At 39.8% G+C, this 61,851-nt stretch overlaps 2 protein-coding genes and 2 long non-coding RNA genes across 14 annotated transcripts in view; 2 read left to right on the top strand and 2 right to left on the bottom strand.

Moving 5' to 3' along the window:
* The first annotated feature begins 1,310 nt into the window (after positions 1-1,310).
* On the top strand, positions 1,311-38,116 carry ATXN3 (ataxin 3). 6 transcript variants are annotated; one of them, XM_082733970.1, is made up of 11 exons: positions 1,311-1,814; positions 9,458-9,622; positions 9,869-9,913; positions 11,657-11,742; positions 12,138-12,204; positions 17,624-17,711; positions 18,960-19,092; positions 19,962-20,128; positions 21,651-21,747; positions 28,333-28,429; positions 33,859-38,116. In XM_082733970.1, the coding sequence occupies exons 1-11, from the start codon at positions 1,653-1,655 to the stop codon at positions 33,868-33,870; spliced, it is 1,119 nt and encodes a 372-aa protein (XP_082590096.1). In that variant the 5' UTR covers positions 1,311-1,652; the 3' UTR covers positions 33,871-38,116. The 6 variants fall into 6 exon arrangements, with proteins under 6 accessions (XP_082590096.1, XP_082590094.1, XP_082590095.1 ...); XM_082733968.1 differs by having other exon boundaries at positions 1,707-1,814; positions 28,323-28,429; XM_082733969.1 differs by having other exon boundaries at positions 1,707-1,814; positions 21,651-21,748; positions 28,330-28,429.
* LOC309866324 lies at positions 27,378-33,915 on the bottom strand. Its single transcript, XR_014312579.1, has 2 exons — positions 33,794-33,915; positions 27,378-27,917 (listed from the first exon to the last, which is right to left on the bottom strand). It is a non-coding gene; the product is annotated as an uncharacterized lncRNA (long non-coding RNA).
* Positions 38,117-39,529: 1,413 nt separating the features above from the next.
* On the bottom strand, positions 39,530-46,550 carry LOC309866320. 3 transcript variants are annotated; one of them, XR_014312573.1, is made up of 4 exons: positions 46,473-46,550; positions 45,465-45,602; positions 44,326-44,412; positions 39,530-39,859 (listed from the first exon to the last, which is right to left on the bottom strand). It is a non-coding gene; the product is annotated as an uncharacterized lncRNA (long non-coding RNA). The 3 variants fall into 3 exon arrangements; XR_014312574.1 differs by lacking the exon at positions 44,326-44,412; XR_014312575.1 differs by lacking the exon at positions 44,326-44,412 and having other exon boundaries at positions 45,742-46,485.
* A 22-nt stretch (positions 46,551-46,572) lies between these two features.
* The window catches only part of TRIP11 (thyroid hormone receptor interactor 11), a 64,269-nt gene continuing 48,990 nt past the window's right edge, over positions 46,573-61,851 (top strand). Inside the window, exons 1-5 of one of the 4 annotated variants that reach the window (XM_082733942.1) lie at positions 46,573-47,148; positions 51,057-51,115; positions 55,858-55,968; positions 59,073-59,351; positions 61,124-61,192. In XM_082733942.1, coding sequence (XP_082590068.1) covers positions 47,013-47,148; positions 51,057-51,115; positions 55,858-55,968; positions 59,073-59,351; positions 61,124-61,192 — 654 coding nt within the window. In that variant the 5' untranslated portion in view covers positions 46,573-47,012. Of the gene's footprint in view, positions 47,149-51,053; positions 51,116-55,857; positions 55,969-59,072; positions 59,352-61,123; positions 61,193-61,851 lie in introns of all 4 variants that reach the window. The other 3 variants (XM_082733941.1, XM_082733943.1, XM_082733944.1) reach the window with 3 other exon arrangements.

Below are 61,851 nucleotides of genomic sequence, written 5' to 3'. Positions count from 1 at the left end.
CTCACTGATGTCCCCAGTGGTCTCCATAGCAACAATTTAGTGGACTCTTGTAAGTCCTTATGTTGCTGGACCCCTTAGCAGCAACTGACACTGATTCTTGTAACATTCCTTTCTCAGGGCTTTGGTAATGTCACACTGTCCTGCTTTTCCTCCCTTCTCCTTGGCTATTCCTTCTCTACCCTCAGGGTTCTACTCTAAATCCTCTTTTCAATCTCTTCCTTTTCCCCTAGATGATTTTATTCACTCCTGTGAATAATGCCCCATTCTACAGCAAAACCAAGCCCCTGAATCCAGACCATTTATATAGAAAGATAGATAGATAGATAGATAGATAGATAACCTCCACTCGTTATTTGTCTTACATATCATGGGTATACCCCCAAACCTTGCCCCTTCCTCCAGTATTCCCTATCTCACTGAATACTATTCCTGCCACAGTAGCTGCCTAGGGCAGAAACCCAGATATCATCCCTAACATTTCTGTGTCCTTCACTGTCCACTCTCACCAAGTTCTGTTGAGTCTCCCCACTTCCTAATCATCTCTCAAAATGGTTTCCTCTCCACTCCAAGTCATTACTCTAGCCCAAACACCACCATCTCTCCCAAGATTCCTTCCACAGCATCAGCTCTTTTGCAGCTAGAGTGATCTTTATAAAATGCAAATCTGAGCATCTCTTCGTTAAAAATTTTATATAACTCCCCAACTGTCTTTAAAAACAACTTCCTTAATCTAATTTCAAGGTGCAAAATCTACTACTTTCCTACTCCTTCAGCTTCAAACCCCTTTCTCCACTTCACTGAACTTTCAGTTCCCCCAACTCATGCTGCCTTTTCAGGGTCAGAACACAGACACTTAGTAACAAGGTGTCTGGATTTGGACTCCAGCAAGGGCGACTCACTAGCTGACCTTGGAGTCCCTTCTTTTCTTAACCTTCCTGTGCATCAGTGCCCTCGTGTAAAAAGGGATCATAACAACACCTATGTCAAGGTGGTTGTATTAATATTTTATTTTTTTTAAAGATTTTTTATTTATTAATTTGACAGAGAGAAATCACAAGTAGATGGAGAGGCAGCCAGAGAGAGAGAGAGAGGGAAGCAGGCTCCCTGCTGAGCAGAGGGCCCGATGCGGGACTCGATCCCAGGACCCTGAGATCATGACCTGAGCCGAAGGCAGTGGCTTAACCCACTGAGCCACCCAGGCGCCCAAGGTGGTTGTATTAAATTCGTTAATATATGCAAAGTAGTTCAAAAAGAATGCCTACCTTACAATAAGCTCTCTATAAATATTGTATTTTTACACAAGCGCTAGTGTTGGGGAATGCAATAGGTCTTTTGCTTAATCAGGCTTTCAGTGGGGGAGGAGGAGAAAGATATTAAATAATTTAACGCAGATACAAGCAGAAAGTACAAAGTGGAAAACATAAAAGAACATAGAACCCAAGTGTTCCTCAGCCAGACCCCTTAATAGCCTAAAAATCCATAGCAATGGGTGGGAAGCAGAGAAATTCCTCCAGACCATAGGTGGCGCTGCAACACCCCCAGCCGGCCCGATAGAGGGATATGGGAGGACGCGCTACAAAGGTCACGTGCCCTTGCATTTACCGCCCCGGCGTTCACTTGCTCTTCTTTCCACGTGATTCATATTCTCGGGGATGATTGGTCTGTGCGAGGCACGTGGGTGGGGGCGGCTCGAGGCGGGGCGGGGCGGGGTGGGAGGAGGGGTGGGGCTGAGGGGCGGGGCTGGAGGGGGGTGGTTCGGCGCGGGGGCCGTTGGCTCCAGACAAATAAACATGGAGTCCATCTTCCACGAGAAAGTGAGTGTCCGCGTTCGGTGGGGAGCTGTCTGCGGTGCGGTGGCTGCGGTGGGGCGCGGTACCTCCTCCTCTCGGAGCGCCGGCGGGGGCCCCCGTCGCCCCCGTCCCAGTCTCGCCGGGCAGAGGAGCTTCATAGGGCGGGGAGCTTCACCGACGCCCCCACCGCACCCTGTGCCCCAGAGGCGGCTGCAGGTGGAGTCCCGGGCCGGGAGCGCCGGGGAGCTGGAAGGGAATGAAGCAGGGCCGGGGGCGCCATGGGGCACGGGAGGGGGCTGGCACCGAATGGGTTAGCTTCTGCTCTTCCCCTCCACTTTCCGTGGGATTCGTTCTCCAGTCCCTTCTCCTTCACTCTCCTAGGTTTCTAGCTGTTCACCTCTTCGACAAGTCCCTCGACCCTTGCCAGCTCCACCCCACTCCTCCAGTCCTGCTCCTGGCGGAATTAACTTTTCCTTCTCTGGGCTCCTCAATTCTATGTTGGAACCTCCCATACACTTAGATCTCTGGGGTTGTGTTCTTGTTCGCCTGCACTGGGTCCAGGAGCCTCCCGAGGGCGGGGTCCTTGGCTTGTCCCCTGTAGGGGCTGACACTTAGGGAAGTGAGGTAGGAAATCCTCCGCGCCCCTAAATAGGGAAGTCGTCACAAGAGTTTTTGTTACGGGATGTTTAGGTTTCGTTTCTTTTGGTAGTTGCATCTTTCCGGATGGAAAGAGAGCAGGAGGCCAGCTCTCTTATTAGGTATTAGGAGTGGACGGGAATAATTGTGTTTTGGTCCGCCTAGTGTTCGTGTTTTACTCTTGGATGACCACGCACTTGAAGATGCTGTTTGTGGCATGTGGAGGAACTCGTCTTTTCTCACACACAGTAAACAAGCTGTTTGGGTGTGAGTGAAACCTTCCTCAGGACAACTTTGGCACATGATATGTTGTTTCATAATAGTTTCATGTTTGGAAAGGGTTGCTAGTGAGGTTATTATGTAGTAAGAGCAAAGGAGTTTTGTTTTGTTAAATACTTGTACACTTTCATTTATCCATTTAAAAAGTCACACAATTCAGAGCCATCAAAGATGAAAGGGGCACAGAATAAATCTAAACGAGTGGTTAAGTAGAATGCTTTTCTTTGTAGAAAACATTTTTAGCACATTTTAACACTGGAGTAGACCAGTTTTTATGTGTGGGTAAGGGCTCAATGGTATAGTTATCACTAATCTTTTGACTCAATTGACATGATTTATGAGTCTTGCACAAGAGAAATTTAGTTGCATAAGGAGATTGGGTGATGAGAACCCTACATATACATATTTTTATTATTAATTTTCAGAAGTTTAGTGTAGGACCAGATGTTTCAAATGGAAGACTTTAAACATTTCCACACCACCTCTTGAGATTCATATAATATGTTTTTACAAATATTGATTGGTGGGTATGAGGCGCTATTCGGATAGATTTCAGTGAAGGTAACAACTGAACCACCAGATCAGAAGCAGCTGGGTGCCAGCCTCATAAAGATGTCCTTTCCTGAAAGAACTCACTATCCAGGGATGCCTGGGTGGCTCAGTCTTGAGCCTCTGCCTTTGGCTAGAGTCATGATCCTCGGGTCCTGGGATCCAGTCCTGCATCAGGCTCCTTATTCAGTCGGCATCCTGCTTCTCATTCTGCCTGCCACTCCTCCTGCTTGTGCAATCCCTCTTTGACAAATAAATAAATTAAATTTAAAAAAAAAAGTCACAATAAGCATCTGTGTAGGCTTAAAGATACTTAAAATGATACCTTGGTCATCAACTTAAATGTACTTAATAGGTGAGGCTGGTAAGGTTTGGGGGGCATATTTCAAGAATGGGAAGCCCTTGTAACCATAGGGCCCATTGTTAATCTTGTACTCAGCCCATTCTGGGAATGTTTTAGCTTAATATGCCATTTTCTAGCACACTCCCTTCCCCTATGCCACACACACTTAACCTTTGCTAGACTCAGAGAACCAGCTTTGACTCTAATGAAGCTATGTATGTAGAGACACCTGCCTACAACAGGCCTTGCAGCTGCCTTCTGTGGGATATTGGTTTCCCCATTTTCAGAGTTACCATTTTGAGTGTCCTTTTTAAAGATAGAATCTAAGCTTAACAGTTGCTTGGTGATCTGTCACCGGTGCCTAAGACCATGCCTGGCACATAGTAATTGCTCAATAAATATTTGACCGAATTGAGAATTTCTTGAGCTTCTAAGATGTGTGTGGTGCTATTTATCTAAAGCAAATAATTTTTTTTTTAGATATGTCAGGCTTTCTAGGCCATCTATGGTATCTCACATATCCTTGTTTGATGTGTGTATGGGTATCTTACCCAACTATCTAAGATCATAAAACCCGGGGCACCTGGGTAGCTCGGTCAGTTGTGTAGCTGGCTCTTGGTCTTAGTTCAGGTTATGATCTCAGGGGTTATGTGGTCCAGGCCTGCGTGGGGCTCCGTATTGAGCACAGAGTCGGCTTCAGATTCTTTCTCCCTCTCCCCCTATCCTCCTCCCTCCTTAGATGTACTCTCCCTCTCTCTAAAATAAATAAAAACATCTTTAAAATTTTTTTAAAAATAAAGTCGTAAAAACCATTCTTAGCTACTGGAGCAGGTTGTATTTATCTATAGGCTAGGGTTTGCCAACCCCTAGCTTAGATCCTAATACTAAATGGCCACTAACTGCTGGGTGTTTTGGTTCTGGTGTCTGCTGTCATTTTTATTACTACTTCTGTTGCTGCCTGCTCTTGGTACAGTCACTGTGCCATCTCAATTGGTACTTTTAATGTAATGAAAACTGAGAATGATAATCAAACTTTTGGGGATTGTATTTGAAAATACTTAAAAGATGCTGAGCTTTGACTATAATATTCATTTTGCCCTTCGGTGATTGTTGGTTCATAATTGTATTTAGGATAGTTTAGGTTTGGGAATAACCAAATTCCAAATGAGTGATTTGAGAAAGTAATAATATCATAGACATGAAACTTCTGCCTGAGTTTGAATCCCAACTCTGCCATTTACTACCCATACGATCTTGGGCAAGTTATTTGTTATATCTCTCTGCTCCAGTTTCCTCCTCTGTGGTGCGAGGATAGTAAAGTGTCCACCTCGGCTATAAGCACTTGGAAGGCTTCCTAACCAGCAGTAGAGACATACTGGCTGTTGTTGTTACTCAGATGCATGTGTTTGCTGAACCTCATAATAGGGAGTGAAACCTTATCATCCCTGAGATGGGATGAAGATCTGTTAGGTTGATGGCGTGACTCTTTAGGTTAGGCCATTTCTGAGCACACACTCTTAGGTTTATGCCTGGTTTCTATTGTAATCTGTTATAAACAGTAGTATCTCTGGGAATTTGAACTAGTGGCAGGTTGGTCCTTAAGACTTTGGGGACAGTAAGGGAGTGATGTGGTTCCAGTTACTATTTATGGTTTTGGATTTTTTTTTTTTTTGAAGATTGTATTTATTTATTTGACAGACAGAAATCACAAGTAGGCAGAGAGGCAAACAGAGAGAGAGGGGGAAGCAGGTTTCCTGCTGAGCAGAAAGCCCGATGTGGGGGCTCGATCCTAGGACCCTGGGATCATGACCTGAGCCAAAGGCAGAGGCTTTAACCCACTGAGCCACCCAGGCATCTCACTATTTATGGTTTTATAAAACACCTTGATAGGGACATCTAGGGGGCTCAGTGGGTTAAGAATCTGCCTTCAACTCAGGTCATGATCTCGGGATCCTGGGATTGAGCCCTGCATTGTTCTCCCTGTTCAGTGGGGAGTCTTCTTTTCACTCTTGCTCTCCCTGAGCTTTCTCTCTCTCTCAAATAAATAAATAAAATCTTTTTTTTTTTTTTGAGATTTTATTTATTTACTTGGCAGACAGAGATCACAAGTAGGTAGAGAGACAGGCAGAAATTGAGGGAGGAAGCAGGCTCCCTGCTGAGCAGAGAGCCCGATGCGGGGCTCGATCCCAGGACCCTGAGATCATGACCTGAGCTGAAGGCAGAGGCTTAACCCACTGAGCCACCCAGGCGCCCCATCAAATAAATAAATAAAATCTTAAAAATAAAATAAAATATCTTAGTTTGTTCATTCTCTAATCCCAGCACAATAAGTCTGGGCCTGAAATCATGGAATTTCAGTACTACTGAATTTTGACTATGGCACAGATAAACTTCTATCTAACTTTGGTTGAAGTTCCATGAGCAAGAGGTGGGTGGGAATAAGTTGGGCGCAGGGATGGGTAATCTTAGGTGGGGCCATTGTGCAATTTTTTTTTTTTTGGTTCATACAGAATTTGATTCATCTTGTGACTTTAAAAAATGATTTTAAATTTGGACAGAACAGTTCTTTTCTTCCATTAAATCATATTAGAAGTACAGAACTTGATGTTTCCTACAGCAGTAGTTTTACTGAGACAAGGTTTGATATTAAATGCTTACTTTTTTTTATTTCAAGGCTTTTTTATAGAGACTTTCTTTAGTTTTTTTTTTTTTTTAAGATTTTATTTATTTATTTGACAGAGAGAGATCACAAGTAGGCAGAGAGGCAGGCAGAGAGAGAGACGGAGAAGCAGGCTCTCTGCAGAGCAGAGAGCCCAACGTGGGGCTCGATCCCAGGACCCTGGGATCATGACCTGAGCTGAAGGCAGAGGCTTTAACCCACTGAGCCACCCAGGCGCCCCTCTTTAGTTTTTTTATAGAGAGAATTTTTAAACTAATAGTTGGATTCACAATTTCAATGTATGTATTCAATGTGATGACTGTAGTTTGAGAGTACCAAGCTGAGGCATGTAGCCTGTCAGATGGACAGAAAATTTGCATTAGAACTGTTCCCAGCAAATCCAGTGTCTGGTAACTGTAGTAGGGAGCTCTTGATATGTGAAAATAGCTGTATCTTAGCAGAGGTCTTTTTGTTGTTACTTGAATTTTTTTAAGTGTAACAAAACCAGGTTAGGGACACATGACCTGAGCTGAAGTTAAAAGTCGGATGCTGGGGCGCCTGGGTGGCTCAGTGGGTTAAGCCTCTGCCTTCAGCTCAGGTTATGGTCTCAGGGTCCTGGGATTGAGCCCCACATTGGGCTCTCTGCTCCACGGAGAGCCTGTTTCCTCCTCTCTCTCTCTGCCTGCCTCTCTGCCTACTTGTGATCTCTATCTGTCAAATAAATAAATAAAGTCTTAAAAAAAAAAAAGTCAGATGCTTAACCGACTGAGCTACCCAGGTGCCCCTTGAATCTGTCTTCTTTAACATTAATTGATCCATACTGTTGCAGGTGGCTGTAGCTAATTCATTGTCATTGTCATATAGTATTCCCTTTTGAATATAACACAATTAACCTCTTCTACTCTGGCATCTGGGTGGTTTGGATTGAGAACGTTACGAATAGTGGCTCTTTTATAGATGTCTTTTGATAAATGTATGTTTACATTTCTAATGTTGGCATTATGCACGTAGTTGTGGAATTGCTAGATCATAGGGTTGGTAGATGTTAAGCTTTAGTAGATACTCCAAATAGTTTTCCCGAGTGGGTGTGCAATTTAATGTTCATCAGCGGTATACAGTAGCTTTAATGTCTCTAATCTCCAACATTTTAGGCTTTTTGGAGAGTCTATAGTAGTAACGCTGTGGTTTTACTATGTCATTCCCTGATGGTTAATGAAGTGGAACATCTTTTTGTGTTTTTTAGCCATTTGGCTATCTTCTTGTGAATACTTCTTTGTCTTGCCCATCTTTCAGTACAGTAGAATATTATTAGTAGGAGGTCTGTGTATCTCTTCAATTCACATTTTATTTTTCAGAAGGAGTTGCTTTTTGGCAATAGGAATACAGTAGGAGGGAAACAAGGTCAAGATAAGTTCTCTCTCACTATGTAGCTGTGACTTGAGGGAAAGATTTTGTCTTCACCTTCAGGTGAAGTACCTATTCTGTACTAGAATTTGAAGATGAGTTTATCTCAGTCCCCTATCTCACACTCAGATGGTCTCAATGCTTCCATCCTGTTCCGTTGTATACATATACCCTGTATCATTTTCAGAAACTGAATCTTGTTCCTAGAAAATTCATTAGGAAAAATCTGTATCTTGCAAGATGTTGCTCTCTGGGGTGACCATCTCTTGAGTAACGTAGCTCAGAACAAATTGCACAAGGTAAGACAGGCTGGGGAAGACTTTACTGGGGAAAAAGAACAAATTGCACAAGGTAAGACAGGCTGGGGAAGACTTTACTGGGGAAAAAGAACAAATTGCACAAGGTAAGACAGGCTGGGGAAGACTTTACTCGGGAAAAAGAAAGCAAGGTTAGCAGGAAAAGAAAAATGTCATCTTCTTCCATCATCCCGCAGAGGGATCTGTGTTCACAGGAAGGGATCTCACCCACCAGGCTGTCTCCCTTCTTACAAGGCAAGCATGGGAGAGTGGCCTTGTTGTGGGGAGCAGGGTGATAGGCAGACTGCTCAGTGCCAGGCAGCTTGGATTTAGTTTTGGGGAGCCAATGGTTTGAGAGCCAGCCACCCAGCACCTGAAGACCCTGGGCCCGCGGGAAGTTGTACTCACTCCACTCCGCACCGTAGGAAGGTGGTGATCTTGAAGATCCTGTGTTTTCATGGATGCAGCTCTCCTTGCTGGCTTGTCTGGAAATGAGCTCCAGGGGTGGTTTTTGGAAGTTTTGCCCATTGTACTGTACTATATACACATTTTGTGCAGAGTTCCCCAAAGAGAACCTTGGCTCTCTTAGCTTCAGTCTTCATTAACAGCAAATGGGATCTTTCTTACCTATATCAGTTCTTGAAATTCTTTTGTTCACTGATTTCAAATTCCTTGAATATGTATTTTTTTTAAAGATTTTATTTATTTATTTGACAGAGACACAGCGAGAGAGGGAATACAAGCAGGGGGAGTTCTCGGGAGAGTGGGAGCTTCCAGCTAAACAGGGAGTTAGATGCTGAATCATGACCTGAGCCAAAGGCAGACGCTTAATGACTGAACCACCCAGGTACCCCTCCTTGAATAAGCATTTAGATTGGGTAGAATGTCTTGATAAAAGAATACAAATGTTCTAGCGATTAAAATTCCCTTTCAGCATTTTTAATTTGCGCTGGAGCCTCCGAAGATGTATATATTTTAGGTACTGAAAATGAGAGGTGCTAATGTTTTTTATAGAGTAGTTTCTAGTAAAGTATGAAATTTGACATATCTGATAGAGAGTGATATTTGTTTAATATAAATCATTCTTAAGGGGCACCTGGGTGGCTCAGTGGGTTAAGCCTCTGCGTTCTGCTCAGGTCATGATCTCCTGGGATTGATCCCCCCCCACATAGGGCTCTCTGCTCAGCAGGGAGCCTGCTCTCCCCTCTCTCTCTGTCTGCCTGCCTCTCTGTCTGCTTATGATCTGTATCAGATAAATTTTAAAAAATCATTCTCAAGTTTTTGTTCATATAGCTAAATAATTATAGTTTTATTAGTGGTAAAATAATGAAGGAAGTGTTAGCAAGTGAAAACTCCTGCATTTATGTTAATCATACTTATCTAAAGCCAAACGGTTCTGTTTGGCTGCATTAAGTTAATGATTAAATTCCTCTTTAGAGGAAGCTACTGTACAAATCTGTTAAACCAGTCACATTTGAATTTTTTCTTTTGGAAATATTAGCAAGAAGGCTCACTTTGTGCTCAGCATTGCTTGAATAATCTATTGCAAGGAGAATATTTTAGCCCTGTGGAATTATCGTCAATTGCACACCAGCTGGATGAGGAAGAGAGGATGAGAATGGCAGAAGGAGGTGTTACTAGTGAAGACTATCGCACATTTTTACAGGTACTGATTTTAAACCCACTAAATCACGTTTTTGTTTTTTAGTTTTTGTTTTTTAATGTGGGTACTGTTTAGAAAAGGATGCGCCATTCTTCCTATGGGGCTCTGACTTGTTAATTATAATTGTGCTCTTGACTGTGTACATGGGAATGCACAAGATGTTATTTTAAATATGCACACTAATGACAGTTTTTATCCTTCTCTCCCCACCCTCAACCTCCGCCTCAACTACCTATCCAAATTAAACAGCAGCCTTCTGGAAATATGGATGACAGCGGTTTTTTCTCTATTCAAGTAAGTAGTCAAAGCGTGCTCTAAGGGTTGTTTATGTCCCAGGCACTGTTCAAGCTAAGAATAGGGTTGATGTGAATATCTTTTCACAGCCTTTCATGGTCAGTGTAATGATATGACCTTCAGAAATTCCTCCAGTAGACGGTGTCTAAGAGTGTATGATTATTAAAAAAAATAAAAATGAGGGGCACCTGGGTGGCTCAGTGGGTTAAGCCTCTGCCTTCATTCAGCTCAGGTCATGATCTCAGGGTCCTGGGATCAAGCCCGGGTTGGGCTCTCTGCTCAGCATTCTGCACCACCCCCATTCTTGTGATCTCTATCTGTCAAATAAATAAATAAAATATTTTTAAAAAATAAATAAATAAAAAGTAAAAATGAGCTATAGAGCACAAGAAAAAAACTGGAAAAAAGTGTAAGATTATACTCTAGATTTTTATAGAGATAAACATGAAAATTAGGATTGTAGACACTTTATTTTATTTTATTTTATTATTTTTTATTTTTTTAAGTAGGCTCCATCCCCAACCTGGATTTAAGTGTGAGGCTTGAACTCACAACCCTGAGATCAAGACCTGAATTGAAATCAACAGTCAGACGCTTAACTGACTAAGCTAGCCAAACACCCCAGAACATTCGTTTTTAGAGTAGGGCTTTTTGAAAGGAGACTATTTAATTTACATCTGGATGCTGATAACCATAATTCCAATAAGTTGCAGTATTTCATGCTTCCTACTTGTGTAAATTTGAGAAAACGCAACACCTCACTGCCTTCCATTTAAATCCACCTACCAGGATTGGATTCCTTTATTATGGTCTATGGCTTCTGCTGGTTTTCTTTTTTGCAACTAAGGTCTCCCCTTGAATTCTGTGGGTGATTGTACATGTACTGGTGAGATCTTTTATCTTCTCTTTGGGTCTTTCATTCTGTTTCTGACCCCTGAGAGGTTGAGAGGTGTGTCCAGAGTTCTTCCAGAAGCTCTCATGAAGAGTCTGGGCTCCATGGTGGCCTGCAGCCCTCCGCAGCTGCTGCAGAACTGGAGGAGGCCGGGGCAGGCCCAGCACCTGCCGTTGCCTGTGTGTGCAGTGCTGTTCTTGGTGCCTGCTCACATGTGCCCACTGCACTGCATTCACTGTGTGTCGGGCAGGTATCTGCTTCACTTCCGGCTCCGTTGGCTGCCTTGGAGGGCAGAGGGTGAATTCTCAGAAAGCTTTTTGTTTTCTCAGTTTGAAGTAATCAGGTATGTTTTTGTGGGTTTTTTCCCCCTACAAATTACAAACCGATGATAACAGAAGCTTAAATTCTGAAAGCTTCCGTTGAAATTCCTAGAAAAAACTCTTTTTAATAGACAGAATTTTTATCACTACTGAAACCTCTAGATAGTGAGTTGATATAACTTTTCTAAAGCAGGACCCATAGCAGCCAAATTATGGCATGTGTATATTGGACTAGTTTTAAGAATAGTACCCACTGGATAGAATGTACATCTGGATTTTTGAGGCACTTCTATATAGGAATTGTGTGCTTCTCTGGATGTTCCAGAAACCTAGTGTAAATAGCACTCCTTTAATGCTGTGTTTGTTCTTCTATGGATTTAGTGATGCAGCTATACACACACACCTTTAAAAGACCATAACCTTCTGGGGAAAATTATATATAAAATACAGTTGTTTATACCCTAACATGCTATACTACTTAAATAATTGATGGTTTAGCTTATGGAAAGTTGCTATTTTTTTTTTTAACAGGTTATAAGCAATGCGTTGAAAGTTTGGGGTTTAGAACTAATTCTCTTCAACAGTCCGGAGTATCAGAGGCTCAGGATCGATCCCATGTAAGACTTTATTTTGCTTTTCCTAAATTTGATTTTTAAAGTTAAAATTTCTTAAAGAAGAAATGTTTATTCTGAATACTTTTGTTTTGATGATCCCTGTTTCATTCCCTTGGTTTCCCATTACATTTTTGGGGGATGTCGTGAACATCTGCCCACTGAGCCTTCCCCACACCTCAGTGTCGGAGCTGATCTTTAAATGCTGTGCGAGGCCAATGTGTGTGCCTGGCACCACTAATCTGCAGAGAGATTTATACTGTTTTGTAATTTCTTAAAAACCAGTGATCCCTAACTGTGAGCATAATCCTAATGTTTTTTATAATACTTGCCAGTAGATAAAGTAAATGAATATGAACTCTACTATTTCAACTTGTGTATGTATCTTTTTCTTTTTCTAGAAATGAAAGATCATTTATATGCAATTACAAAGAACACTGGTTTACAGTTAGAAAATTAGGGAAACAGGTAATGTTTCTCCCCTTCCCTCTCTTTTTTCTCATTTTCTCATTTTGCACTCCATTTGTAACTATAATGTAAAGGATTGGTACCTTAAAGGTGAAGAAAGTTACCATATATGTGTATATGGTACGGTTTCAATCTTGATAGATTTGCTATTTCTTTTTTTTTTAATTGAGATTTTATTTATTTGACAGAAAGAGACAGTGAGAAAGGGAATATAAGCAGGGGGAGTGGAAGAGGGAGAAGCAGGCTTCCTGCTGAACAGAGAACCTGATGCGGGGCTCAATCCCAGGACCCTGGGATCATGACTTGAGCTGAAGGCAGACGCTTAAGAACTGAGCCACTCAGGCGCCCCGAGATTTCCTATTTTAAAAGACAGTATCAATTTCCTTGGGGCACTTGGGTGGCTCAGTCATTAAGCATCTGCCTTCAGCTCAGGTCATGATCCCAGGGTTCTGGGATCGAGCCCCGCAGCAGGCTCCCTGTTCTGTGAGAAGCCTGCTTCTCCCTCTCCCACTCATCCTGATTGTGTTCCCTTTTGCGCTGTGTCTCTCTCTCTGTTAAATAAATAAATACAATCTTAAAAAAAAAAAAAAAGACAGTATCAGTTTCCCTTATGGATTTATTTATAACAACCATGCAGAGTTGGCTCTTGAACAGCATGAGTTTGAACTACATGGGTCCACTTACACATGGATTTTTTTTTTACAGTACAATACTGTAAATGTATTCTCTGTATGGTTTTCATAGTAACATTTTCTTTTCTCTAGCTTTATTGTAGAAATAAGTATATAAGGGGCACTTGGTTGATTGTAGAGCATGCAACTCTTAGTTTCAGAGTTGCGAGTTCAAGGCACATGTTGTGCATGGAGTCTACTTAAAAAAAAAAAAAAGGTACATACATAATACATTATACAAAATATGTGTTAATTGTTCATGTTAGCACTAAGGCATCTAGTCACCAGTAGGCTATTAATAGTTGAGTTTTTTGAGGAGTCAAAAGTTACATGTGGATTTTCAACTGTGGAAGTTGACCCCTAGCCAGGGTCAACTGCACAATTTAACTATATCATAAGAAAAAGTTTCTATTTAATACAGATGTGGTTATTTTTAGTGGGTTTTTATGTGATAAAGATGTTAATCCAGTTAATGGTGACTTTTATAGATTTGTGTTTAGTGTATAATAGTGTCATGAAGCCTAAAACAATGTCCAGCGTGAGTAAAATTTTTTCAGTTATGTTAGCTTTAGCATACATATCAGGATTATTCACATGCCAAAATGCCATGTAATACATATATCTACATGAAGTCATTTCTGGTTTTGGGTGGGGGGCAGTTTCAAAAAAGAATATCAAGAAATGTACTTAAAATCAAGAAATGTACTTAAGATTTCATTTTTGTAAACAATAATCAAAGATCTTTATATACATGATACCACTTTCGAAACAATTATTTAAAGTCCTATTTTTTAGAATTTAGAATTTTCAAAAGAGGGTTATTGTAAATGATCAAATATAAAAAGAAATGAGCTATTGGTATGTTCAATAACAGGGATGGATCTAAAAATAATTAAGCTAAATGAAAGAAGCCAGACACAAAATACTACGTAGTGGATGGTTCTATTACATAAAGGTCTAGAAGATTCAAGGCAACCTATAGAGACAGAAAACAGATTGACCAGTGGTTGCCTGGGGATGAGGAAGGCAAGGAGCAGTGAGAGATTAGGATTATATGGGGCACCAGAAACTCAGTTGTGGTGATGGTTTCTTAGGTGTATAGATATGTTCGACTTCAAATTGGACATTTTAAATGTGTGTGATTTCTTGCATGTCAGTTACATCCCCATAAAACTTAAAAAAAAAAAAAAAAAAAAAGTGATACAGGGAAGGGGCACCTGGGTGGCTCAGTGGGTTAAACCTCTGCCTTCGGCTCAGGTCATGGTCTTAGGGTCCTGGAATCAAACCCCACATCGGGCTCTCTGCTCGGTGGGGAGCCTGCTTCCTTCTCTCTCTCTGCCTGCTGCTCTGCCTACTTGTGATCTCTCTCTCTCTTTGTCTGTCAAATAAATAAATAAAATCTTTAAAAAAAAATAACAGAACAAAAAGGAAAATGAAATCAAGAACGAGTGCATTGAATTAAATCAATGAGATCATTCAAAAGCAGGAACTGTACTGTTACCTTGTAAGTCAGCTACCTAGAGGCAGCTTCATGTGACATGGTTATCCCTAAAGATCCCTCTTAAGTTACAAAGAGCAGGGAAGGCAGTGTGGCGCATTAGGGGTGAACTGAATATGGGAATCAACTCTAGGGAAAGACAATGGAGGACACTGCCAAGATTATTTAACCTTTGGCTTTTATTTATATTTTTTTAAAAATGCAATTAAGTATGCCTTACTTTTTCTGTATAAGGTAATCACTAGATGTCTTTAAGATCTGAAAACTTAGGTCCCAGAAGTTCCTTTATATTGATTTGCATATAAACTTAACATCATTATTTTGATAGGCTGTAAAAATTTTAGTTCTTAATTTTTTAAGATTTTATTTATCTATTTGTCAGAGAAAGAGTGCAAGAGAGCACATAAGCAGGGGGAGAAGCAGGCTCCCCACTGAGCAAGGAACCCAATGTGGGGCTCAGTCCCAAGACCCTGGGATCATGACCTGAGCTGAAGGCAGACGCTTAACTGACTGAGCCACGCAGCCATCCCCCAAATTTTAGTTCTTTGAATGTTTAGGGTGCCTGGGTGGCTCAGTCAGTTAACTGTCCAAGTCTTGATTTTGGTTCAGATCTGATCTCATGATTCGTGAAATCCAGCCCGCTGAGCAAGGAGCATGCTTGAGCATTCTCTCACCCTCTGCCCCTCCCCACACACTCTCACTTAATCTCTCTCTTTCTTTCTCAAATAAATAAAACTTTCAAAAAAATTAGTAAATAAAACTGAGTTTTCACATTTTAAATTACTTTATCTTTGACAAATACAAGAAATACTATCATTTTGATTTATCTTTGGCTCTAATTTCTATTTTTGTTTATAGTTATAGTTCTCATTACATAGTCTTTTGTATGAGGTTCTTGTATTACGAGAAAGATGACTGGAAAAGTTTCTTTTATTTTCCTGTGTGTGTTTTTTATTCAGGTGTAGTTAACATGCAGCGTTGCATTAGTCTCAGTGTGCAGTATAGTGAATCAGCGACTCTATGTTACCCCGTGCTGCTCACGGTCAGTGTATTCATCACCTTCACCCGTTTCACCCATTCCTTCAGTTTGTTCTTTGTAGTTAAGAGTCTGTTTTTGGGGTGCCTGGGTGGCTTGGTGGGTTAAAGCCTCTGCCTTCAGCCCAGGTCATGGTCTCAGGGTCCCGGGATCAAGCCCCACATTGGGCTCTCGGCTCAGCTGGAAGTCTGCTTCCTTCCCTCTCTTTCTGCCTGCTGCTCTGCCTTCTTGTGATCTCACTCTGTCAATTAAATAAATAAAATCTTTTAAAAAAAAGTCTGTTTTTGATTTGTCTCTTTTCTTTGTTCCTTTATTCTATTTCTTAAAATTCCACATATGAGTGAAATCATATATTATTTGTCTTTCACTGACTGATTTCACTTTTTTTTTTTTTTTTTTTGACAGAGATCACAAGTAGACAGAGAGGCAGGCAGAGAGAGGGGAGGAAACAGGCTCCGCGCTGAGCAGAGAGCCTGTGCGGGGCTCGATCCCAGGACCCTGAGATCATGACCTGAGCTGAAGGCAGCGGCTTAACCCACTGAGCCACCCAGGCACCCCCCCCCTTTTTTTTTTCTGATTTCACTTATTATTATACTCTCTAGATCCATCCATGTTGTGGCAAGTGGCAAGAGTTTTGTTTTGTTTTTGTTTTTTTCAGATTTATTTATTTAGAGAGAGAGAGAGAGAGAGCATAAGTTGTGGGGGAGAGCCAAAGGGAGAGGGAGAGAGAGTCTTAAGCAGATTCTGATCTAAGCACAGAGCTAGACTTAGGGCTTGATCTCTTGACCCCAGATCATGACCTGAGCCAAAATCAACAGTCAGAGGCTTACCCATCTGAGCTCCCCAGGTGCCCCAAGATTTCTTTCTTATGGCTGAGTAAGCCATTCTTTTTTATGGCTGAGTAATATCCCAAGTGTGTGTGTGTGTGTGTGTGTGTGTGTGTGTGTGTGTATCTTCTGTCTTCAGCTATTCATGTGTCGGTGGACACTTGGGCTGCTTCCATAATTTGGCTCTTGTAAATAATGCTGCAGTAAACATAGAGGTGCATATATCTTTTCAAAGTGTTTGGTATTCTTTGGGTAAATATCTAGTAGTGGAATTACTGGATTGTAGGGTAGTTCTATTTTTAATTTTTTGAGGAACCTTGATACTGTTTTCCACAGTGGCTGCACCAGCTTGCATTCCCACCAGCAGAGCACAAGGGTTCCTCTTTCACCTCATCCTTGCCAACATTTGTTGTTTCTTGTGTGTTTGATTTTAGCCGTTCTGACAGCTGATTATCTCATGGTAGTTTTGATACACATTTCTGTGATGATGAGTGATGTTGAGCATCTTTTCATGTGTCTGTTGGCCATTGGCATGTTGTCTTTGGCGAAATAAATGACTGGAAAAGCATTGTATCTGTCAAAATCAAGAAAACGTAATAGGTCATGATGCTGAGTCATTTTTGAAAGTTCTGGATCTTGTGGGTTAAATTAGGAGTCCTGTGAAGTTGTGACTAAATGATCTTAATTACATGTGTTAGGGTCTTAGTGATGTTTGTAAGATAATTGGCGATTATGAATTCTCTTCCTGGAATGTCTAGTTTTCTCACAACTGAAATCTTTTTAAATTTTATTTATTTGAGAACGAGGGAGAGCATGTGCAGAAGCAGGAAGAGGGATGGGGGGAGAGAGAATCCTTGAGTAGAGTCTGCATTGAACCTGGAGCTGAACATGGGGCTCCATCTCATAGCCCTGAAATCATTACCTGAGCTGAGACGAGAGTCAGACACTCAACTGACTGAGCCAGGCACCCCTGAAATCTTTTGACCAAAATTATCAGCAGTGGGAAAATTTTGCGTAGTTTATATTTCTTCAGTATAACGTGATAAGGATTTTGTTGGGCCAATACTTTGAAAAAAGATTCAGTTATACCTATCAATAAAGATACTTTAAAGTACTGACTTAGTTTGGGAGTGGGAGATTTAGAATTTATGACTTAAAGCAAAATTCTATTTTTAAACATTTTAAAGGCATTTTAATATTGATAAATCTGCAGTGCTTATCTCAGTTCTTAAAAATCACATTACTACTTTTAAAAAATCTTGATTTAACAGTGTTTTCAGTATTTAGATAGTCTTACTATGTTTAGACGTGTTATATCCTTAACACATGGAACTTCCTTATTACTTATGATGTACATTAACTTAAATATTTACTTTTTTTTTTCCAGTGGTTCAACTTGAATTCTCTCTTGACGGGTCCAGAATTAATATCAGACACATACCTTGCACTTTTCTTGGCTCAATTACAACAGGAAGGTAAATAAAGACCTAAGTTTTTATAGTGCTATTTTTCGAAGTAGCTAAATAAAACTAGCTCTATTAGGTTTTAAGTATAAAATGCCTTTAAGTGAAATCATCTTGGTGAACCTTAATCTGTGATTTGGATGACACCATCCAGGCGGAATTCTCACGGATACTTTGCCCTCACCTGAGGATGCTGCTTCCTTAGCAGCCCCACTAAGTGTGGCTTTTTTTCCTTCCAGACCCCACAGACCCCCATGGTTAAGGGTCGGGGTAGGTAATCTTCCTGCTTCTTCTTGCCCCTCTTGGGCCACTGTCCTTTGCTGAAAACTCTAGCTCCATTAAAATACCTGACCCTAAAACATTAATTAACTAATTAATTAATTAAAAAGCTAAAATAAAACACCTGACACCGAGTAAACTCTCCCTCCTGTTCTTTTGCATTTATGTGATCCCCCTTTTCCACAGAAGACTTTTAGAGTCTGACTCGCTGTTTTCTCTCAACTTGAACTCCCTTTTGTCATTCTTAAGTGAATTTCTACATCAAAATAGGAACCACATCAGCAACACCTTGACTGGGTTTTGAGCCTTGGTTTCCCAGCTCCTGTTTTCAGCAAGGAGGGGGTTGTATGTGTGTGCGCCTGTGAGTGTCTGCGTGCATACGTGTGCGTAAGGTTGGAGGGGATCAGCTGTTTCTACAGATGATTCATTTTACCCGTATTTCACATTATTACACACATTATCTGGCTGTATCCTTACAACAGCCCTCTGAGGAAGGTACCAGTATCATCAGTTTAACAGTGGCAAAAACTGAGATGTAGCGGATTACACTGATTCACCAAAGACCATGCTCAGTCTTGGAATTGGAAGAGCTAGGACCAAAACCCTGGCCATCTGATTCCAAATTCCTTGCTCTTACCCACTCCTTTACCTGCCTATTTGTTAGCATTTAGTGAGTAGTCTCCTTGGTCACACGTTCTCTTGGTAGGGCCCTTTGCATACATTATTTCATTTATTCCTCAGTCGCTCTATGAGATGGCTATCCCATCTTACAGATGAAGAAAGTGGGGCTTAGAAACTTTCAGTAGTTTGTCCTAGATCACCCTGCCAGTAAGTGTAAGAACCATTATTTGAACCCAGGTCTTTACCACCGTCAGCTTGTATTCTTTCCACTCTACTGTACTGCCTTTCCATCTGCTGTCATTTTAAACCTATTTTTAATCTCTTACTAGCTGTTTTAGTGTATTTTTGCCTTTTTTTTAGGTTATTCTATATTTGTTGTTAAGGGTGATCTGCCAGATTGTGAAGCTGACCAACTTCTACAGATGATCAGGGTCCAACAGATGCAGAGACCAAAACTCATCGGAGAAGAATTAGCACAACTGAAAGAACAGAGGTAAAAGCAGGCCTGCGGTATGGAGTATACGATAGTATTTCATCACAAGAATTACACTTTCTTTCTTTTTCTTTAAAGATTTTGTTTTTTAAGTAATCTCTATATCCAGTATGAGGCTTGTACTCACAGGCCGAGATCAAAAGCTGAATGCTCTAATGACTAAGTCAGCCAGGGGCCCCAAGAATTACATTTTCATGCTTACTTTGGGTGTGTGGTCCTTTTATTGTTGGTGATTTTTTTTCTTTTTAGACTTATATTTTTAGTGAAGTTTTTTGGTTCAAACTTGAATCGATTCTTTGAATTACTTAGTTAGCTTAGATCCAAATCACAGCATGATCTTTTTATTTAAAAAAAAAAAAATTATTTATTTATTTGACAGAGAGAGAGAGAGAGATCACAAGCAGGCAGAAAGGCAGGCAGAGAGAGAGAGAAAGGGAAGCAGGCCCCCTGCCAAGCAGAGAGCCCGATTCAGGGCTCTATCCCAGGACCCTGAGACCATGACCCAAGCCGAAGGCAGAGGCCTAACACACTGAGCTACCCAGGTGCCCCAGCATGATCTTTATATTATGAGATGCTCTGCCAGAAAACGTGTAATTCTTGACTTACATAGACTCTTTGGGGGCAACTGGCTGGCTCAGTCAGTGGATCATGTAACTCTCCATCTCGGCGTTGTGAGTTCAAACCCCACATTGGATGTAGAGATTACTTAAAAAAACCAAAGGTAAGTGCAAGCCCCATGTTGTATGTAGAGATTATTTAAAATAAAATCTTAAAAAATTATTTAAAAAAATTTTTCATTTATAAGTGTCTCTATTGTTCATCCAAAACAGAAGACTGATCTGCAGTTACTCTCTGTTTTTGTTCTTCAGAGTCCAGAAAACAGATCTGGAACGAGTCTTAGAAGCAAATGACGGGTCGGCCACGTTAGACGAAGATGAGGAAGATTTGCAGAGGGCTTTGGCACTAAGTCGCCAAGAAATTGACATGGAAGATGAAGAAGCAGATCTCCGCAGGGCTATTCAGCTCAGTATGCAAGGTCGCGATGTTTGGATGTGTACTTCATTTGTTGTTAAAGGGCTGATTCAGATCATTCTTTGTTCCCCTGGTAGTAAACGTACTGTTGGTAAAAGTTCTTTGAAAATTACTGCAAGAGCAGTAACTATGTGCATACAGTCAGCTAGCTTTCTTTTAGCTTTCTTATAATATAAATAACTTACAACCTAGTTATGTTTTTATGCTGGTTTTTCCATTTGGTTATAACAAATGGAAGCACAACAATAGCACAACAATAAATGGAGCTTAATCTCTTTGGGCAAAAAGCAGGGAGGCCCTTCCTAGACCAGCTATTCTGAAAATGTATGCTGTTGGATACAAAGGAAGGCCTGGGCAGAAATATTTAAAAAGTCTAATTTAGGGGCTGTGCAACTTAACAACTTAAGCCCACTTGGATGGGTCCACCTTGACAGTGACATAAGGAGAATGAAGATGTATCCCCCAGGGAGTCCAGGCCGAGGGAATTGTCTGGGATATAGTTCAGAGAAGCTTCCTGAAAGGTGTGCGTGGTTTTTTTTTGGCTGTTTTGTTTTCATCCAATTAATGTGAATTTGCCTTCTGCTTAATGAGATTACTCAATGGAATTTCTTAAATATCTAAACAAAATTGAAATTATGTTACTATGAAGATTATCCTTTCTATCCTGAATTCTCCTGCCTCCTGGCACATCTTGGAGTGCTTCATATGTGTGCAATCCCATTTTTGATTAGTAGAGCCCTACTTGATTAGCCCAACAGTGAACAGACAGCAGCTTTTATAATTTTAGATATTTTGGGGACCTCCACTTTTCTTCCTGCTTTATTTCACCATCTTAGCAGGATCTCTGCTTGGTGCAGTTATTAAGTGAGAACAGGGACACACACTTCCTTGACTTGGTATACATAGCGTGTGAGTATTTTAGGTCAGAGGAATACATAGAATGGGTTTCCAGTCAACCACTTCAAGTTGTTTCTAGTTGCAAGGGCCCATTCATTTCTGGTAAGTTAAAGAGGGCGCACACATGTGATGTTAATGACTCTTCCTTCCAGGTTGGCTATTGGACTTACATCCTCACATCCGCTATGTCACAGACAGGTGTGGACATGGATTATATTTGAACTGCCTTATTCAGATTTGTCCTTGAAAGTTTCAGAGCCTTTCTTATATTTATAGAATAGTAGCACAATATTTTTAAGAGGAAAACTTTTCAAAAACTTGCTCAAATAAGTATAAACATAGGGTTGCTTAAATTGGTAAATAAAGGGTTGCCTGGGTGGCTCATTTGTTTAACTGACTGCTTTCGGCTCAGGTCATGATCCTGGAGTCCTGGGATCAAGTGCCACATCAACTCCCTGCTCAGCAGGGAGTCTGCTTTTCCCTCTCACCCTCCCCTTTCTCATGCTCTCTTTCTCTCTCATTCTCTCTCTCTCTTTCTCAAATAAATAAATAGAATCTTTTTAAAAAATTCTTAGTTTTTAATCTTTTTAAAAAAATTGGTTTTTTATTCTGTTTTCTTTTGTTTTCAGGTAGTTCCAGAAGCATATCTCAAGATACTCCACGCACCTCAGATACACATCTGACTTCAGAAGAGCTCCGGAAGAGAAGAGAAGCCTACTTTGAAAAGTAAAGTAGTTGGTACAATATTAAAATTGCATATTTAATGTGTGCTTTGTCTGTTGTGTCTACAGTTTATACGTGTAGAGCTTTGGTTTAAACTATTTTATTTGGATTCTCGCCTTTCAAAAGATTGGTTATACCCTGAACCCTGTGAACATCTGAGTGTATTTTTTTTTTAATTTATGATGAATGAACTGAAATGATAACTAGTTTTAGGGAAAACCTTTGCCTTGATACCAATTAAGTTTATATGAAATAAGGTGAAGGAAACCCATTTGAATTTCAGTCATCAAAAGAAAATGGACCAAAGCAAGAACAATGCCTGGTGATCCTCTGGATATGCTTCTTGGTTATCTGACCAACCCTGCGAAGTTCTTCTGTCACTTAGCAGGAAAAAGAGCATTGTAGTCAGGAAACACACTCCCATCTCAGATAGAGGTGGTGGTTCATTGTTCTGATGGTCACTTGAGGGGTTATTGCAGGCCTATTGGCAGAGGGACATGGGGGCAAACTGTAAATTTGAATCATCAGCTCCCAAAATCCAACTGCTTAAGTGCTCTCAAATTAGAATATAAAAATGTCATCCTTCCCAGTAATTACCATGCACAAGTTGTCTTCCCTTTTTCTTCTTTTAAGGATAAAACTTTATTTTTAAAGGTTACATAGTAAAGTAAAGGCTACACAGATAGGTAGATACTCAGATCCTCTGATCCCAGACCAGAAACCAGAAGTCCAGTGGCTGAATCTGGCCTGTTCACTGTGTTTCATCAATTCTGAGATGTATGTATTTTCACATTTCAACATAAGCATCTCACAGTCATAATTGGCAGTATTGGAGGAATCTAAAATATTGGCACATTTTACATATGATGGTGTAATGAAGATAATATTTACCTTGTTTTCTGTTTTGTTTTGTTTTTTTAAGTCACAGCTCAGAAGTATATGAAGGAAAGTTCTGATGAGCTGACAGCCTCTTAATGTGAGATATTTCTATTCAGTGATAGATTAATGGATTTAATTATATAAAATTTCAAAATAGTGTTTATTAGTGTTTCACTTCCCTTCAAATTTTTAATTTTCTTACTTTTTAATTTTGATAAACTTCAGATATCTATAAAAGTAGGGAAACCAGCATAATGAACCCCTGTTTACTTAACGTTGCCCAGCTTTAACCAATGTCAGGCACATGGCCAGTGTAGTTTTCTGTGCCCCCATCGCCTCTGCTTTCCCCTCTCCTACCACCAAGCTAGGATTATTTTGTGACATCTAAATTATTTTATCCTTTCATCCATTTTTTTGGAATATAGTGAAATGTTATTGTCACACTATAATATTAATAATTACCACATGATAATTGTTAGTAATTCTACAGTATCATCAAACGTCTAGTTAGTGTTAAAAATAAGGGGTGCCTGTCTGGCTTAGTCAGTGAAGCAGGTAACTCTTGACCTTGGAGTTAAGTTTGAGCCCCACATTGGGTATGCATATTATTTATAAAATCTTTTTTTTTTTTAAAGATTTTATTTATTTATTTGACAGACACCGAGATCACAAGTAGGCAGAGAGGCAGGCAGAAAGGGAGAGGAAAGCAGGCTCCCTGCTGAGCAGAGAGCCCCATGCGGGGCTCGATCCCAGGACCCCGAGATCATGACCTGAGCCGAAAGCAGAGGCTTTAACCCACAGAGCCACCCATGCGCCCTTATTTATAAAATCTTAAAAAAAAACCCCAAAAACAGAAACTCCAAACTGTTTAATTAGATAAAAACCAATATTCTACAAAATTTAAGACATATCAAAATTAAAGAAAAACAATCCTAGCCTTTAAAAATTAATGTTAGTATTTTGACACATTCTCTTCTAGTCACACACATGTATATTGTATGTTAGTTACATCCATTTTCCCATCATAGTAAATAGTCTTTATAATAGGCTGTGTGGTATTTCATAAAATGAATGTTTATATCATAGTTTATATGTAAACCTTTGACTTTTACTATTACAATTAATAGTGCAATGAATAATGTTTGTACTTAACCCTGTGGCTCGAACCTCTCATCATTTCTTCCAGTTATTCTGAGATTTTTGGGTCAAAGGACAGAAACATTTTCTTAAGATCTTGGTACAGATTTCTAAACTGCTTTTCAGAACATTCCGAAATGATACTTCTATCATGCTTATTTCACATTCCATTCTTTGCCAGATTAAATTGGTCCAAACAGATATACTTTATTTTTTTTTAAGATTTTATTTATTTATTTGGCAGAGATCACAAGTAGGCAGAGAGGCGGGCAGAAAGAGGGGGAAGCAGGCTCCCTGCTGAGCAGAGAGCCCAATGCAGGGCTTGATCCCAGGACCCTGAGACGATGACCTGAGCTGAAGGTAGAGGCTTAACCCACTGAGCCACCCAGGTGCCCCAAACAGATATACTTTATAGCAAAACTACGAAATTCACAAGTAGACCTAAGAAAAAGAAGATTTTTTATACTTTAAAAAACAAATCCCTTTTTTATTTTTTTTAAAAAATTTTCTTTTAGTTTTTTTGTTTTGTTTTTTTGTGGCAGTTGGGCGGGTTGAAAATGTGGAACTTTAAGATATTTCATCTTTATCATGGAGAGGATTTAAAATGTTTGAGAGTCATTGCAGCTCCTTCCAGGTTGGAGGTTAGTTGACTGGGTAGGAAGATGTGCAGTGATGGTTTCCAGCTTCAGTTTCATCATCTGCCTCCTGGTCTGACCTTGAAAATACTGCTGGGAACTTAAGGAGAACTAGAGAATGTTTTACAGTCACATTTTGCTGAAAAGAGTTAAGAGCTGACTTCTTGATGTTTCTTTTCAGCATTGTCTAAGGATTCAGAATCTTGTAAGACTCATTAGTAAAGGAGCTGAGAAAAAATATTAGTCTCTAATATTAGGCCTTTCACTAGAATTCCTGATTACTTAGACTACAAGCTTCAGTCTTTGGGAACTGAGCTCTAAGGTTATTGAGCTAATAACTCTTTGTTCCTGCTGACCCTCTCTAAATGGGCCCTGGTGCTAACTTGTTATTCAAACAAATTTTGAATTCAAAATAAGGGTTTTTTTTTTTTTCCATTCAAAGGGTTTATTATTCATTCAAATCGTTTTTTTCCCCTATACAGTATTTGAAGCTTCATGCCTAATGTAGTAACCACAGTATTCATGCATCAAGCATAAAAATACTGTTTAAAAACCTACTTGTTAAAAAGTCATAGTCAGTGGGGGCACTTGGATGGCTCAGTTGGCTAAGTGTCCAACTCTTTTGATTTCTGCTGAGGTCATGATCTCAGGGTTGTGAGATCCAGTGCTGCATTGGGCTCCCCACTCAGCAGGGAGTCTGCTTCTCTCTCTCTCCCTTTGCCCCCATATGCACATATGTGCATTCTCTCTCCCTCTCACTGAAATAAATCTTAAAAACAAACCAATAAAGTCATTGTTAATGAATACTAAGTAATATGTCCATAGCCAAGATATATTTTCCAGTAGTAATCTCTAAACCCATTACCTATTACTAAACCCCAAGTAAAACTTTTACATATATCAGCAATGTTACTATAATACCTACCTTAAAAACTCACAAATTGAGTGTCAAATTAGATAAAGTGTGTAAAACTATTGTGTAAAGTATTCCAAAAATATCTTAGTTCCCAAGAATTTTTAATTCTTCTCCACGTATAGCTCTGAAATGATACAGATTCTTTCCTCTGTTACTAAAAAAGCATTTCCCAACAAAGAGGGAATTACTGGCATTGTCTTCGTGGTCATGGATTGCTATGATTTTTTTCATTGTTTAACACTTGAGCTCAGTACCCAGTGGCATGGCATAACAGGATTCAGTTTAAGAAACAAGCTAGTAGAGGTATTTTAAGCAGGAAAATACTTAGTACAGAAACTCAGTGCTTACCCAGTCTTAGGAAGAGCTAGAGGTATAGTCTTTAGGCCAGGCTTCCAGAATTCCAAAGACCAGCTTGTTTGAAGAGCTGTGTCCACTGCCCCAGTTGTCATCATGGGGAATTGGGATATATGGAGTTGAAGAACACACTGCTGTGGCTGTCATCCTAGGATCAGGAAGCTGCCACCACAGTTGCCTAGACATGGGAACACAAAATCTGGCCCCCACTGCAGCTGGCATGAAGCAGAATCCTGGCACGGCAGCTCCCTGACTTGACTTGCCAGCAGAGAACAGCCAAAACAGCAGGAGGATGGTTGTGTCTCATTTCTGCGAGTGCTTAATTGATAACCAGAATCCTAGCTGTACAGAGACCTAAGATGATGTTTTTAGCTTTCTAGCCTCTGATTCCTAGGGCACATTCAAAGCCACAGTGAAAATGGTGCCGCTTTGCTGTTCAGACATGTTGCATATTACTATGTCATCAAATATGAAAGGTGTCAAAATTGTTTCAAGGTTGGCAACTCATTTACTTCTCACTTTTCATAAATTTAAAGTAGAATAAAGGTTATCCCTCTTAAGGTCACTGCCTCACCTACCGCGCTCCTGAATTCTGACATACTGTCTTGATTGAAGGGGGAAAGGGCATGAAGAGAGAGCTGATGGGCCAGGATTTTCCTCCCGCCTCACAAGCCTGTCTCGTGCACATCCCAGACTCAGGGTGTGCTGGTGGGAGCATCCTGCCGTCTTGGGCATCGTTAGTCCCGCATGCCTGAGAATAAACTGAGACAAATGTCGGTATACTTGGGTTTTCTTTGTTACTCATATTTAAAACAGAAGATTGAGACTCTAAGGGGAAAAAAGTATGCTATTCTATTAATAGTGTTACTGGTAAATTTAAAATACTGGTTCCTTTAAAAATCCTTCTAAACATTTATTTTTAAAGCTATGGCTTCTCAGAGTATCAGCTTTTTGTAAGGTTCATCTAATTTTCAACATATATGTCTGCATATGATGTGAAATAATTTGAAATTTATGTAAAAGCAGAAATAGTTAACAGAATTCCTTTATACCTTTTGCCCAAATTCCCCAATTGTTGACATTTCTGAGGGGTTTAAACGTAACTTGCAGACATGATCTCCCATTACATCTCAGTACTTCAGTATGTATTTTTTTATATACAAGGACACTGTCCTACATATTTATTTATTTTTTAAAGATTTTATTTATTTATTTGACTGACAGAGATCACAAGTAGGCAGAGAGGCAGGCAGAGAGAGAGGAGGAAGCAGCCCCCTGCACCACCACCACCCCCCCCCCCCGCCAAGCAGAGAGCCCGATGTGGGGCTCGATCCCAGGACTCTGAGACCATGACCAGAGCCGAAGGCAGAGGCTTTAACCCACTGAGCTACCCAGGCACCCCTGTTCTACATACTTAGATCATAACCACCGTGTTAAAAGTTGTAAAATGTGGATTTTTCGGGCGCCTGGGTGGCTCAGTGGGTTAAACTGCTGCTTTCGGCTCAGGTCATAATCTCAGGGTCCTGGGATCAAGTCCCGCATCAGGCTGTCTGCTCAGCAGGGAGCCTGCTTCCTCCTCTATCTCTCTGCCTACTTGTAATCTCTCTCTGTCAAATAAATAAATAAAATCTTTTATAAATAAATAAATAAATAGATAGATAAAATGTGGATTTTTCTGACATTGTTTTTCCGTCTGAAGAAATACAGGGAAAATTTATTTATTTATTTATTTTTAAAGATTTTATTTATTTATTTGACAGACAGAGATCACAAGCAGGCAGAGAGGCAGGCAGAGAGAGAGAGGAGGAAGCAGGCTCCCCACCGAGCAGAGAGCCCGATGTGGGACTCGATCCCAGGACACTGAGATCATGACCTGAGCCGAAGGCAGCGGCTTAACCCACTGAGCCACCCAGGCGCCCCAGGGAAAATTTATTTTAATGCAATAAATGGTACTGAAACTTGATCATGCATCTTAAAGTTACATTCTTTCATTGATCAAGTATTTGGTGAATGCCTGCTAATGTGACAGGCACTATTTTAGGCACTTGGGAAACGAGATAAAGTTTGTGTTCTTGTTAGCTGATGCTCGAAAGAGGGAGACACAGAGTATCAGATGGTGATAAGTTGATGCCAGAAATGGAAAGGGAGCAGCGATGAGCTAATGAGAGTACTTGGAGACTGCTGCCAGTGGCTGGTCAGGAAAGGTCTCTCGGAGGACATGCTGAATCTCAGAGCTGGAGGACAAGGAGGAGCTGGCCATGGAAAGATCATGTTAATTTGCGTGGTAGTTGGGATGCTTTATATTCTCAAAGGTGCTTATTTTTAGTGACTTCAACAATATTAAGGATCTGTAAACCAACATGTTTGCATAAGAATAGCTACCAGCAAATGCTTATGTTGATGTGTTATTTTGTGGTGAAAATCTTTACCTGTTAATCTGATAATTCAGATTTTGTATCTAGGGCTCCTAGGATCCGCACTGTGATACTTTCAAGTAACATAAATTGGACTTATTGCTTTGGCATTCTTTTGTGGAGTTCGTGACAATGACTCTTGTTTTGTGGAACTTTATATTTTCCATGTGAATACTTTTTCTCATGGCATATTTATTCTTAAGGTTTGTTTTTTTAATGTACATTCACTTTTGACTGTTTCAGGCAGCAGCAGCAGCAGCAGCAGCAGCAGCAGCAGGGTCCTCCGGGACAGCTTTCACAGCCGTGTGAGAGACCAACCACAAGTTCAGGAGCACTGGGCAATGATCCAGGTATGCATCTCTGCGCATGCTCTGACACAGGCTCCCTGGGATCTTGGCTTTACAGGCTTTTTTTTCTCCCCTCCTTAATATACTGAAACTCTTGCATAACTTCATAATCTACTAAATCCTTAGATTAAGAAGCAGGCAGACTAGAGTACTCAGTGAATATGTTTCTTTAGAATTACAAACAACAGGGCACCTGGGTGGCTCAGTCATTAGGTGTCTGCCTTTAGGTTGGATGATCCCAGGGTCCTGTTGGGCTCCCTGCTCAGTGGGAAGCCTGCTTCTCCCTCTCCCCCTGCTCATGTTCCCTCTCTCACTGTCTTTCTGTCAAATAAATAAATAAAATCTTAAAAAAAAATTATAAACAATACAATGCAATTATAAGTTGCAATTATAAAAACAATGCAACTATAAATTGCAATACTTGCAATTTAGAGTAATTAATAATTCTCCAAAAATTTCTCAGATATAATGGATACTAGTAGTTGGAAGATGAATACATTTTACCCCCTGAAAAACTAAAATGCCCAAGTATAGTCTAGAATTATTTATCAGGCCTTGGTTTAATAGGTCTTAAACTTTGGTCAGTTATTGGTAGTACAAGTTGAGCAAGAAAACAACTGTATGTGACAAAGGCCAAGAAAATTCAGATGGGCAAAGATTTGAACAGATCCTTCACCAAACATATGGTTGACAAAGAAGCCCATGAAAATATGGTCACTATTAATAATCATTAAGGAAATGTAAGTTAAAATACAAAGAGATACCATTGCACACCTTATTATAAGAATGGTTTAATAAAAAAATAAAATCGAGAGTACCAAATGCTGGCTAGGATCAGAGCAGCTAGACACCCATACATTGTTGGTAGGAATATAAAATGGTACAGAAACTTTGGAAAATGGTTTAGTATTTTCTTATAAACTTAAATGTACACTTAACCATATGATTCAGTAGGCCCCACTCTTAGGTATGTAACCAAGAAAAAAAAAACATAAGTACCCAGAAAAACTTGCAGGTGAATGTTCACAGCAGCTTCATTTTTAAAGATTTTATTTATTTATTTGACAGAGAGAGAGAGATCACAAGTAGGCAGAGAGTCAGGCAGAGAGAGATAGAGAAGCAGGCTCCCCACTGAGCAAAGAGCCTGATGTGGGGCTTGATCCCAGGACACTGAGATCATGACCCAAGCCGAAGGCAGCGGCTTAATCCACTGAGCCACCCAGGCACCCCACAGCAGCTTCATTTTTAATTATCAGAATCTATAAGTTACCTAACTGTGGTCCTTCAGTGGTGAGTGTATGCACAAACTGTGGTACTTGCAAACAGTGGACTACTATTTCACAATAAAAAGAAATGAACTGGTGCTTTTCCCTATTCTCCTGCTATTTACAGCTAATAACCGTGGACATTTATAACAAATGTTAGAAAATTCTGAAAGGCAGAGAGAAGACAGGCTGTATAGGAGGCTCAAGGACCAGAGGAATGACACAGTAATGTGTAACCTGGATTTTCTTTTTGTCTCACATATTCTGGACTTGGTGCTGAAGTAGCCACAGTAAGGATGAAGTAATAAAGCCTGTTCTGTATGGTCAAAAGGGACTACTTAGCAAGTAAAAACTTTGAGATAATAAATACTCTATTCCAGCCAAACAGGATTAGGTAAATAAACTGGCCTTACTGTCACCCCACGCCATTGACACAGACCAAGTAGGAGGATAGACTGGTATCCCAGTTGCCAGGAACGAGGTGTACCTCCTGCTTCCCCTGGCCAGGGTGGTGTCAGAGAAAGCCATGTGGGAAGCTGGGACTTTAGGTCCCTCCAGGAGACAACGAGGGGCTCTTTTCCATGGTGTCCATGGTTGTAGGGAGCCCAGACTTCCCCCCACCAATACAATGTGGAGGCATCCCTCTGGCTTCTTGCCTGGCTGGTTTCAAAAGAGGCCCAGTGGAGAATTGGAGTTAGTGATTTGAGGCACTAAGGAGGCCATACCCAGAATGTCGGTGAGAGGCGGTAAGGAGGCATTCCTGCCCCTTCCGGTCAAGGAGCTAGCAGTGGAGAACAGTGAGGAGCCAGAACCCCCACATGGGCACAGAAGTAATGATCACACACACGCTCCCTGTCTTGGGCTGCAGCAGGGCAGTGCCCCTCTCCCCCACTTGGTGCTATGTCAGAAGAAGCCTCCTAAAAGAGAAGATTTAAGTAAGACCTATAGTCTTACAAAATGCAACCCCACAGATGTTTAGGATGTGATCAGAAGTGTTACCATACCAAGAGCCAGGGAAAATTCAACTTGATTGAGAAAAGACAGTTCATAGATACCATTACCAAAATGACACTGGTATCAGAATAAATTCTCACAAGGATTTTTAAAGCAGCCATCATAAAAATGCTACACTAAGCAATTATGAACATGCTTAAAATAAATGAAGAAACAGAAAGCTTCAAGAAAAGAAATAGAAGATGAACTAAATGGAAATTTTAGAGCTGAAAAATAATAATACCTGAAATTTGAAAGTGCAGTGGTTGGATTCAACAGGTAAATGGAAGGACAGAGGAGAGAATCCATGAACTTGAGGACTGTTGCCCATTCTGAGCAACAGCGAGAATTAGACTGGAAAAAATTAACAAAACCTGTGGGACTATAGTAGAAGATCTAATGTGCCATGGGAATCCTAGGAGATGAGGAGGGTGGGGCTGCAAAAATACTTGAAGACATAATGGCTGAAAATCCCCAGCTTTGGCAAAAGATATAAAACTACAGAATCAGGGTACCTGGGTGGCTCACTAGGTTAAATGTCTGACTCTTGATTTTGGCTCAGGTCATGGTCTCAGGATGTAAGATCAAGCCCCATGTTGGACTCCACACTGTGCATGAAGCCTGCTTAAGATTCTCCCTCCCTCCCTCCTTCTCTCTCTCTGCCCCTCCCTGCCTAATAAATAAATTAATTAATTAAATAGAACTGCAGAATTAAGAAGCCAAGTGTAGCTCTGACAGTTAAGCACAAAGAAATTTATGCCAGAACATCATAGTCTAACTTCTGAAAACTGAACAAAAGAGGAAAATCTTGAAACCAACTAGAAAAATCTTGAAACCAACTAGAAACATCTTGCCTATAGAAATTTGTATGATAGCACATTTCTCACCTGAAATCACGGATATCAGTAGGAAGTGGCACAAGTTTTTTTTTTTTTTAAGATTTATTTATTTTACAATCTTCAAGCATGCATGAGCAGGCAGGGGCAGAGAGAGAATCTTCAAGAGATTCTCCATTGAGCACAGAGCCTGATCTCATGACCCTGAGATCCTGACCTGAACCAAAATCAAGAGTCAGATGCTTAAACAACTGAGCAACCCAGGCGCCCTTCATTTTTCAAGTGTTGGAAAGGAAAAACAACCCAGGGGCACCGGTTAAGCATATGCCTCTGGCTCAGGTCATGATCCCGGACTTCTGGGATTGAGTCCTGAGTCAGGCTCCCTACTTGGTGAGGAGTCTGCTTCTCTCTCTCCCTCTGCCCTCTCCCCCTTACTGGTAGTTTCTCTCCCTCCCTTTCTCAAATAAACAAGATATTAAAAAAAAGAAAAGAAAAAAAAAGGAACCCTAGAATTCCCAGTGAAAATTTCCCTCAGGAATGAAGAGAAAAATTAAGAGAATTTTCATATGTAGACCCATCCTAAAATAATGGCTAAAGGAAGTTTTGTAAATAGAAATAATGGGGGCGCCTGGGTGGCTCAGTCATTAGGAGTCTGCCTTCCGCTCAGGTCATGATCCCAGGGTCCTGGGATCGAGCCCCATGTTGGGCTCCTTGCTCAGCACCTGCTTCTCCCTCTCCCACTCTCCCTGCTTGTGTTTCCTCTCTCGCTGTATCTCTCTCTGTCAAATAAATAAATGGAATCTTTAAAAAAAGAAAAAACCAGAAATAATAAGAATTAATCTGGGAACATTAGAAAGAAAAAAAGAAGAGTAGTAAGAGTAAAAATATGGGTAAGCAATAGATACTGCTCTCCTTTTGAGTTTTCTAAATTATGTTGGATTGAAGCAAGAATTAGAATATTGATTTTGCTTTTAGTGTATATGTAGAAAATATTTAAGGCAATTACATTATAAATGGTAGAATAAAGGGAGGTGAAATTTCTATGTTTTTCAGTCATTCTGGAAAATAGTTTGTCAATTTCTTTAAAAACTGAACTTGTACCTACCATACAACCCAGCAGTTACACTCCTGGACATTTATCTCAGAGAAATGAACACTTAACCTTTTCATGCAAAAACCTGTACACAAATGTTCATAGCAGTTTTATTTCTCATAATCAAAATCTGGAGACAACCAAAATGTTCTACAGAAAGGCAGAGAAGTTTAAACAAGTGGTAGTATATCTATGAAATACTACTCAGGACTAAAAAGAAACCAGCTCTTGATACATGAGCAGTTTGGTTGTGCCTCAAGGGCACTATGCTAAGTGCAGGAAAGATTTGTTACAGTGTGGTTATATTTGTGTAACATTATAAAAATGACAAATTTGGGGGCACCTGGGTGGTTCAGTCGGTTAAGCATCCGCCTTTGGCTCAGGTCATGATCCCAGGGTCCCGGGATTGAGTCATGCATAGGGTTCCCTGCTCAGCCAGGGAGTCTCCTTATCCCTCTGCCTCTCCCCCCTACTTGTGTTCTCTCTCTCTCTGTCAAATAAATTAATAAAATCTTCAAAATAAAAAATAAAAATGAAAAATTTGTAGAGATGGAGAACAAATTAGTGGCTGCCTGCAGTTAGGGAAGTTGTGGGCAGAGAAGTGGGTGTGAATCAAGGGACAGCAGGAAAGAAATCTTTGTGGTAGTTGAACAGTTCTCCGTCCTGGTTGTGGTGCTGGTGGTTACACAAATCTACACATGTGACGAAATAGCATAGAACTACACACAACTTTGTACCAATGTCAATATCCAAGTTTGGGGGGGCTGTAGTTCCTTAGGATTTAACTATTGGGTGAAATTGAGCCAAAATGTACACAGGAGCCCTTTGAACTATCTTTGCAACTTCCTGTAAATAAATTGTTTAAAAACAAGATAACAAAGGTAACAAATTATGTATATGTATGTACACACACACACACACGAAGTTTAATTTTTCATTTAGGATAATGTACTTGTTTTGAAATATAGAATAAATGTATTACGGGGATTGACCACAAAGGGGCAGCATGTGCAAATTTGGGAGAGCAGTGGGCAGGTCCGGATCTGGTGGTGATGGTAGTTATATGGCTCCATCCATTTGTCAAAACTTATAAAACTGTAAGAGTGCATGTTACTTTATTTAAGTATTAAAATTTTTAAAAGGAAGCTATAGTAGTCAAATGTATTTTCTAAGAGCTTACCTTTTGATGACTTTGAGAATCTTCCAGAAACATCTGAGAGAGATGCTTGTTTTCTTTCCCAACAGGAGATGCTATGAGTGAAGAAGACATGCTTCAGGCAGCCGTGACCATGTCTTTAGAAACTGTTAGAAATAATTTCAAAACAGAAGGGAAAAAATAATACCTTTTACAAATCATTTAGATACTCATATTTTCCAACATTATTATTCTGTGTGGTTACAGCATAGAGGGTCCATTTTAGTAATGTGTCAAACAACGTTCAACAGAGGAGATAAGACTGTTAGGTGGTTTGCAACAAAAAGATGAGAAAGTGGAAAAATGCACCAGTTGTGGGACTAAATAGTGATCCTCCAAACACTAGCCAAAGAGGCATTTAGCAATTAAAGAAATTTAAAATAGTTTTCTAAATGTTCCTTTTTCTTTCTTGAGTGTGCAATATCTCACATGTCTAAAATTAGGGCATTTTTCTTGGATCTTTTTGCAGACCAACTAATTAGCTCTTGCCACAGAACTTTTTCCATACATGTTCTCATCTTTTCTGTTCAGGTTGTTTGACTCACTTTCCATTATCTCATAGTTGCTTTTCTTTCTCATTAACCAAGTTAACCTTTTAGGACAGTGTCTCTTTTCTGTGTTGATAGTAGTAACAGTTCCAGAAAGATCCGCTGCTTTCCCTCAAATTATGTAGCGTGCCCTTGAATGTTTCTCATGTTATTTCTCTAATCACAGTTTCTTTGCTACTTGGTTTTCCTTACTTTTCTACAGCTCTTTTGAAAGATGGTAATCTTTCTGGAGGTTTTGCTTTTTAAGCCCTCTAAGATGGGATCATTAGTTCATGATTCTGGTGCATTCCAAAATGCTGAAATCAACAAGTATTTGAGAATAAATGAGAATTTTTTTTTAATGTGTGAGCACATCCTTTTCTAGATGTTTTATAAATGTCTTCTCAATTATGTTAGACTGTCACAGCTCTGCTGTGACTTTTTCTCCTGCACCTTGATATTTCCTTTTCTCCAATTGAGAAAAATAGGAGAAGCACAGTATGTAAGCAAGTTTCCTTCTGTGTCAGACTTCACAAATAATACCCACCATGAATGTATGGGAGACAAAGTTTGGCTTTCAATTTAGTGGCAGCTTCATTTTATTCTCTCTTGTGACCGGAGCTCTCTTGTTTACAGTGGAGTCACGGGACATAGATGTCTGCTTCTGCTGCATATCTTGTAGTAGGTATTATTTTCTAGAGATGATGATCTGGAACATGAAATTAATCTACTAACAAAAGTACATTTACATTTATACTGTAATTTGACACTCACATCATGTTTAAATAGCTTAAGAATTACAGAAGTCACACAGTACTTAATGGGTCTGTAAATAAGAAAGCCTTTAGTTTTGATAAACATTCTTTAATTGGGATGCACAGAAAGTTTCTTGCTGTGTCAGTACAGTGGTATGATTTTGGTGAAAATTAACTATGTCTCTCTGAAATAGACATTTCGGATCCTGTCACTTACTCCCCATCCCTCATTCTCCACCCCCTTTGAAGCCCTTTGAAATGTTGAATTATTCATAAGCTGAAAGTTAGGAAATTTCAGCTAACAACATAGAAAATTAAAGTATGATATGTTGCCATAACTTGTGTATGGCTACACATTTTATCAGGGAAATTTTTTTGACCTAGGATTTATTGCTGAGTTGAAAGGAGATGAAAAAACACCTTTTATGATTATGAAATAGCTTTTTTTTTTTTTTTGGATAGAGACAAATTTTTTTTAGTCATTATTTTGTGCCAAATAACATTTTCTGAAGTTTCCCTTGCAAAAGTAGACTGTTTTACTTTAAAATCTAAAGTTTTCTTTTGAGAATTGAAAATGTTTCAGAAGAGTTATAAAACTTTAGAATTGCAAGGGACATTGGCTTTAGTACTGCTCCCTCAAGATTTATAAACCAAAATATTTTAAGAGTGAACATTTCTGTAGTAATCCCCAATATACTTGTCCTATTTTCCATGGATATTAGTTTTTACCTTATCCCATTGGAAAAATCCATTAAACTTTTCATACACGAATGAGTGACTTACCTAATATAAAATGAGAAAAGAAATATGCATTTGAAAGTTTTAACCTTAGAGTTTATAAAGTTCTTATATTACACGCCTTTCTTAAAGCACTTAAGGAAATATGGCATGTTGACCTTCATTTAGGGATTTTTTTTTTTCCTCTGCAGCAGAGTTGAGCACACATTGAATACATTTGAATGTGTTTAGTTTATTTTGAATATTGCATTTGGCAGGCAGATCCAGAATGACTAGAGAACTGCCAAATTTTTGGATTGGCTTAAACTTAATTTAGATTCCATTCCTTAATTGATTGGCCAGTATGAAAAGATGCCAATGCTCATAATTATAGTATCAGAAAACTTAGTTATACAAAGTTATAGTTCATACATCAGGAACTGTTATTTACTGTAAGCAACCTGCAAGAAAGTCAGAAACAATGAAATTCACAGTAGCTGTCCTGCTCAGTACTCTATATAAAGATTTCCATTCTGTTTTACCAATTGGGAACACCTTAATGTTTAATATTTAAACTACTGGTATCATTTTTCTAATGTATAAATTGCGTTACCAGGATAAAATACGTACAGTGGTTATGCTAGTGTTTAAACACATTTTGGAACCACTTTCATATTTTGAGATGTCAAAAATATAATAAGTATTTATGTTTTAAAAATTCACAGTAGTTTAAAGAAATTAACAGTAGTTAACCTCTGCTCTAAAATCATCAATAAACATTTTTACAGTAATTCACATACAGATATTTCAGTAATGTAAATTGAAAAGATTGCTGCAGATAAACTATATTTTAACTTTTAAGATCCTGATCGAATAATTTACAATTCACAGAATACTTAAGGAGGTGCTTTTTTTTTTCTTTAAAACTTGATTTTTCTTAATTAAGATTTTATTCATGCCAAAGTTAATGAAAAAAGTTCAACACTGGTTGAGGGTCATTATAGGCAAAACTACTAATAGTCTGTGGTTTTTCATGTAATACTCAGTTGAATAAAGTAAATTTTATTCCTGTCAGAGCCTGAATCACATTTTTAATGTCTGCATGTTTGATACTCTTTTTAAATAGTATCATGCCAGTGCCAAGATTTACTAAATGTGTTAAAATTGGCCTATTGGGCCCACACAAATTTAAAGAAGATTGAGTCAGTGCGTAAGCAAAATACAGTGATAGAAATTAAAATATCTCCAGTTGAAATAAATCTCGATGTCAAGAGAACTCAATAATATTGATGCCTTCCTATTTAAAACTTTATGTGCAACTGGAAAGCCCAATGACCACTACTCTAAAAGTAAATAGTTTGTTGTATCTGGGCCCTAACAAGTACAGAGATATTATATATGTGACCTTAATTAAGAAAAAACAGATTGGATAACTAATCCTTTCAGCAGTGTCAATAATTTTTCATATTTTCAAAAAAAAAAAAAACTTTCCTTTATTCCTGGTCCCTTTATGAAGCAGCATCTTCTGCTAAAGAGATAAACTGGCTTGTATTTTTTAAAGTCTTAACATTAGCAAAAATGTTTTGTTCCGTTTTACTTTCATGAATGAAAAGATTATTGACACAGTTGTTTAATTCTTGAATTTTTATTTTTTTTATTTGAAGATCTTTGCTTTTATTTTTGCAAAATGTTCTGGCATTTTAAGAATTAATACTAGTTACAATTTCTAAATTTACAGTAATTGGCATGTTTAACAATAGTGTATCAGTAAATATATTAAGACTGTGGATTCATAGACAAGGAATGGGAAGCAATAGTGAAATGTATGTAAAAATTCCTGACTCGTTTAGGAAGCACTTCACCTTCTTGCATAGTTCAAAGGTGAATGTCTCCAGGAACTTTTTAAAAAATTTTTTTAAAGAGAAAGATGTACATTGGAATGTGAAAAATTAATTTCTATAACACTGGACTACTAGAAATAACTTTGTAAAAATTACTGTTCTGTATAAACTATTTGAAATTCAAGTACAAAGAAAACACCTGAAAAGCATTGTCTTTTGGCCATGACACCAGTGCACTGTGGCGGTGCCATTTGCTCAGGACCTAACTCCGTAGCCCTCTCTGTGTGTGCCCTCCCTCCAAGTTCTGTTGCAGTTACTACACACACAGGTCTTCCTGTCTGGTCCTTAGAAAAGCCGGGCTTCCAAAGCACTGTTGAACACTGAGGATTCTATTGTTAATGTGGATGTTCGATGAGTTGTATTTTAAATATCAAAGATTATTAAATAAAGATAATGTTTGCTTTTTTATTTCTGTTTTTATTTGTGTTGATGGGTTAATTCCTAGCCTTGCTAATTAAGCAAAGGATGGTGGGAAGACCAGCTGCCTCTGCACCACCTGAGAGCTTTCCAGAAATGCAGAGCTTTAGGCCACACCTACTAACTCAGGACCTGTGTTTTTAACAAGACCCCCAAGGAATCACATGCAGATTCAAGTATGAGAGGCTTGTTTTATGGGCAGTTTGTGACAAATAAAAGGGGTGGGGCACTGATAATCCATTCCAGCTCACTGCTGCCCAAGGGCCCACTATTACTGGAACCTCTCATCTTTTCTTAGAGATGCTAGGTCCAAAATTTTACTTGAAATCTGATTTTTAAATGGTTGCTCCATTGCTTCTATAACCCTGAGGGCCAAACAAAGCACGTTGGTAACAATTTTTTAGGAGTGCTGTTTTTTCCTCCTCCAACTCTGGACACCAGAATCCAACTGTAGTAATTCGAACACTTGGACGGATCGAGGGTTCTAGAATCCTCAAATCATAATGAGGGCTATATATCCATTTTATCCTTAATTAGGGTTGGGCAAGAATATTGAAATATAAAATGTTCAAACTGATTACATGAATCTTAGCAAAACCTCCTAGCTTTGTGCTTAGAAGGACCGTTTCATTGAATTTGGATGCCACCAAATGGCTCTGATCTCATCAATACCTACTTGTGGGCCCCATGAATTTTAAGTTGAAGACCCATTTTATACGTTAGTTGATATAAAAGGGAATTTGAGGGTTGTCTTTATCCCCAAGATTTGCATGTTTGGGGACTCTTTAACCATTTTGTCACCAAAGGCTCAAAAGTTCATTCTTTAGGGGCGCCTGGGTGGTTCAGTGGGTTAAAGCCTCTGCCTTTGGCTCAGGTCATGATCCCAGGGTCCTGGAATTGAGCCCCGCATCAGCAGAGAGCCTGCTTCCTCCGCTCTCTCTGCCTGCTTCTCTGCCTACTTGTGATCTCTGTCAAATAAAATCTTTAAAAAAAAAAAAGTTCATTCTTTAAGTAATTTGGGTTGGGCTGACCTACTCTCTCGACGTTTCCCCTTTACACACTGTGGTCCTAGCAGGCCTCCTTTGGGTCTTTCCCACCCCCCAGGTGCTCCCTAACATTCTCGCTCCCTTCCCTTTGCTCGTTTGATATCCCTGCCCCAGAAGTCTGTTGGCCACCCCCTTGCTGGGAGGGCTCTTTCAACGGGGCTACCACTCTTTGCTGTGCCCTGTTCTCCCCCACCATCATTCCAGTGCTTTCTGTGTTGGGAACGGCAGCCTGTCTCGGGCTGCTAGCAAGAAACGATCACTGTGGCATTCATTCACTCATTCAGCAAAACATCCGAGCACTCCCTGTGTGCCAGGCATGGTTCTGGGTCCTTGGAAATAAGAGTCATGAGTCAGATAATGTGCTCTTGTCCTTGCATTCTGGCTGGCTGTTACACAGAGGAAACCTTTCATGAGCATAACTTCACAACATGTAAAGAACTGTGCTTGTTCTGTGAGCTCCGAAGACAAACAGGGTGATGCACTGGAGTGTGATTGAGAGGGAGGACTGCTCGTTCTGGATGCAAGGAAAGGCCTGCGCAGAGGTGACCTTCACGCAGACACCTGGTAACTCCTGAGGCGGCCCTGCAAAGGTGAGGGGCGAGAGACCGGCCTGAAGAAACGGCAAGCACAGCAGCTCTGAGGTGAGGGCTGGGTTGTGTCCAAGAAACGGAGAGAAGGCTGGAAGAGGCTAGCAGGGAGTGAAGAGAGATGGAATTAGGATGTAGACAATTTCTGTAAGCTTTTATAAATACAGATAAGTTTGTATTGTTCTATAATACCAAGCCATCTGCTTCCATTTTCTAAAATAGCCCCCACTTCTTTCTAGAATAGTCCCAAGACTTTTTAAAAAAATCTTTTTTTTAAGGATTTATGAGAGAGAGAGAGAGAGAGCATGCGTGAGTGTGAGCAGCGGGGAGGGGCAGACAGAATGAATCTCCAGTGGACACCCAGCTGAGAACAGAGCCTCACTCGGGCTCAATCCCCCGACCCTGAGATCATGACCTGAGCCAAAATCAAGAGTCAGACGCTTAACTGACTGAACCACCCAGGTGCCCCCGAAAAAATAATCTTTTAAAAAGTTTATTAACTACATCTACCAAAGATCACGCCAGTGCTCACCTTCAGCAACCCCAAAAACTGGCTGTATTTTAGCATTAAAGATGCTGCTTAACATACCTGAGATCAGGATTTCAGGCAAGCCTCCCATTCCCCACCTGTGCATTTTGTTTTTCTACCTCCCATATCTATGCAATTGTTTTCATCACTATCAGACAATTATAGTTCGTTTTGAAATCTTAGCGTCATATTTTGGTTGGTAATCCACATCAACTGTAGCGATTAATACCCAGATATTTCCCAGTTACTCTGCACCTTTCGTCCAGGACGCCATCATATTATGGTAAGCATGAGCAACAGTATCATTGCTCTTCACTTGGACTTCAGCCTTTAGATTTGGTGGTTGGAGAAAAACAATATAACTGACTTTATTAGCTCTAAGTTTTTTCTCTCTCAGCTCAAGAAAACCAGAGCTGATTGGGCACTACATAGTGTAAAGAATTTTTTTTTTCCTCTTAAGAATCTGCTTTCCGGCGGCACTTAGGTGGCTTAGTCCGTTAAGCCTCTGCCTTTAACTCAGGTCATGATCTCAGGGTCCTGGGATCAAGCCCCCTGTTAGGCTCCCTGCTCAGCGGGAAGCCTGCTTCTCCCTCTCATCCCCAGCTCATGCTCTCTATCGATATCTCTGTGTCTCTCTCAAATAAATAAATTTTTTAAAAAAATCTTTAAAAGAATCTGCTTTCTGTATTTTTTTTTTTAAGATTTTATTTATTTATTTGACAGAGATCACAAGTGGGCAGAGAGGCAGGCGGGGGCAGGGGGCGGGGGAGAAGGCTCCCCGCTGAGCAGAGCCCGATGCGGGGCTCAATCCCAGAACCCTGGGATCATGACCTGAGCTGAAGGCAGAGGCTTTAACCCACTGAGCCATCCAGGCACCCCTGCTTTCTGTATTCTTGCTTTACATACATGAATGGCTTCATTGCTAAGATCGATTCATGGTTCAAGAGAGCTGCTGCAGGCGGGGACCATGGTTACATCTGCATCCCAGCAATTAGAAAGCAAAAGGATGATGGAAGAAGGCCATGTGCCCATCCTTTTTAAAAAATATCTGTGCTTAAAGTGGGACTCGGATTCATGACTCTGAGATCAAGTGCCCCATGCTCTACTGAATGAGCCAGCCATGTACCCCCATGTGCCTTTTCCTTAAGGTTACCTCCTTGAAGTTGCATATGCCATTTCCACTTACATTTACATGGGCCAGAACTGAATCACATGGCCCTTCTCAGCTATAAGACGTTTATTTGGGTTGGTCATGAGTCTTAGCTTGGGCATCCTAGAGGCAGACCCTGAGATGAGGATTCCTGTGAAAGTTATTTATTTATTTATTTTTTTAACGTGTTTCCAGGGGCACCTGGGTGGCTCAGTCAGTTAAGCGTCTGACTTCATTTCAGGTCATGATCTCAGCGTCCTGGGATTGAGTCCCCTCATTGAGCCCTGCATCAAGCCCTGCACTGGGCTCGCCGCTCAGCAGGGAGTCTGATTCTCCCTTTCCCTCTGCCCTACCCCTACTCATGCACTCTCTCTCTCTCAAATAAATAAAATCTTTAAAAAGAAAAAAACGTAATTCCAGGAAGAAAGGGAAGGGTAAGAAAGTGGAATAAGGAAAGGAAGCCAAGCAAGGGTATAACAATAAGCAAAGGCTTAATCCTGCAGACAGATCCGGTCGGATACAGTATATTCACATCTTGGAGTTGTTACATCGTGGGCAGGGAGCTGCATCATTTTATTTTATTTTTTTTAAAGATTTTAATTATTTATTTGACAAAGAGAGTAGGGGGTAGCAGGCTCCCGGCTGAGCAGAGAGCCCGATGTGGGGCTCGATCCCAGGACCCTGAGATCATGACCTGAGCCAAAGGCAGAGGCTTAACCCACTGAGCCACCCAGGCACCCCTCATTTTAAATACTACTACACGGGGTTGTCTCAGCATCTCTGGGAACACACACAGTTCCTCCGGCAGAGGAACACCTGTTGAGAGTGAAAGCACCCCAAGGAAAGGTGTGCACAAAAGAGGTAAAAGGATGAAGGGGTCAGGGGCCCCGGCATTTTCTGCTATACCACGCATCCAGGCAACAAGGGAGGGTTCAATAACTGTGTGTGAAGTGGAGAACACACTCTGGGAAACGATTAGCCACTGCTAGATGAGGCGACGGCAGAAGTGAGATGTGTGGCATTTTGGGCAAAGATGGAAAGTCTGTACAGGACTGAGCAGAGCTGAGGAGGCCGAACACTGTGTTGAAGAGAGGTGCACGCAATAGCAAACAGGAGACAAAAGCAACAACTATCTTGGAAGGTGGGGGTGAGATGTGGACTGAAATCAATAGGATTGATTTAAAGTCTCCAAAACTAGCAGAGACCCCAGAGAGGAGGCACTAACCAATTAAAACAAAACAAAACAAACAAAACAAAACACAACGCTTTTAAATAATTTGCTGAACTAAAAGATATAGTTTTTTAAAGTGTTTGCTGAATGCCCACCATAATGAATGAAACTATAAACAACCGATTGCAAAACACATCACTATTAATTTCAGAGCATCGGGGGCACCTGGGTGGCTCAGTCAGTTAAGCATCTGCCTTCAGCTCAGGTCATGATTCCAGGGTCCTGGGATGGAGCCTGCTTCATGCTCTACCTGCCACTCCCCCTGCTTGTGCTCTCTCTCTCTCTCTGATAAATAAACAAACTAATTAATTAATTATTTAAAGTGAAATAAAGTGGGTTTTTTTTGCTTACACTTGCATAAATAAACCCATTTAGATAGTTTTCTCACAAGAAATGAACTTTTTTTTTTTTCTGGAGATGTATTGATGATCCCACCACTTGAGAAACCAGGTTCCAGCTGATAATATTGTTGTTTCCTTTTTTGTTTGTTTGTTTGTTTCCAGCCATTGAGATTTCAAAAGTCCTAGGTTCAGAGGTTGTCTAGGTGGCTCAGTCATTTAAGAGTCCAACTCTTGGTTTCAGACCAGGTCATGATCTCAGGGTCATGAGTCAGGCCTGCATCGGGCTCTGCAATGGGTATGGAGCCTGCTTAACAGTCTCTCTCTGGGGGCGCCTAGGTGGCTCAGTGGGTTCAAGCCTCTGCCTTCGGCTCAGGTCATGATCCCAGGGTTCTGGGATCGAGCCCCACATGGGGCTCTCTGCTCGGCAGGAAGCCTGCTTCCCTCTCTCTCTGCCTGCCTCTCTGCCTGCTTGTAATCTCTGTCAGATAAATAAATAAAATCGTTTTAAAAAAATTTAAAAAAAAGAGTCTCTCTCTGCCTCTGCACCACCCCCTCCCTCTCCAGCCCCTAAAGAGCATGCTTGTGCTCTCTTAAAAAAAAAAAAAAAATCCTAGATTCAGAATTTCAGGTAAGCAACCTAGTCCCCATCACCTGGAGCCACTCAGATTCATAGGCTCTCTGTGATGTGATATGTTTGATTGTGCAGGGGTGGTTTTGCTACTCATTGTGTGATAGTGAGCATCCATGTTAGCTACAGGGATATTTGGCAGGAAAAGGAGAAGTTATCTTCAGCCCTTCAGCCCAAACTTCATTAAAAGTGGATGTCTTCTGGGCGCCTGGGTGGCTCAGTGGGTTGAACCGCTGCCTTCGGCTCAGGTCATGATCTCAGGGTCCTGGGATCAAGTCCCGCATCGGGCTCTCTGCTCGGCAGGGAGCCTGCTTCCTCCTCTCTCTCTCTGCCTCTCTGCCTACTTGTGATCTCTCTCTGTCAAATAAAAAAAAAAAAAATCTTTAAAAAAAAAAAAAAGTGGATGTCTTCTTTTTATTATAAAAAATTTCAAATACATGCAAAAGTAAAAGACTATTATAACGAACCTCTGTGTACCCAGCTTCAATAACGATCAATCCCTGGCAATTACTGTTTCATCTATTCTGCTCCCATTATTTTGCAGCACATCCCAAACATCATGCTATTTATCAGAATCATTCTTTAAGTCTCTTGGGCCATAGTTCATCTCATAGGAAAAAAAAATACCCCATAAGGAACTTATAGGACATAGCCTTTTATGCTAATTACTTTAAAATGATGTAAATACCTATAATTGTGTTTGTTTTCTTCATTAATTGCAGCATCTTTATGGCATGACAAGGATTTACAGGATGGCGCGCCAGAGAATGTATAGCTGTAGGCAATAAAAGCTTGATTTACACTAGCTAAACTTTTCACTGTGGTCCAGAAACTCACAACTTCATGTGACTCCTGTGTTCAGGGCAGCTTCCCACTCTGCTAATCCTGCCCGATCCTACACAGTAAAAGCCAGAGTCCTTACAATATGGCCTACAAGGCCCTATGTGATCTGTGCCCTCCCACTCTGACTTCTTGGTTCTTATCACTTAACCAGCCTTCCCCACCCCACTCTACTCTAACCATCCTTGCCTTTTTGCTATTCCTCTAACCTGCCAAAGACCCTCCTGCCTCAGGACCTTTGCATTAGCTGTTATTTCCTGTCTGTACCACTCTTTTCCATAGATATCCACATATCTCAAAGTTTTCTTTTCCTAAGTAAGCTTACTTAGGCCCTATGTGGAGCTTAAACTCACAACCCTGAGATCAAGAGGTACATGCTCTACCAACTGAACCATCCAGGCGCCCTGACATTTCTCATTCTCTTAATACCTTCAAGTATCTGTTCAAATATCACCATATCAGCGAGGCCTTCCCTGACTACCTTCTATAACATTACAAGTGCCCTCTCTCCTATCTTTTCCATATGACCCTTACCCTGTGTTTTTTTTTTCCTCCAAGTGGTCATCACTACTTGTCTGTATTTACTACATTTTATTTATCATTTATTCCTTCCCAGTAGAATGCTCCATTAGACCAGAAGCTACATGTTTTTTTTTCTCCTGCCATACTCCCACTACCCAAAATAACTATAGACACATCAACAGGTCATCTGGATGCCACATTTTTGAAACTTTATAAACACTTAAATAGAACTCACCAGGTACCAGGCACTGTTCCAAGCTCTTAAAAATATCACCCTATTTAATCCTCCTAATGACCCCACCCAGTAGACACTATTATTATCATTTTCCATTTTACAAAAGAGAAACTGATGCACAGAGAGGTTAAGTAACCCACCCAAGGTCCTACCTACAGCTAGTAAGTAACAGCTCCAGGCAGTCAGGCCTTGGAGCCTGCATATGCAACCCTTGGGCACTGATGTCTTACCCAGAATGGGATGCAATTTTCTTTTGAAAGCATTCAGATTTCAGGGAGAACTACTATTGCCTGGTGCCATCAGGTTCTCCATAGTGGAAGCATTCCCAATGTTCCAGTCACAAACAGTGCACTCTGTGGTGACCCCTCCTGTAAACAAAATCAGAGAGAAAGATGCCAGTATTTAGTGCTATGCTTAAAAGGACTGCAGACCTATTCTTTTTAAAGCAAAAAACGTCATCATCTCTCTGGCCAGGTAACGTGCGTCCGGTACCATTGCGTCAAGTACCTGTAAGTCACGTGACTTTTCTTCCTCTGGGAAGCAAAGCAAGCGAGGCGGGACACTCCACTGTGTGCACCCACTCGTGTAACAGGGCTGAGAGGGATGGGGACTTGCACAGGTAGTGCTACCAACACCATAGAAGAGTTTCTGTTAGGAAAGCATTTCTTCATAATAAGTTGTCCCGCTGTCCTTTACTGAGTTAGTATTTTTTAAAGGTGTTCTGTGTTTTAACTTCATGGGTTAGTTACATCGGCTTCCTGAACCAGGCGCTTGGAGTATTAGAGAAGGCAGGATTTCAGTGACGCTTTGTACAGTTACCAGGGAAAATGACTACTGTGGAGAGTAACAACGTGTGTTTCTTGCCTGGACACGGGTTTGCTGCCCATCGCTTCTCTCTGTGTATCCTGAGCCCCTACCCCAGCGGAGGGCACAGAGCAGCCCGAGACACTGATGCAGAATCAACGTAGGACTGTGCTAAGTAAAACCGTTTGCGGCGCAGTGCAGCGACCCCGCCACCTGAGAGCCCTTGCACCGCGGTAGTCAGAATTAAAACTCAGGTTTCACCGACACCGCGAAGGTTCAGCGGCTTCCCGGGGCACGTCCGCTTCCAGGGGCCCCCCACTCACGAACGGCTCGGCCTGAAGCGCAGGTGCAGCGGGCGGGGACAGCCGCTTCACCCCTGGCGCTTGAGACCACTCCCCCAGAGGCCGAAGCCGGCGCGCTACGTGGAGGCTGACCTTGCCCGGCTCCGGAGGTATGCAGCCCCAGCGAGGCGCTCTCGGTCCTCCGCGATCCCACGCTCCCTTGCGCCAAGGACACGTCCGGCAGCTCCGCAGAGCCCTTCTACGCCAGCGCGGCGCCTCTCTATGATCCATTGCCGCGTTCAGAGTGGGTGTCATGGCGGCCGGCGTCGAGTTGGCAGGAGTTGCCCTCGGAACTGGGGAAAGTCACTAAAGCAGAAGAAGAAGTGGCCTATCCCGGACGTGGGGAAGTCTTGGGAATAAGCAGAGGCTTCTCGGGGTTGACAGTGGCACCGGAGGCGGGTCCCCGGTAACGTGCCAGGTCAGGCCTCTGCGTTTCTAGGCAGAGTCCGGCGGTTGATGGGAGCCCCCCGAAGCCGGCGTTGCCTAGGAACCCTTCATTGTGTTATCGAATCTGGAGTGTTTTGATTTGGACTGGTTCGGTGAAGGCGGAGGCTCGAGGACATTTGGCGGGATCGTCCGACGACGCCGGACGCTTTTCTCGGAGCGGACCAGGTCGTTCTCTAAACCGCAGCGATGTCCTGGCTTGGGGGCCTCGGCTCCGGCTTGGGCCAGTCTCTGGGTCAAGTCGGAGGCAGCCTGGCTTCCCTCACTGGCCAGATTTCAAACTTTACGAAGGATATGCTGATGGAGAGTACGGAGGAAGTGGAAGGTAACAGCTGGAGCGGTGGGAGGGAGGGCTTTTATGGGACCCCGGGAGCGCCGGTTTGGTTCCCCCTTCCATCCGTCGCGAGTGCCACTCCTCCTTTTTTTCTTTCCACTTCTGTTGCCTCTTCTCAGCAGATTTTCTCTGGTGAAAGACACTGGAGTCCGGGGAAGAGTTCTGCCTCTTCTCCCACTGAATGCTGTGGGAATCTCAGAGCAGAGTGAAACTGCTTCTACATCGAATGGTTTATTTTTGTTTGGTTCTTCCACGCCCACCGCTTACTTTGCCTTTACCTTGGGGGCGGATCTGATTTTGATCCTTTTCCTTTATACTGACACAGTTAAAAAGTATCCGTGCATGGCACATAGTCACCTTTTCCCTTCAGAGTTTTGTAACAATTGAAGCAACTCATTAAAATACTTAGTGAATCTTAAGCCCTTTCTGACTTGATATATTGTTAAACATGGCTCTAAGTTTTTCCTATTAGTTGCCTTGTATTTTTGCTTATTCTGGTGACACAACGTTCCAGCTGAAATGTATTTTTGTGCCTAATTGCCCATTCTACCCATTATTTCGACAATAAAACAAGGAAGATATACTGCCTGTTCTTAGTAACTTTCACTCATTTTTGAAGTCCTTGTTTTGTTTTACTAATGAGTAGTGACCCAGAGTTACATAGTAATCGGTATTTAGGTTAATATTTTGATTTCTTGATATTTCTTTCCACAAGTAATACTTAGATCTAAAGAGTACTTTGTGTTTGTTTGTTTATTTATTTATTTATTAAAGAGTACTTTAATTCCAATGGAAGTCTGCCTCCACAGAGATGATGGGCTGGTCTTTTGGATGAGAGCACCTCCTTGGATAATTTTATTTCTTATAAGTTAATTAGCATTATGGTTTAATTTTTTTTAATCCTCATATAATTGAAACTTCCCGTTTATTGGGTTGAAGTAGAGAAAGATAGTTTGAGAAGTATATTTAGAATGTTTGTCTTTTAGAAAGCAGAAGCATTGGAGAGCTGCTGAAGTCCATTTTACTGCTTGGGGTATACCTTGGGTGGGAGTTGCATCAGGTGGGACATGTTGGGGGTAAGAGTGAAAGGGATTCTCCCTCTTTGTGTTCGGTAAAGGGTCGTGTGACCTTGAAATTTAGAAAGGAGACGAGCTGGATGACATGGAAATGACTGGTCTCTCCTTGTATCCTAGTTAGGGGAAAACAGTTGGCTATGCCTAGAAAATATGCATCCCCCCACCCCCACCAACCTGACTGTCCCATAGGTTTAAGGTGGAATGCATTTGTTCTTCCTTCCAAATCTACTCCTATATTCTCATTCTTAATGGTTTCATCATCTGCCCAATCTCCTAAACTAGAAATCTTTGTCACCTTTGTTTTGCCTCTATCCTTTCCATTTCATTTCCAGTTGGTCACCAAACCTTGTTCATCGACTATGCCAGATTTGTTTCTTATATTTGTCCCTTCCTTTTTTACCCCTGTGTTCTTTGATTCACACCTCCCTTCTCTCTCCCGTGCACTTTCTCCTTCCCACCCTGTCACACGTTTCTCTGGACTCCACTCCCATTTTCTCGGTGTTGCCAATTTTCTAAAACATAGGTGCTGTAGAATCTTTTAGCTCTGTTCCTTTCAGAACATTCATTGGATGAAATCCAATCCTCTTAGTTTTGGGAGACAAGAAACCTATCCTATCTGAGATCAACCTCCCTTTTCTAATCTTAACCTCTAATTCCCTCCCCTTCTCTTCAAATTGCCATACATATGCATGTTCACACACATAGGTGCTTGCACCCAGAGGTTTTGCCACATGGAACTTTGTGAAGTACCTATGCAACTCCAAGCCTCTGCGTGGAAAGCCCTTCCTTTTCTACTTCCTCCTCTGTCCTCCTTTGCTTGGAAAACAGTTTTTTCCTGTATGACCTTGCTCATGTGCCAGGTACTTGGTGAAACCATACTCATTCCATGGCAGGCTGAGTCTATTGCATGTGATCTTGAGGATCTCTCTGAGAGCACTTAACCATGTGGAGTTATAATTTACTTCTGTTCTTGATGCCCAAGGTGGGAACTGTGTATGTGTGTGTGTGTGTGTGTGTGTGTATAAATATATATAAATAATCCTTATATCCCCAGTATTTGGCACCTTCCATGATACATAGTAGATGCTCAGTAAAAAAATATTGCTGAGTATTAAAAATCTGCAATGCTTTTATTTTTTATAAAAATGCTTAGTAAAAGCATAATGCTTTTATTATTTCCCTTTCTATTAAAATAGGACTTGTTTAACACCTAATTTATTGATTTTGCAAATCATTTAAAGGGTCAGAGTACAGTTCATTTATTCATTTAACAACTATTTATTGGACATCTACCCTGTGCCAGCAGTGTACAAGATAACAGTTCCAACATAGCTGTTGGTACAGCTTGAAAGATTATCTGTATTTGCAATAGCAGAAAGTTGCTCTTGTACCAGAAACTGTACTGATTTATTCAGATTTAGGAACTTGGGCTTTTCAATTAGACGTGGGTTGAAATCCCACTTCCATGCATTATAGATTGTGGGTCTTTGGCAAATTCTTAAATACTTAGCCTCTATAAAGCAGAATTTCCTTATCAAATAGAGGTAGTCATACCTATCGTGGGGTTGGGAGGATTAAATGAAATCATGAGGGTAAAATGCTTGGCAGATGGTAAGCATTAATAAAGAGTACCTGTTGTTTTTGTTTTCCCTCAGCAAGAAAGAATTTTTGGGTCTGCATAACATCCCCCTTTATCCTAAGAAGACCAGGTTTTTGTTTGTTTGTTTGTTTGTTTTGGAGGGAGGTAAGAGAGGAGGTCTGCGTAAGTCTATTTTTATTTCTCTTTAAAACAATTTCTGCTTCTAACAATGACCCTCCTAAACAGACTGGATTATAATTTGTTCTCTTCTGAGTAGCAATTAGACATTCCTGTCAGAGTTTTAAGCAAGATGTATGAGCAACCACAGAAGCAACTGCACCTGGTGATTTGCAAAACAAGAAGAGTGGGTTTGCCACTATTCTTTATTGGATGTCACTTGTATTTTCTTTTGATTTAAACTGTAAATCAGAGACGTTCTTTCTTTTTTTTTCCCCCAACAGAGAAATTATTTCTTGAGTATTAAAGTGCTGTGACTAATGAAAAATACTGGCACCTAGAAAAAAATCTTAACCGATGAAGATGTTCTGGTAGCATCAGCAGTGCCATTTTGATGGAGCTGACCTCTTATTCTGTGTTGTTTTTTTTTTTTAATTTTTAATTATGATTTTTTAAGTAAACTCTGCACCCAGCGTCGGGCTTGAACTCCTGACCCTGAGATCAAGAGTCTCACGCTGCACCAGCTAAGCCAGCCAGGTGCCCTGTCTCCGACTCTCCATTTAAATGAAAATGTACAAAAGCAGACTGAGCTCATCCCCATTTTAAATAGATAGTGCCCATGTTACTTGACCTAAGTGTTCTTTTTGTGCATTTTCTTCTTTATTTAGGGATCATTATTATTTGATAGTATTGGGAGCAGAAGTTAGAAATAAGGCCTCAACCCCAGTTGTTTAAGTTTCATCTAAAATTAAACCAAACCCCCAGAGAGAATTAATTTGTAAAACTCAGTTTTCCATAATAAAATCATATTGAACACTTCCAAGGGGGAAATGTAGATGTCTTACGTAGGTCCAGAAGATAGGCCAAAAAAACGATTTACATGATAATAAAGCACATATGTGACAGTAGGAAATTGTGATAAAAATCAAGTGGTACTGTCTTCTGAGTTTGTTCTCAGATCAGCATACCGTTCTGTTGAAAGCTCAGTGAAATCTATACTTTAAAATGCCTGTTTATTCACATGGTGTTTATCATATATTCAGTGTATGCTGTTTCTTTCGTAGCAGAATTACCTAATTCTAGAAGAAAGGAAATTGAAGCCATTCATTCAGTCTTAAGATCAGAGGTAAGGAAAATTAAAGACTGTTATTGAACTTAGATTTTTTTCTTTTTTGAAGGCATGGCAGTTAACTCTTTTTCAGCTCTCTGTCTTTATTACACTGCTTACCACTTTTATCTCTTCTTTGTCCCAGTTCTTTTTAGTGTTATCATCTTTCAGATGAAGAACATATTTACATGTTACTCCACTTTCTTCTTTAATATTCCTATCATCTTTTACATGCTGGAAAATGGCCTGGGGTAGAAGAACTAGTGACAGCAGTTTATCTAGGAATTACCATGTTCTGACAGTGTGCACAATTGCAGTAGTACATTTTATTGAAGTATAATGTGAAGAATGCAATTCTATTTAATCTAGACCTTTTTAATTTGCTAACATGAAAAAAGGTGTGTATTTCTAAACAAAGAAGTTTAAAATATAGATCTAATTTTACCATTTTCCACCCATTGTTAGTGCCTCATGGTAACTACCTCTGGACATTGTACTTAATGGAGACCAGGAAAACTTGGGAAGGGTTCAAAGGAAAGCCATAAAGAAAATGAAGTGATTTAAAATAGGATCTATTATAAAGTACTAAAGACACTCAACTATTTAGCTTATGGGTAAGAACCGTGAGGGAACACAATATTTCATTAAAAGGGATTTTTAGAGGACTGTGGTAAGCATGTTTTCCTTTTGCTAAGCTCATAAACAGAGAAAATTGAATTTAAAATATTAGAAAATATTTGCTGACAATCAGTTCAGGTCCTTCTCACAAAATATTGTGAAGTAAAATCAGTATTGAATTCTGGCCCAGATTACCAAGGTGGATGTAGAGGGACCTCTCAAGAGGGACTGTCTCGGTATTCTGTCTCAATTCAAGATGGCTATTTGGTGACACTTGAGACGTTAGGTATAATTACCTAATAAGTAGATGCTTCAGTGACAGATGAACTTAATAACTTCTTTCTTTGTACAGCCGAGAAAATTGTTCCTGTAATCCTTAAAGAAATTCTTGAGAAGGCACTGATTAATTAGTTCAGACCCACCCAGAAAAAGTAAATGGCAGAGATGTGTGTAGTGGCATTAATTTAGGTAAATTCTCCAGTGTCCATTTGGAGGAAAAAAGTAAGTAGGGTGAATCTGCTTAGTGACTGACTGCTCTCTGTTGAGCTTGAGAAGGGAGAGAGAATTCTTCTGTCCCTCTGTTGATCTCACTTCTAATCTCATGGGTTTAAGGTAGCATGATTCTAGTGTTTAGAAATATTTTTGGTATCATGCATCCCCAAATGAAAGCCACCTTTCTCATTTGATGCTTATTCACAGTATCTTGAGCTACTCACACGCTAGAAGAAAAGGTACTGTTGGATTCCCCAAGGGCTTTGTTTTCTAAGGTGACTTTGATTCTTGCTGTGTGTTGGCACAGAAGCACTTCATACCCTCACCCTGTACATGACTATGTAATAAGGGAATAAGGTGATTAAAGCCATCAGGAAACTAAAAAAATATAAAATCCTATTTAGAAAGTCTTAGATTTTATTTATTTATCTGTTGTAGAGAAAGAAAACGAGAGTGGAGGAGGGGCAGAGGGAGAAGGAGGGAGAATCGCATACATGCTCCAAGATGTGGAGCTTGATCCCTCAACCTTGACATCATACCTAGCCAGAACCAAGAGTTAGCTGCTTAACCAACTGAGCCACCCAGGCAGAGAGAGGGTGTTTAGTATAGACAGAGGGCATTGTGTTTTCCAGAGGAATGTCTGTTTACAGACATAATATTTCAAGCTGACTGAATTAGTTAGGTTTCTTCAATTTAACCTCTATGCCAAGAAAAAAAAATCTCATCCACATTTACCATCTGGATCCAGAGAACTTAAAAATTTTTTTTTATAGTAAATCATTTTGTAAGAAAGTTACAGAAGTAGGAATAAAGTGATAGTGAAAAACTTCTTCAGAAATTTTAGTAAGAACTTATTTATGGCAAGGCCATATTTTTATTCCATATGTTTCTGGTTTTGAAAACATATATACTCAAAATAGACAGTGTCTGAATGCAGTTAACTGCTTTTTAACTCTTATGCATGAACCGAAATGTGTGTTATTTTGTAAATACCGATTCCAGATTTCATTTACATCTCTAGTAGGTTTCAGCTGATCATGACTTCTGGTTCTTGTGTCATTAAAACCAATATCTTTGCAAACTTTGATGGCTCATGATTTTGTTGAAGAGACGATGACTGTCATCTTTGCTCCATAATTACAGAGCTAATTTATAAATATCAATTAGATTTATAAATACCAATTAGATATATAAATACCAGTTAGAATGATCAGTCCACTGAATTTTTTTCACTTTATGTCATCTTTTTCTTCCCAGGCACCTTTGTATACACACCTGCCTACAACATTTGTCCACTTATGGACTATATCAAGTAAATGTTGGTGTACAAATATATCCATAGTGAAAGAATACTGTCACATAGCCATTTAGTGAAGTGGGATGGTTCAGGTCCTTGTCACAAAATATTGTGAAGTAAAATCTTTTCCTATTGAATGATAGGAAACTTGATGAGATAAGTTTCCTTATCTCAGATAGATAACTTGATGAGAACACCATATATCTTTTTTGTTCTTAGAAATATATTGGGGGCACCTGGGTGGCTCATTCTGTTAAGTGTCTGGCTTTGGCTTAGGTCATGATCTCAGGGACCTGGGATCAAGCCCCGAGTCAGAGTCTGGCTCTCTGCTCAGCAGGGAGTCTGCTTCTCCCTCTGTGCTCAAGCGCGGTCTTTCTCTCTCTCAAATAAATAAAAAATCTTGTAAAGAAAATTAGTAAAAAGGAATACATTGTTCACTCATCAGTTTTGAAGTTTGAGAATATTCCTCTAGGATGCTTTTATTTGAAGACTTGGCTGGGATTTTACCTCCACAGCCTGCTCACCACAGCCATCAGACTCAAGAATGCTGTTTTCTGTCTCTTCATATTTGTCTTCTGGGTTGTGTTAATAACTGAAGTGTTTTCCTCTGTCCGTTTTCTTTTCTTTGTGAAACAAAAGTTCTGAATTTTCAGATGTGTTCAATAAAAGTGAAAGACAACAAAACCAAAAAGACTCTACAAAGTGGGTGTCTCTAGCTTTTTCCTTTCTGAAAGGTGTTACAGTACTTTGGGTACTGCAGTCTGAAAACTGGTTATTTCAGTCTTGCATCATTCTTCTGGGTGAGTCTGTCTTCTGTTTTCTTATTATATAAGACTTTTTTTTTTTAAGATTTTATTTATTTATTTGACAGAGATCACAAGTAGGCAGAGAGGCAGGCAGAGAGAGAGGAAGGGAAGCAGGCTCCCTGCTGAGCAGAGAGCCCCATGCGGGGCCCAGGACCCTGAGATCATGACCTGAGCTGAAGGCAGAGGCTTTAACCCACTGAGCCACCCAGGCGCCCCTATATAAGACTTTTTTTTAGCCTACTTGAGAATAATTGGTGAATAATGATAAAATATATACTTTTTAGAATGACAAAATAGCAAAATGTTTCAAAGACAGAAGAACAAGGTCATTATAATCTCGTGAAAATTCTGTCAAGCTCACTGGGGCAGGGTAAGCTTCCCCAAATTCTAATAGTCGCTTAAAAGCTTGAACTATGGGGTGCCTGGGTGGCTCAGTGGGTTAAAGCCTCTGCCTTCGGCTCGGGTCGTGATCTCAGGGTCCTGGGATTGAGCCCCACATCGGGCTCTCTGCTCAGCGGGGAGCCTGCTTCCCCCCTCCCCTCTCTGCCTGCCTCTCTGCCTACTTGTGATCTCTGTCAAATAAACAAATAAAAAAAAGTCTTAAAAAAAAAAAAGCAAAAAACCCAAGTCAGATAATTAGCTGACTGAGCCACTCAGGTGCCCGAAAATTTAAGTAATTTTTTAAACATATTTTCAAAAATCTTAGAACAAAAGACTATGATATCTTGATTCATTGAGTTAGAATATTTTGTGTACTTCTGACTAGTTTTTGAACTGAGCTCTAGTATGGTTTTCAAATTGGAATTTTCAGAGCCACCTCAGAAGCCTGGCAGGTAGGTAGTATGAAGGTATGATAGGTAATATGAAGCTTTGAAGGTATGATAGGTAATATGAAGCTTTGGCCTCCTACTTATACTTCCATCAAGAAGTCTTTTTTAAAAAGATTTCTTGGGGCGCCTGGGTGGCTCAATGGGTTAAGCCGCTGCCTTCGGCTCAGGTCATGATCCCACGGTCCTGGGATCGAGCCCCGCATCGGGCTCTCTGCTCAGCAGGGAGCCTGCTTCCTCCTCTCCCTCTTTGCCTGCCTCTCTGCCTGCTTGTCATCTCTCTCTGTCAAATAAATAAATAAAAAATCTTAAAAAAAAAATAAATAAATAAATAAAAAGATTTCTTTTAAAAAGTTATGTTTGGGAAGAAAACAAAAGTTGAAATGTGTAATCTAGTTTATTCATTAACCAGACATGGATTGCCTGTTATATGCTAGACCCTGGACACACAGTGATGGGGGAAACATAGATCATTGGACAAGATTTACTGTTTTTTTTTTTTAACTCTGGTTCAGAATTTTGCATAATCTCTATAAACGTGCTTATTACACTTGTAGCTTTAATTAAAACTATTTCAAAGGTCAGATTCTGAGAACTTCTGTATTTTATACCTTTTTCTGTATAAAGTGGTATGTTTTTCATGATGCCATGCACATAACTGTTACTGACATGTTTTACTTTTAGTCTTCTTGTTGAAAATACTTTTTTCTTTGTTTCTAGAATGAGAGACTCAAAAAACTTTGTACTGATTTAGAAGAGAAGCATGAAACATCAGAGCTTCAAATAAAGCAGCAATCTACAAGTTATCGAAATCAACTACAACAGAAGGAGGTAAAAGTTATTAAAGTTACTTCATAATTATTTCCTTGTAATGTTTTTAGGAGGGTTTTTAAGAGTTATAAATCAGGCTATCTACAGATCCATAAAAATATTGAAAGGGGGATGAAGCTAGTAATTCCCAACTCAGTTTGATACCATTATTTTAAGAATTTTAAGCTTTTCTGTTAAATTTGTATTTTATAAGCTAACCTTTATTTCCTACTTTCCAAAAGAGGAAAACCCTTTCAGTAAAGTATCTTCAGGTATCTGTTGCTTGTAATTTCTGATTTAATGAAACCTAATTTTTCCTCTGTTCACTTAAAATTGTGAATCAGTGTGATAATTGTTAATGGCATTTCATTTTTAAAAATGATTTTGACTACCAGTGTTCATATATATTGAGTTGGCATTTATTTGACTTTCCATGAAAAAAGAATATTAAGTATATTAAGTTGAATTACATCGTTCTATAAATATTTTTTCCCTTTAGTTTATTAGAAATGTTTATTTTTGAATTGGCTTATCTTTTGTTTGCCATGCTGATAATAGATATTATATAATTTAAACAGCATTATAGTGAATTCTTAAAATACAGACGATGTCTCCATGTTTCATTTTGTTGTTGAAATATCTTCAGTGTTTAGTACATAAATGGAATTTAGTTCTTCTATTGAATTGAGCTATTTCTTGTTTTATTAATCATTGGGGTTTTCTTTAGTTTGTTGATTAAATATTCGTTTCTATCATAACTTCATATATGAGGTTTTTTAAAAAGGTTTATTTATTTTTATCACTTTTTGGCCTTTTGTCTAAGATCGAGTGTAAGATTTACTTATTTTAGAGAGAGAGAGAGCATGTGTGAGGGGGGAGGGGCAGATGGAGAGGAAGAGACAGAATCTCAAGCAGACTCTGCACTGAGCATGGAGCCTGACACCATTCTCAGGCTCATGACACTGAAATCATGACCTGAACCGAAACCAGGAGTCAGATGCTCAATCAGCTGAGCCACTCAGGCATCCCCATATTTGAGGTTTTAAAATTTTAGACGCATTGAGTTTTAGTTCTTTCAGTAACATACTGAGATGAAAAGTAAAAGCAAGCCGCATTACAGGTAAACATTTAAAGAAGAGCTTAACTTTCCAATCTGTTGGGAATTGATTTCATAAAATATTATAAAAATAAATTACTACAAAAATAAAATGAGTATAAAAAAGGAAAATTACAAGTTCTAGTTAAAGCTAAAAGCCCACTTTTAAGAAAGATTTAACAGATTATAAAATTGCTCTGTCAAATTGTTTTAAAAGACTTTAAGCCTTATTTTTTAAACTTACGTACATATCACAGATTGGTAGTAAACATTCATGCCTTTAGTCCACAGACCATGCTTTGATCAGCACCGACTTATAAAAATTACAGTAGTGTAGTAGTTCTCACCCAGGGGTTTATAGCTGAATCATCCATGATACTTTAAATTATGCCCTCCAGGACATTACGATTTTGGTTTACTGTGAAGGGGCCCTGGTATTGGTATTTTTCAGAAACTCCATAGGTGATTCTGATGCTTACATTCTAATTGGAAACACTACTGTGGAAAATCTGTGGTTTTATTTTCTACTTAACTATCAATATTAGAGGGCAAATAAAGCATTTTAGTTTAGAAATGCTTCTTTGTTACTAATTTGCATTTTTTAACTCAATAACTTGATATTAATATCAGTTTTAAAATGAGAACTTTCTTTATATTGAAATTACTCTTGGGGGCACCTGGGTGGCTCAGTTGGTTAAGTGACTGGGTTCAGCTCAGGTCATGATCCTAAAGTACCAGGATTGAGTCCACATCAGGCTCCCTGCCCAGCCGGGAGTCTACTTCTCCCTCTGACCCTCCCCCCTCTCCTGCTCTGTCTTTCTCTCTCTCAAATGAATAAATACAATCTTTAAAAGAAAAAAAGTTACCCTTGAAAATAATTTTGTTTTTCAGAATTTCAGTATTTTTTACTAGAATAAAAGATAATATATGAATATACTTAAGGTCTACAGTTTTCTGCCGTCGTTATGATGATCATATTCCAGAGATGCAGTTTACATCATGTCATTTATGGGCAAATGAATGAAATGTGTATGTTACCCATACATTTTAGAGAAGGGGTTCTGGTACAAGAAACCTGTTATGACACTTGATGTAATTGTATTTGGTTTTTATTTGTCTAATTGCTTGGTTGTACATGTGTAGAAATATTGTTACTGGTCAGCTAACTCCCAGTATCATATTCCCCTTTGTGGCAGGGTGCCTGCTGAGGTAGGTATTTTACAGAAAGCTTATCTCAATTCTCCCTAGCTTACTCACTGAGTAATGATATGGTGTTGTGGTAAATCCATATATTTGTAATTTCTTTGGGACAATGAGTTGGTATTACCAGTCCTTAGTTAAAACTCCACTAAAGGTTTCAGAATTTTTATATTATTCTTTCCCTGAGTAGTCAAATTTTCACTGGCTCCTTTTTGCCAAGGCTAAAGCCAAGGCCTTTTACATTGTGTGATTTCTTTCTAAGACTCAAAGGCTAATAATAGCTGTTATCTAAGAATGGATTACTAAAGCATTCTTCCAGCTGTTGAACAGACCAGTACAAAGCTACTCCTGATTCATGGTGCATTTTAAGCCTAAATTCCACCATACTCGGTAACATCAGACTACTCCAACAGATGCTCCAAAGAAACTTGCTAATTAATACACAGACTGCTGCAGCTTTCACTTTCCCATCACTTATGGTTTAATAATACAGATAGAACCCATGAGAATTGTCCATACCACCTGATACACAGAAGATAATAAACCCATGTTCAACTGAGAATTTCGTTGCTCCAGTTAACACACAAGTGAGATATTCTGATCTTTGTACTGTTTGAAACATTATCCCTATTTTAACTGGTAAATCATGTTTGGTTTTTAAATAAAGGTTTTCTGGTCAGGGTGTTATAGAAGACTTGGATGCAGCTGAAGGAGTTACCATCATTGGATAATCTTAAATTATTACAACTTTTAACATTATGGGTCTATAAAGATGTCAGTATGGTTATTTTAAACTACCTTCTCTAAAATACAGATTATAAATGTGTAGGTAGAAATCAGCCATCTTAAAGCAAGACAGATTGCGCTGCAGGATCAGCTGCTGAAGCTGCAGTCTGCTGCTCAGTCCACACAGTCAGGAGCTGGTGGAGGACCGGCAGCCCCTGCGTCCTCTCCATTCGGCTACCATGTCAGCCAGCATGCTTCGGGTTTCCACGATGACGACATGGACTTTGGTGACATAATTTCATCACAACAAGAAATAAATAGATTGTCAAACCAAGTGTCAAGACTTGAGTCTGAAGTTGGTCATTGGAGGCATATTGCTCAGGTAGGTAAAGTTATCATGAGTCTCTGAAAACTGTTACTGAGGAAAAATAGTGGTTTTATATGTAGAGCTTTTAGTATCAGAAAGAAACCTGGACTTAAAGGAGAAATCATACCAATTAAAATTACCTTTTTGCTTCCCAAGTTGCTAGACATTCCCAATATCCAAAATAAATCTTAGAATGATCAGTTTGTCCATCTTATCTCTAAAAATGTAGTAGTTTTTAAAGTACCGTAGAATTGTAGATTCTCTGTGCAGCCTTTAGAGATGAGGATTTCACAGCCTATTTTAGAGCCTTGAAAAATGCATTCAAACAAGTAAATTCCTCAGGTGATTCTGATACACATTTTAGGAAACATTGCCTAGGATAAGATTTCATAGGGAAGAGGTGCATTTTTGGTATGTATATTTAAACATAGTTTGAATATTTTCTGTATTATAGACCTGTAGTAGGATATAAAGGTGGAAAAGGCATAATTGGGATCCTTCAGGGGACTCAAGTCTTTAGCAAGCCATACTGAAACTTATTTGTATTATATTTTACAAATGTTTCAATAGGTGCTATCCTATATATTAATCTTCATAACCATGTGAAGTATTTATTATCTCTGTTTTACAGATAAGCAAAGTAAAAGTTTAATATACTTACTGTTGCCCTAATTAAGTTGTAATTTAAACAGGCATCTTTTGACTTCAAATCCCGTTTTTCTGGTGGACTAAGTTCCTTTTTTATCCAGACAGTAGCTTTTGGTTCCTTAACACACTATATATATAGTAAATAAGTTAATAATGATAAATCGACCAAAAAATAAAAAATAAATGGAGAACATTTGGCTTTGAATGTGAAGAGAAGAATCTAAAAGTTCTTTTAATTGTCAGACCAAAGGGTGTTTTGAATTGAGATAGGGATCCTCTGGATAAAATCATTTAAAAAAGATGTTAACTGGGTTTTTACAAGAATTAATGTGGTTGGGTAATTTTTTGGAGGTTTAGAAATTTTAAATTTAGAATTTTAGAAATTTTGATTTAGGAAGCTGCTTGTTTATCATCAAATTTACATTTTGTTAAGCTAAGTAAAGTATTCTCTGGTGTTTTTCTTAACATTGGTTATTTTGTGAAGGTGTCTCCCTACTTAGATATCAAACTCTTAAAAATTATGTTTTGTTTTCTTTTTTTAGGAGGAGAGCATTGGGGGAGGGGCAGGGGAGAGTGAGAATCTCAAGCAGGCTTCATGTTCAAAGGGGAGCCTGATTTGGGGCTCAGTCTCACAATCCTGAGATCATGTGTGACTTGAGACGAAATCAAGAGTCGGATGCTTAATTGACTGAGCCTGGATGCCCTTTGACAATTATCTTTTATTTGTTATGTATTACTCACAATTGGACTGGGTTCTTTAAAAGGTGCTTGGTATTCTTAATCAGGATTTGCCTTGGAAATACTCCTTAAAAAAATTATATATATATATATGTATATACGTGTATACATATATATATATGTATATATATATATATATATATACATATATGTGATTTTACTTATTTATTCGAGAGAGAGAGAATAAACAGGGAGAGGGAAAAGTGGACTCCCAGCTGAGCAGGAAGCCCGACACAGGGCTCCATCCCAGGACCCTGGGATCATGACCTGACCTGAAGGCAGGTGCTTAACTGACTGAGCCACCTAGGCACTCCTGAAAAATATTTTTTAGCAAAATTATTTTGTAATTTTCTCTTTTATAAGAATGCCAGTACAATTTTCTATTTGTTTTTCTGATCTAGACTTCTAAAGCACAAGGATCAAACAACTCTAATCAAAATGAAATCTGCAAATTGCAAAATATCATTAAGGTAAGGAGGTTGTTGGAACAATGCCTTTTTTTAAAAAAGATTTAATTAATTTATTTATTTGAGTGAGAGCAGGAGAGAGAGAAGGAGCGGGGTGGGGGGAAAGGGAGAGGGAGAAGCAGATGCCCTGCTGAGCAGGGAGCCCAAATTTGGGGCTTGATTCAGGACCCTGGGATCACGACCTACACTAAAGCCACCCAGGTGCCCTGCAACAATGGCTATTATACATCTAAAATTTGTTTATTAAAAGTAAAAGTAAAATTTGCTTATTAAAAGTCTGGGATGCCTGGATGGCTTATTCAGTTAAGCGTCTGCCTTCTGCTTGTGTCATGATCTTGGGGTCCTTGGATCCAGCCCTGCGTGGTGCTCCCTGCTTAGCAGGGAGTCTGCTTCTCCCTCTTCCTCTGCCTACTACCCCTTCTGCTTGTGCTCACTCTAATAAATGAATAAAAATCTCTAAAAAAAGTATAAGTCTAAAGAAGTCTCAGTTATAAAGCTAATTATGTAGTTTATGATCTTTTGTTTTTACCATTTTGTGTTTTCATCCTTTACGACTGCAAGGTATATAAAACTGTCTCTTCCAAAATCATTTGGTTTTGAACACTTGTTTTTTTTAAGTAGTTTATATTTCATTAGTGTCTACTTGGTATTGCATCTGGTAA

Source organism: Mustela nivalis, assembly GCF_964662115.1.
Source record: "Mustela nivalis genome assembly, chromosome: 6".
NCBI lineage: Eukaryota > Metazoa > Chordata > Mammalia > Carnivora > Mustelidae > Mustela > Mustela nivalis.
The sequence above is the reverse complement of the archived record's forward strand: the minus strand, read 5'-3'. Positions and strand labels throughout refer to the sequence as shown.

What these genes read in the sequence shown, in the direction of transcription:
- ATXN3 (XM_082733967.1), top strand. Translation starts at nt 1,791, where the DNA reads ATGGAGTCCATCTTCCACGAGAAAGTGAGTGTCCGCGTTCGGTGGGGA. An exon ending in GGCTCAATTACAACAGGAAG is followed by an intron (nt 17,712 to 18,959) that starts GTAAATAAAGAC and finishes CCTTTTTTTTAG; the next exon opens with GTTATTCTATATTTGTTGTT. An exon ending in TATTCAGCTCAGTATGCAAG is followed by an intron (nt 20,129 to 21,650) that starts GTCGCGATGTTT and finishes TTTTGTTTTCAG; the next exon opens with GTAGTTCCAGAAGCATATCT.